The 60,948-nt window shown below is 39.7% G+C and overlaps 3 protein-coding genes and 2 pseudogenes across 11 annotated transcripts; 1 reads left to right on the top strand and 4 right to left on the bottom strand.

Moving 5' to 3' along the window:
- Positions 1-3,545: 3,545 nt before the first annotated feature.
- On the top strand, positions 3,546-15,525 carry LOC105039014 (KH domain-containing protein At5g56140). 9 transcript variants are annotated; one of them, XM_073242540.1, is made up of 7 exons: positions 3,551-3,864; positions 4,695-4,780; positions 6,771-6,922; positions 7,844-7,984; positions 8,079-8,195; positions 14,717-14,860; positions 14,965-15,525. In XM_073242540.1, the coding sequence occupies exons 1-7, from the start codon at positions 3,755-3,757 to the stop codon at positions 15,112-15,114; spliced, it is 900 nt and encodes a 299-aa protein (XP_073098641.1). In that variant the 5' UTR covers positions 3,551-3,754; the 3' UTR covers positions 15,115-15,525. The 9 variants fall into 9 exon arrangements, with proteins under 9 accessions (XP_073098653.1, XP_073098662.1, XP_073098657.1 ...); XM_073242543.1 differs by having other exon boundaries at positions 3,552-3,864; positions 7,865-7,984; XM_073242547.1 differs by having other exon boundaries at positions 3,553-3,864; positions 7,883-7,984.
- LOC140854784 (uncharacterized) lies at positions 9,493-11,386 on the bottom strand (annotated as a pseudogene).
- Positions 11,643-13,199, bottom strand: LOC140854779 (uncharacterized; annotated as a pseudogene).
- Positions 15,526-33,308: 17,783 nt separating the features above from the next.
- On the bottom strand, positions 33,309-34,391 carry LOC105039016 (nuclear transcription factor Y subunit C-6). The gene is made up of 2 exons (XM_010914989.2): positions 34,140-34,391; positions 33,309-34,039 (listed from the first exon to the last, which is right to left on the bottom strand). Exon 2 carries the CDS (start codon positions 34,031-34,033, stop codon positions 33,515-33,517), a length of 519 nt encoding a protein of 172 aa, XP_010913291.1. The 5' UTR covers positions 34,034-34,039; positions 34,140-34,391; the 3' UTR covers positions 33,309-33,514.
- Positions 34,392-40,768: 6,377 nt separating this feature from the next.
- On the bottom strand, positions 40,769-41,482 carry LOC105039038 (uncharacterized). The gene has a single exon (XM_010915010.4). The coding sequence runs from the start codon at positions 41,381-41,383 to the stop codon at positions 41,039-41,041; it is 345 nt and encodes a 114-aa protein (XP_010913312.1). The 5' UTR covers positions 41,384-41,482; the 3' UTR covers positions 40,769-41,038.
- Positions 41,483-60,948: the final 19,466 nt, after the last annotated feature.

Raw genomic sequence — 60,948 nt, 5'->3', positions numbered from 1 at the left:
TTCATGAATACTGGCATAACAACTCATGAGGAGTGGCCTGCAGACTTGGACTAGCTTTCATGAACGAAGGACACATTATGAGGTTAAGAAGTGGGTTCTGTGTAAAAAATTGAGCCATTAACATAAGCCCCTGCATGTTACTTTAAATTCACTTGGGCAGGCACATCCACGGGAATATTTTCAAGACATTCAATCAGAGAGGGCAATGAGCACCAAGGGGGAACATGCACCACCATATCATTGTGTGAGGGCCCTATGTAGCAGTTGGATTCATTAGTTATAAATTAAAGTTAATAGGAAATCAACATCCCAACAACCTCAGGTTTGTGACTGTAAATGCTACAACTACCACCATACTTTTAGAATGGTAGTTTGGTCTTTGCGAGGAATATTATATGTAAATTAGGGATGGCAATGCTTAACTTTTTAGCCCATGTTAACTTATTTCAACTTGTTATATATTGAACTAGCTAGATTACCTATTTAATAAAATGATCAGATTTGAATTTGAAATTTTGATCTCTTTAGTAAACAAATTGGATTTGGATCGGTAGTTTTTGATCTATCACCTAATCTAATTGCCACCTCTAATATAAATGTATCTCATTGTGTTTTGTATTGTCATGTCATCACTTTTGATAGTCATTATTTTGAGTACGTGTATCCCATTGAATCATCCCTCCCTCCCTTTTCTGCGGTACAAGATTTGTCATTCTCTACCATAGCTTTCCAACAATCAAAAGAGTAATAGATTTGTCGACCATGGAATCGGGCTGTCATCGTTCGTCACATCGCTGCGCGTGTTTATGCACGTGTATTGAAATAAAAATAAAAATGGATAAGTTCTAGCGATATTTGAACAGTTTAGATAAATATCACATAATCACCTAATCGCTGCGTGCGATAATTAGATCATGCATGGGAGAGGAAGGAATAATAAAAAAAAAAAAAAAAAAGAAGGGGTGGGCTCCGTGTGCGTCAATCACCGTCCATTTATATACTATAGACTTTTCCAAAACTGTAAGTCGGTTTGAAGAGAAGTTAATGAGTAATTACTTTGAAAATTATTATTCTTTCACCTTTATTACTTTTATTATTGTTGAATTTATGAAAATGTCCTCTATAGTCTGGGAAAAGAAGGAAAAATAATGCACTAGAGAAAGCATCAAATCTTAAAATTATATGATAAACTATCAAACTAGAACTAAATCTAGAAACAATAAGAAATCAAGCAACTATAAATAGAAAGAAAGATAGGTTAGGCTACTGACCCTCAAGGAGACCTGACCCTTGAGGAAGTCTCCTGTTAAGCTGTACAATGACATGTCTCATTTACCAAAGGTCCTCAGGAAAGATGGAAATAAAGCAGTTAAATAAATAGATGCTATAGTAGAACATTCCAATTACCTCATCTTAAGAGTACCAACAAACATTTTAAACTACGATTATTAATACTTTGAAACAAAGTATGATTTCTTTTCGTTGTAGAAAGGGTCTATAAGCAACATACCATGCAAAATGAGGCAGTCCTTCGCAGTTTCCCAGAATCCATAACCCTCTAAAACTTTGGAAGAGACATGATTTAAATTTGAGTCCCAAGATGTAACAAAGTAATGAATAGACTTCTCGGTTTTGTTAATGGGCACCTTCCAGGCAGCATATTTGTTACTATTATTTTTTAAGAAAAAAAAATCTTAACAGGTAAATCTTTTGTTAAATTACTCTAACATACAAGCACCCCAACGCTTTTCTTTTATTTTTAGGTATACAGGGGGGCCGTGGCCCAAATAAGAAAAAACTAGCTGCAAACAAAATTTGGCCCAAGGCGGATGAAATAGAATACTAATCCTGATAAAAATGTACATGACTGTCACGTGTCAGGATTGCATCTCAATTTCAGATAATCAATCCAAACTGTTCTGACCTACTGCAATTTGGTTCATATGTACATATATAAATATATATATTCTGACTGATCCTACCCAAAAAATATATTTGAGCTGATTGGTTTGATTTTGGTTTTGATTTTATAAAAATTAATTTAAATTATTTTGGGTTTGAGTCAAGTTTAATCGATCTGATTTAATCTCTACACACCCCTATCCACTAGCCAGAGGATCTAAATCGAACAAAAATCATATGTGACAGGTACCGTAGAATGTCGCATGGGATAGATTTTTATTTTATATTTTTTTAATATCAATTAAAAAAAAAACTTAAAAATCAAAATATCTTTCTCTTAATGGAGTCATTAAACTCACAATTAAAAATATAAAAATATTTTTTTTATTTTAATAATATATTTTTTATCGATACATATTATATGGTTAAACAATATACACTAAGCAAATTAATTATTACGTAAGTCAACACATGTCTTCAAAAAAAAATAATACATAATTTTTAAAATATAAAATTCATTAATATACAATATATAATCAAATAATATATATTTATTAAATTAGTTATTTAGTAGTCCAATACATATTTTAATGTAAATTGATATATGATTTTCAAAATATCATATTCATTAGCATATATTATATGATATAGTGATACATAGTAATCAATTTTCTAATACATACTATGGATTTCTTTGATACATACCTAACAACGATCCAAAGTATATTTTTAGATAAATTAATACATAATTTTCAAAATATAGAGTTCATAAATAAATAGTACATAATCAAGTAATATACACTTAATAAATTAGTTATTTAATAACTCAATACACAATCTCAAAATAAATTAATATATAATTTTTAGAATATTATGTTTATCAATATACACTGCATGATATGATGGTACATATTTATAATTTTTTGATGCATACTGTAAATTTTTTTAATACATATATAGTAATGACCTAACACATATCTTCAGTTAAATCAATACATAATTTTTAATATATATATTTTATCTATAGATATATATTGGACCACTACTAAATATATATAAAAAAACTTATAATATATATCAAAAAATCGATTAGTATGTATCATTCTACAGTATGTATTAATGAACATAATATTTTAAAAATTATATATTAATTTATTTTAAAATGTATTGGATTGTTCGATAATTAATTTATTAAATATATATTATCTGATAATATATTATATATTAATAAATTTTATATTTTAAAATTTTATATTTATTTATTTAAATATATATAATAATTTATTTAATAATTAATTTATGTAATATGTACCATACGATCACGTAGTACATAATGATAAAAATCATGTGCTTTTGGTTGGAATTAAAGTGAATACAATATTTTTTTTTAATTATGAGGTTAATAATTTGATTAGTTAATTTTTTTTAACTTTTCAATTTATTTTTTAAAATTAATATTAAAAAATATAATAAATTAGAAAATCCCTCCACCAGCGCCGTCCTATATGATTTTTGTTTACCTAGGGGGCGAGGTTTCTGACCCCACCCCGCACCGCTCAGAGGCCCTTTTCTTGGCTGTCTCACTACTTACAGCCGTTTAACAGGCTTTTATTATTTCCTTCTTTCTTACCTGTAGTAGAGTGTTAATGGCCTGTCACTGTTTCCCCTCGCTTCTCACGCTCCATCTTACTTCCCTTATTTACAGGTCGCTCTCTCTATCTCTTAATCTCTCTTTTCCTCCTTGTCTCCACCAGCCAACCCTGGGAGCTCTTGGGGCATCGAGATCTCGCCGGAATTCTCCCCTCCGGCGACCCGAACCTGGCCGGAACCTGACGCCAACCTCGCCGGAACCATGGCTTCCGGCGGATTCATGGCCTACTCTCCTTCTCCCTCCGCCGCCCCCCACTCTCCTCACCTCTGCGGCATCCGCTCCGCCACCAACGCCATCGTTGAGCAGGAGAAGTACGGCTCCTTCCCCTCTCGAAATCTGCATCTATGAATTTGGAAAAAAGAGTGGCTTTGTCGCACTTTAGTCTTGGATCTTCCTAATTTTCTAACCTTTACTTGGGGGTCAATCTGGATTCTCCGATCTGCGCTCATTTTCTTGTTTGTTGTTTTTTTTATGGACCCGCGGCTTGTTCTTCTTCTTCTTCATTTTTGGGGCGACGAGATGCTTGTGGATTGGATATGTTATTTTTTTCTGTTGATGGTTTAGTGCTTTGTCCATATTTGATATTTAGATGCTCTTCTGTTTCTTTTGGCATGTGGGATTACAGATTATGGTCAAAATTCTTTGTCGAAGTTGAGATCTTTAGATGTCCCTGTATCTCTCCTAGTCCAAGAGTTTATGGACAAGATTCTGCTCTTTTCAGTGCTTCGAATGTTTGGTTTGGAGCTTCTGGCATTTTTCTTTAAGGTTTTGAAGAAGTTCATATGAGTATCTTTTTGCACATTCTTGTTATTCTTCGATATCATTTTGGCATAAGATCTGCTGATTTCCGATTGAAAGTTTTCATATCTTTTTATATCTTGTTATTCTTTTGATGGCTTTCATCAGTACCTGTTTTCATATCTCTTGAGCAACATTCTTGTTATTCTTTTGATATCTTTTTTGGCACAAGATCTGCTACTTTCCAATTGAAACTTTGATGGCTTTCACCCGTATCAGTGTTTTAATATTTAGTGTGGGTAATTGGAAATGTCTGGACTGTCATTTGTGATTTTATGGAGATCATATAACTGTCTTTGAGTTTCAGATATGCTAATATAGTAAAGGCAAATTAATTTTGCAGGTATCTATCAGAGTTGCTGGCAGAGCGTCACAAGCTGAGCCCTTTTATGCCTGTGCTTCCACACAGTTATCGGCTGCTGAACCAGGGTGAGCTTCAGAACCAAACTGGTATCCCAGTGTTTATCATTATGTATGCAGTGAGCCAAGATGCATGATTTTTATGTTTTTGGCATAATAATTATTGCAACCATATTGAATGTACTTTTTTTTTTTTTGGTGCTCCATTTTATGTGCTCTATAAGTGGACTCTTTGGCTAATTCTCATTGTGTATGGACTTTGAGTTGTCCCCCAATATTCCTCTTTTTTTGTTTTTATTTTATTGCTTCTGATTCTGGGGTAACCAGTTTACTGTGGTATTGCTTCTGATTGTTAAAAGATTGAATATTTTAAGGGAAGTTTCTTGCTTTTGGTTGTTTTAGATGAGATATAGGGTTACCTCGAGATTTATCTTATTTTCATCTACAAGGTCAAGACATGGTAACTATATTTTATTGCTCCCAAGGAATCGCCGCAACCCAACATCATAATTAATGTAGAAATTATATTCCTATCTGCATTAATGTGTGCTTATGGAGTGATCAAGATGCACCCAAGGTCAGAAGTGCTTGTACCTAATCAGTCAAGCTTTAATGGCTTTCATGTTTATTATAACTGCAACAAAAAATCATGAAGGTATGTTTTTCGGATTATCTTGATAGTTTAATTTGATATTGTAACTTTTGTGCTACAGCAACAACCTTTTTCATGCTGGAGGTAAAAAGAACCCTGAATCCTTCTATGGTCTTTTTGGTGTGGCAATAGCACAACTGATATAAGTTAGTCTAGAGCCCCAAAGTTCTCATTGATGTTCAAGCATATGTGTGGATGTCTTTTAAAGTAAAATCCTCATAAAATTTATTTTACCAAGGGAGAGTAAGTGCAGTAAATTGTTTCATTTTATGTGTGGAGGATGATGTTCATTCTTTCCTCTATTCCCTAACCAATATATAGTCTATGCTTTCTACAGATAAAGATTGTGTGAATACCTTGGCCCTTGCTCCAAGATGTTTATCTTTCATCCCTATCACAATCTTTGCCTTTTCCCATGACTGGTCACAGGGTGCCTTAAGTTCATCATGCATGCTATTTGATAGGATATCTGAAGGAAACAACATATGAATACTTTCTAGATTTTATGTGTATGGTGATTGTGAAGGATCTCAAGTTATAAGTTTGTGGTCTAGAAAGAAGACTGCTGTTGGGATGATGAGGAGACTTATTTCTGGATTTTTTCCCTTTATCTTCTTTCCTCTTCCACTTTTTCAGGAGATGCATTCAGCCCTGATTTTTTATTACTATATTTTTTGCTCCCTCCTTCCCTCCCCCCTTCCTTCTCTCCCCACGTCTCTCTCAGAGTAAAAACCTCACAATGTGTTTGAGAATATTTTTCTTTGTTTACTGTGATTGTTTTCACAACTCCTATATTTTCATTATATATAAAAATTCAAATTTCACCTATCAATTTTCTCATATTTCTGTTTGTTCAGTCATTGTGAATTACAAGTCATCTAATTTTTGCTCCTTCCGTACATTTTATATCCAAATTTGACCTTGCTTCTTCAATGTTTTATGATGGAGTTTTTGTTATCATTCATATTCTAAAACCCTGCTCTCTATGTTACTGAAATAAGGTATTTTTCTGAATCTTGTGTATACAAGTAGGTGCTGCAATATGTGATTGGGCTAATATTTTAATAAAGATGTTTTTGATAGATTAACTTGATTTCCATGATTATCATTAGTTTCTATTCTGAACTTCCAAGGAACGTAGGTGCTCCACTGTTGCCCTTCTTGGGCATGCATATAGGATGGGTAAACATGTAGCTATTTATCTATCATATCGGTGGTTTTTCTATGCTCTAAATATTTGAGGATCCTCTAGGTTTGACCTCAAGTTATTAATGGGTATTTATGCTGATGTGATTACCAATCTTAAACTAACCCATTCTGTTAACCAATGACTCTGTAGTTGCTGCTGACAAATTTCTTAACTGATGCTAACTGGTACATCTTATGCTTGAAATTGGCATTTTGAAGCAGAAATTTTGCGTGTTACCACACTGTTGGGGAATGCATCTCTTTTAGATCAAAGTGGGCTTGAACATGGTAGCCCTCTGACCACTGGAGGATTATTTTCTAATGGAGGAGCAGCTGATATGAATGGGTGGGCATCAGCATTTCGATCAGAAGTATGGATACTAACCATTAACTTAACTCTTTGCATCTAATTTTACTGCTCACGGTGGCGTTTTTAAGATTTCATGCTAACTTGAATTAACTTCAACTTGAACTGTTTGCATTCTTGACATATAAGGCTTCATGGGTCCCAGTATTCTTAACCTAATTCTTAGTTCTGTAGTGAAGTTGTGCTTATTCTAATGTATATGTCTGTCATTACTGTAACTGACACATCAGCAGTAACATTACAAATTGGGACAGGTATAACCTACCTCAAATCTTATCATCATGCAATAATGCCTTTCCAAAATAAAAATTGTCAAATGAGGAAATTGTAAACCTTTATGCATTCCTGATATATATTTTACTTGTCTCTCACTAGGGGATGTATTTTTTTGGATGAATAATTTAAAGTTTAATCTTTCTGTTGTTTTTAATTCTGTTTTTCAGTAACTATTTCCAGCTACTCTTGGTGCATCTTAGTTTGATTTTTCATGAACTCATAAGGTGAACCCAGTTACAAACAGTTTGTTTCTGCAACTCTTTTGGACGTCTGGGAAATATTATTTGTTCTGAATGTCAGTTGCATAATGCGAAATGAGATTGTGGTTATCTGTATATTGTATTAGATGCACAAAATAAATGAAGTTTCTGTAGGAGAGCTAAAGCCTCTGCTTGTTTGTAGTGTGCAAAAACCTTGACAGAACATGAGTTTTGCTTTCTGTTGGACCATGTTGATGTATCATTTGAATGTGATTCTTTTGCATTTAGTTTACAGAAAACCAATTATCCTATTAACCATATTGGCTATTATTTTGTTTAGATATTTTACCTGCTCATTCAACCTCAAAGAAACTGTTTCTGATATTTTTCATTCATCTTCCAGAATCATTTTATCGTATATATACTGTACCTCTTTTTTACTTAATCAGAACACTAGGTGTAACATGCAGAGGTTGGGATTATTGCAGCCTTCATCAGCACATAGTTGGCTTGGATCTCAAGGTAGTTCGTCAAATCTCATTGTCAAGAAAACCATCAGGGTAGATATACCTGTGGACAAATACCCAACTGTAAGTTACATTCTTTTTGCTTTGGTTTGGCCACACTTTATTGTTAAGTCAGAAAGCATTTTCTCATGAATATTTTGCTTCATTGTTTGTGTAGTTTAACTTTGTTGGGCGTCTCCTTGGTCCTAGAGGGTACTCTCTTAAGCGCGTAGAGGCAAGTACTGAATGTCATGTTCTGATAAGAGGACAGGGTAGCATCAAAGATCCGGCTCGGGTATCAATTTTCTGATATTCGCTTTTTGTGTATGCATGAATGCATACATATGTACACCTATCCACTTTTGCAGCACTAGTAAATGCTAGATGATATGGAACATTTATTACATGGAATTGCAAGTGCATAGTCAGAAATTTGACATGGATACTACAGGATAGCACATTCTGATGTTTGCATTAACTTGTATACTAGATATATGGATGACATACTGCTAGGCTGAAAAGCAAGTCCATTGACATAATTTGGAAAACAATAGGTTATTCAAAATAAAGGAAATTTTGCACGAGTTCTTCCGAAAATGCTGTGACCTATGCCAATCTTATGATGTTCATCTTTTTGTTGTATGGAGAACTTAATGGTTGACTTTCATACTTAAAAGACAATATGGTCTTGCTATGTGATACTTTATTTTGTTAAGAATGAAGTGTCTTAATTTGCTGGTTTACCATTAGGAAGGTTATTAAAAAAGGCAAACTGAAAGGAGTGCTCTGTGAAAACCTGGTCATTTCTGCATAGGTTGGTGATATAATGGTCTATGAGCGAGATTTCCTTGGACATTTCTAGGAAGATAAGGTATTAACTATGCATTCTACTAGACAAGTATTATTAATTTTTTGGATGTTTCACCCAAAAAAATAGGTGAAGAAGACAAAAGAGTCATGGCAATTTCAGGGGATTATATATGGAATGATGAAAGACATCATGAGGATGAATGCTGATTTTTGTATTTCTCCAATGCTATGGATGAGCGGGTTGACAGCTTATCCTAATAAATGCAGCAAGGCATAAAAGGGTTGGTGGACAACTTTATTTATGGCCAAATCTTGTCTTGGATGAAAGAAGTTTAACATGAGCAAATCTTTGTTTATACTTTGGAGCAAGGTTTGCTGTACCGGTACCGGACGGCGTACCGGTGCCGGACCGGTACGGTATGGTACTGGTACCGTACCGTACTGATACACGATATGTCTGGGCGTACCGGTCCGGTATCGATACACAATTTTTTTTTTATTTTCAATTTTTTTTTTGATTTTTAAAGTTAATAATTGATAAATACAACCTCAATATGGTATTATATTGCATATTATTGACATATTTGGGTTTAATTTGGAGTTAGGTTGCAGTACAAAGACTCTTGATCCAAAATTTCAAACATATATTTATTTACATTATATTTCAACTATGTCATCTTAAAACTAAAGAAAAAATATATAAAATACGCATTAAAATATATCTAAATATTTAAGTACGAAGCACAATAACTGATATACGAACCTTAAGATGTACTCTGTATTTAATTTTTTGTCGAATGTCTGTGATGCTTGTAGATATCTGGATCATCAACATAGTCTGAAGAGACATCAGTCCAATCCTCTAGCTAAGCTGCACCATACTCTCGAATATTCATCCCATAAGGCATCCTCTCTGGATTGTAAGACATCTCAGACCTCTCATTAAAATTCTGACTCTGAGAAGTATCCTCGAGATGAGGGTACGGTTGTGGAGGAGTCCATCCAAATATGCCAGTAGCAAAATCTGATCCTGGAGCTACTTCAGGCTGCATAGGGTAGTAACCACTAGAAGATGATGCCTCGGATGCACCATATGCATATGGATCATAAGGTGGCTGTGGATAATAGGATCCATAATGCGAGGATGATCCAGATACATCCATGGACCCTACTCCACGTGCAAGATCGTCCGCAGCTGCATCATGTGCTGGACGACTTCTAGGAGCCCGTCATCTATATGAAATCGGCTCCCCACGATCTCTACCGACTAGTCCACCATGATCCCTATCCTGTGTGACATGCGTAGACTGAGACTCACCGGTGAATCGAATATCATCCTGTGGCTGTGTCTCATAAACGGTGGTCTCCTGTCCTCCAGTTCCTCCCTGATCATCAGATCCATGGCTACTACTACCAGTATCATCATCACTCTCCCTGGTGTCCGTATCTGAACCAAATCGCTCATGTACTCTCGAGAGTGGTGCACGTGCAACTGTCTTTTCCTTTCTCCCCTTGTGCCCCTCTGTGACTGAGTTTCCTGTGATTGGGAGGATGGATGCCTTCTTGCTGGCTGCCGGAAGGAACGTCTATACATCTTTTGCTCGAATCTCTGGGAAGATGTATCGGATAACGAGTCATGTGATGAATGAGTCCCTTGTGTCCCCTCAGACTGGCTGATCAGCTGGAATCCTATGTGGAATATTTTTTTCTGTCTATTGCTCTGGATCCACCTTGATCTCCCTTGCCACCACACTGGCTGGTCGTGGAGGGGATCCTGGCTCATCAAGCTTTGGCTCCTGCTGCTGACCTGCAAGCCATCCGATGATCGAATCGTCATCCTCGTCGGTATAATCATCCAGCGTCGGATCAATGTACTTCAACTGAACTTCCTCCTGAATACATTTTAGCCTCAACCTCAGATTGTAGTGAATATATACAAGATCGTCGAGGTGTTTTTGTGTCAGATGATTTCTCTATTTGCTGTGGATAAGGGCGAAAGTGGACCAATTACGCTCACAGCCACTAGCAGAGACCGTCTGAGAAAGAATACGGACAGCCATATGTCTCAAATTTTCTGCTGACGTTCCAAAATGAATCCACCATTCAGCTACAAAAGCAAAATTATATATCAAATTCGATGATATTATTAAGCAAAATTACATATCAATCTACATTGCTCATTATTGATATGTAATTTACCTGGATTCATCTGCTTTTTGTTTACGACAGCTGATGGGACTCCAAAACTGTCTGATCCCTCTCTAAACTGTTTCGTCTGAAATAAAATATATTTATTATTTATAAATATATCAGATCGAATTCAGTTGAATAATTACATCTGTTTTAAATTAGCAACCTCTTGCAGACACAACGACGCGATTTCTAGATCGGGCACCATCTTATATATGACATTGCGAAGAGCAGCAAGAAGCTCGCTATCCATATCTATCCCCGGAATAGTATACTGAAATCTCGGATTCAAGTAATAAGCTGCAGATAACTTTCAAGACTGATTAAGCACAATTTTATTTTCATACTTCGAAAAAATATTTTAAAACATTCTTGAATCCAAACTTACCAGCTAGATGCAAATCTCTGCCCATCTGATAGTTCCAACGGCGCTCAATAATGTTAATGAATTCTTGAGCATGCTTGGGATCATTCTTACTGATCTGTTTCTTTGTCCTCTCCATCATGTAATATAGGAAGCCCATCTGGGGGTATTTCTCGATGTTCATGACGCGAAGCACCTCATATAAAGGCTTGATAGCCTTCACTATCTTCTCAGCCCGCTGCCAAAATGACTGACTCGTCACCAAGTTCTCCACATGACTTTCATCAGTGCCGGCCCTCGCATATCTGCTCTCCTGCCATTTGGCACTGACAAACATCTGACGTAGGACTGTTTTCTTCTGAAGAAGACTATCAAGTGCTATGTAGTTGGTAGCAAACCGTGTGATACCCGATCGTAAGATCTTCCCCCAGTATACGTCCGCATCAATGAAAGAACCCATGTGTGGTTGTAGATGAATCTAGTAATGGTCTGGGCAATCTCCACTACCTGCTGCACCTTGCGAATCTTTCCGATATCCATCAATATAAGATCAATGCAATGTGCAGCACATGGGGTCCAGTATATCTGCGGTCGCTGCTCCATCAGCAACTCTTCGGCAGCCTTATATTGTGGTTCGTTATCTGTGATGGCCTGCACGACATGCTGCTCACCCACTGAATCAATCACCTCCTCCATCAGACCAAGGATATATATGGCATCGTGCATCTTATCTGAAGCATCGATTGATTTGTAAAAAAATATTTTTCCATCACAGTATGTCAAAAAATTAATGATGCTCCGTCTAGTAGGACCTGTCCAACCATCACACATCACTGTCAGACCATATGTAGGCCATTTATTTTTGTAAGAAGCAATCCATCTCTGCAGATCCTCCTTATTGCTGTCAAGAAGCTGACCATAGATGTCCTTAGGTCCTGGAGGATCTACATCCTGGCCGGCAGCCTCTATGGCTGAAATAGCAGATCGGTAGTAAGGATTGGCTGCTGCATTTGCTGGAATATAACTGAAATGAAATCATGATCCAATAGCTCGCCACATATCCTTCTTCTTATCTTTTTTCAGCATACTGTCAATTCTCTGTTGCTTTAAATCCTTGCTGGGCAAAGCATGTGGATCCAAATTTTGAATGCTGGCTCCTGCTGGAATATTTTTGGAGGACCTCCTCCTACTGCCAAAAGCTCCCAACAAAGAAGACATGCTGCGTCTGCTCCCTCTACCACCAGGCTCTCTGACTGAAGTAGTCTTCCTGAACTCGAATTCTTCCCTACCAATCACTGATCCAGATCTTGATTCGTAGCATGATGGTCTGAATCGGTCTCTGTACCGGGCCATCTCCTCCTGCTGGTACTGATCTGCCAAGCTCGCATGAATGGCAGCCTCAATCTATGCCTCCTCATCATCTGGAGCAGAAGCCTCCTTTAACTCTCTAGAGTGATAAGGTGGCTCTGCAGCTCGACGGTCTACTTCGGTCTTTTTTTGCTTTGCCTTTTCCTTCGCTGCTTTCGAATCAGCAAAGTACTTTTTCATCAATTGTCGGACCTCTTGCGGACATTTCCGACACATTGACACATCAGGATAACCACCAGTTAGATGCTGCTTCAACCTAGTCACTCCTCCTCCCTTGAACTCTGTGTTGCACCATTTGCATCTCCAATGATGCCGAGCCGAGAGCATCTCGCCATGATCCCAACCGATGTCACGCTCTTGATCTTTCTTCTTATTCATTTCTGCAGATATAACAAAATACTAATTATTTCGAATTACCTGTAATATAACACTAATTACATATATTTTTTATTTGATAATATTTTTTACTATTTAAATATTTACAAAAAAAATTTCAAAAAAATATTAAGTTAGATTCAAATATTTCAATTGTTTTGAATCATTCTAAACATTATTTTCAATTTCAAAACTAACATTGATTTTTTATTTTTTTAATAATTTTTATATAAATAAATATATATTATAAAATAGCTGATTAATTAAAGCGAACGAACGTAATGCTCTAAATTTTTTTCTTATAAATATATGCAAGTATAACAAAACACGATAGTTTAACGATAATTAAAATAATTATATATAATTTTAAAATAATTTTAATAATTATTTTAAAACTTATAAATTCAAAATAAATATGTTATATGCTTCAAATAATATTTTTAAATTAACTAAAATATAACACTATTTTTATATATTTTTTATTTTATAATTAAAATTTTAAATTTAAATAATTAAAAAAATAATTTTTTAATTTTAAATATTTGAAAAAAAATTAGAAATTAGATTTAAGTAGTTTGAATCATTCTAAACATGATTTCCAAACTCTGATTTTTTTCTAAAATTTATTTTTTTTTAATTTTTAAATAAATAAATATTTAAAAATATTTAAAAAATATATAATTAACGAAAATTAACAATTTTGGTGTCATCGTGTAGATCTTCAAAATATCTATCACATATAATTAAATCATCCCAAAATCACAAGATTTTGGCATGATTTTCTCTTATTTTCATTTTTTCTCATTCTTATCCTATTTTTAACAATAAAAATTAAAAAAAAATATTTACTAAGAAAATAACATATTATCTTACCTCCGACCAAAGATCAGCCTCTCCTCGAACCACTCCTGCAATTTGACGGAGTTTATTTTCTTTTTTTCTAATTTTTCGGAGGTCTCAACGGTTTCGTTGAGACCTTCGGACTCTCGGGAGTTCTCTGAGACATTTCAGAAAACTCCAAAGCAGGGTAACAGGTTCCTTTATACATGTGATCTCCGACCCCCCCGTCACTTTTGGCACATGGGGTGAACCGGACCGAACCGGACCATACCGTCTGGTTTTGGACGGTATGGAAGCGAACCGGATCGAACCGCTCGGTTCGGTATCGGTTCGGGGTGTTTCTCGGAAAAAAGATCCGAACCGGACCGTTTGAGCACCGGTCCAGCTCGATACGCCCCGAACCGGGCGGTTCGGCCCGGTACGGCGAACCCTGCTTTGGAGTATAATTGGTTCCAACGCCAAGTGAGAAGTAAAAGAAAAGTTGTTGCTCACCATTACGACTGAGCAAGTAATGTGGTCATAAAGGGAACTCAAATCCCCAATCCGATCTGGTAATCCCTAATGTGGCATTCCGTATCAGAGAGAATTTCTGATATCTGGAATTTCGAGAATATGAGCTCGAAGAATTTGGCTTATTGCCTTCTCATTCATCATTCTTCCCTCACCTTCTACCTCTGGCCAGAAAGATGCTATAGCACAATGGTGCATCCAAAATATAATCATGCAGCACTTGCTACTCTTGAATGACACATGCACATGAATTAAACTTCTATGTAAATGAGACCTTTTACTACAAAGAGACATTTTTTTCAAACTTATATTCTGAGGAAGCCAACATTCACTGATGTTGCTTTTGCTGTTTCTGGTAGGAGGAGATGATGAGAGGAAAACCAGGGTATGAACATTTAAATGAGCCCCTTCATGTATTGGTAGAGGCAGAGCTGCCAATTGAAATTGTTGATGCTCGTCTTATGCAAGCTCGTGAGATCCTTGAAGATCTGCTCAAGCCCGTGGTATTCCATTTTCCCCTCATTCAGATTCCAGGCTTTTTGACTTTCTAGGTGGTTACCAATTGGTCTTTGTATTCATCTCTCTCTCTCTCTCTATTTTTATATAGGATGAATCACAGGATTTCTTCAAGAAGCAGCAGCTGCGAGAGCTTGCATTGCTCAATGGCACTCTCCGTGAGGAAGGGTCACACATGTCTGCTTCGGTGTCCCCCTTCCGCAATAACCTTAGTATGAAAAGAGCCAAGACAAGGGGGTAGAATAAGGTTGTTGTTTGATAGGCTCTCTCTTTGTGTGGCCGTATTGTCTGCCTGGGCAGCTAGTTCTGTATTTGGAGGTTGCCATTCCAGCATATGCCTCTGCATACCATTGGGTCACTGCTTCCAAGGCCAGTCGTAAATTTCTGTCCGTGTTTTCTGCTATGGAGTGTGTTTGCTGATATAATGCTGTAAGTAAGCCATTTTTGGTTTTGTGAAGTTTCCCTTGCGTGCCATTGCAAGTTGGGGACAATGTATATATCCACCTTGTTATTGTAATATGCGCTTGTGCCTATGCAGTTTTGTAACAGGTATGCGGTGTGTATAGAATAATGTATGTCAGGTTTTTTTGTACAATCAGGGAGACAATAGTCTCCCAAAGGTCTTGATGATGCTTCTTGCAGGTTTTTCCTATTTAAGGTGGAATTATAAGAATTAACTGGCGCGAGCAAATATAGCTTAAAAAATCTTGGGGAACCAGAAGCAATATAAGAACTCAAACCATTTGGGAAATCCTAATGGAAGAGCTTGGTATCGAGAAAGATCAACAACACTTGAAAACAGAAACGAATGAACGGAAACGGTGGCTCCGATTCTTGGGAGAATTTTACTCAAAAAAGATTCTTGGGTGGATGAATGCAACTACTATTCCTCAAAGTGGCAATCAAGCAGCTTGGGTGAATGAGCCAGGTCTTTCAGAACTGCTTGTGGGCTCATCATGTGCACGTTCCCTCTAACCGGATCTTTCAGCATATCCTGTTCTGCCATCACCTTACACGCAAGATCCTCCAAAGATCATATCCAAATACTGTAGAAAGGAAATGGAATAAGAATAGGACGAAAACCCTTGCAAGATGCCGGAAGAGAAAAAAAAAAGAGACCAAGCTGGAACCAGAGCAAACGGCACCATTCTTCCTAAAAGATTAGCAATGTTTATAGACAAGCATATGAAAGCCATAGAATCAGTTCGACCATTTCCACGGCAATCCCGAGACGAGCAAGACGGGGTCACCGGACCCCCTAGCTTGAGGCAGAAAGAGCACTTGGTTGGCTGCTTTTACGGCAGAAGATTCAGACAGACAAGCCTAGACATGGCAATAGACAAAGAAAGCAACCAAAAAATTATTGGTGCCACCAGTGGATTCCGCAGCTTTCCCTACAACGCTTTTCGCTTTAATGACGGTGACAAGCTACAGCAGCATCTTGCGAATTCGGGACACTTCATTAGGAAGAAATTCTAGGGACATTGCCAAACCATGAAACTTGTGTGTCAAATTTCAACATGCGACTTTTATCCAAGCACCAAGATCCAATCTTACATGATACGTCACGGAGTTGCTTGTCATTGGTCATACAACAAACGAAACTCTGTGCTGTGTGGAATTGCTGCGGCAATTGTGGTGATTTCATGGAATTTGAAATCTGCAGTAGTATACATAATCCTTTGATTAAACTATAGAATTGTTACGACCAATCCCCCCGTCACCCGATCGTCGGTGTCGCGCACCTGCAAGAAAAGTCCTCCTTGATCGGAGATACCTCCGACGGGAACTCTCCGACGGTCAAGTCAGAGAGGAGACTAGGCAACAGTAAAAAATCAGAGGCTCAGCGAGAGAGAGAGAGCTCAAGAGCTTAGAGGCGCTTTAGAGAGCTCAAGAAAGTTTGCTCCAAACTTATCAAGACTGTTGTCTTACCCCATTTTATAGTAGAATGCGGTATGGTCCCGTCATTAATGGTGCAGACAACTGGGGGGTTGTCAAATCGCCGGGGGCTGTCAAATCACCGGGATTAATCCATGTCCTTCGCAGGACAATACCCCAGGATGACCATATCGCATGTCCTTGACAGGACAACTGTCCACAGCGGTCGTACGGCGTTTGGGTGGGTTGGCCGACTATATGTCGGTATTCGGCTGCCGGGACGTCGGGTGATGATTCGGAGACACCGTCGGCTGATCTGCTGCCTTGCGGAAGTCGGACGTCGGCTGCCACCTCCGACAGTGAGCTAGTGATTTGGGCTCGGCCGCTCGGCCGGTTGGGAATAGTATGGGTTTGTTCGACCGACATACCTTCGGTCGGATATTGTCGGCAGCCATTGTTGGCGGTCATTGTCGGAGTCGTCATTAGAGTCATCCGTCGGAGTCGTCTGTCAGAGTCGTCCATCGATCCGATCGTTCATCGGAGTCGTCCGTCGGTCCGATCGGCAGAGTCGGACGTCGGTCGGACCGGTCCGAGGGTAAGTCGGCGTACAGGGGTCGGTCGGTATATCCCAACAGTTGCCCCCCCACTCCTGAGTCGGATGTCGTGTTGGCCAGCGTTTTCATGTGGGCGACGGCTTCGAACGAAAGGAGTGGTTTTCCATCACGTCATGCTCCGACTCTGACGACCGTACCAACGAACGATCCGGTGTCGGACGTCCCATTGGGAACGCGAACCGCCGTCTCCTTGGGAATGTGAACCGCCGTCTTCTTGAAAATGCGAACCGCCGTCTCCTTGGGAACACGAACCGCCATCGGTTAATGAATTCCGAGATGCGGTTTTTCCGCCACGTGTCAGGGTGCTATTGGGCCAAAATCGCTCATGCGGATGGAGGCGACGTGGCTCGATCTGGGGTAGGTGCATCGAACCGTCAGACCGAGGAAGGGCCCAGGCGCTGCCACATGTCGGCATCCGAAAAATCCTCGTTCGACGCGCTTTCATCTCGACCATTGAAGGGCTTTATATATATGCGGCCACTTACATCCAAAACTTCACATTTTGCTGCAAATCTCTTCCTGGCGCTGAGGCCTTGTCGAATTGTCCCCCAGTTCCAGGTAGTTGCTTCCGTCCTCTTCTTTTGAAAGCTCTTCTCAAAGTTTTTTTTTCGTTCCTGTCTGCTTGCATCCTTTTTCCTTTGTCATTTTTCATTTTGTTCTCCTTTTTGGGGCTAGCATTATGGCTAGAACCTCTCCTCGAGGAAGTCAGTCGGGAAACCCGACCGACAATTTTTGGTCGACCCCGGAGGTGAAGGCTTCTTCACTTTCGGGGCAGAACGTCGAACGGCTCAGGGAGCAGTACGGTATCCAGGAGCAGTTTGAACTCTTTGCCCCTGGGGCTGAGGGTCGGGTTAACAACCCGCCTCCAGGCCAGGTGGCCTTTTATGTCGAGGACCTTCGGGTAGGTCTTCGCTTCCCGATTCTGGAGTTTATCCGGAACGTCTTGGATTATTACGGGCTTTGCCCGGCTCAACTGACGCCGAACTCAGTCCGGTTAATAATCAGTTTTACTTTGTTGTGTCAGCTTTTGCCAACCTTTCTTCGCATTTATCTCTTCTAGGCATTCTTCGTCCTCCGACCCCATCCGAAAGCCTGAGGGTGGTGGTTCTTCAATCTCCGAAAGGGTCTTTCGTTCATTACCGGTCTTCCATTGTCGATCTACGGGTGGAAGAATTAATTTTTCTTTGCTTCTTCTCCGCTATCTTGGGGGTTCCCTTCCCGTTGGGACGACTCTCGGACTCAACCAAACGAAAATAGTCGGGTGGAGGTTGGAGACCGAGAGGACTTTCACCGACTAAAGGATGTGTCGGTGCAGAAGCAGAGGGAGCTCGTCACCGAGCAAGCTCTGTATGACGCCGGCCTGAGTTCGATTCTCTATTTAGGTACAGTTCAGTCTGTCGATCATTTTTTGTCTTTTTTGTATCCGTCTTTGGACTTGTGCTGATCCTTTGTTGAAATTACAGACATGTCGTCGAGAGTGAGACTGACAAATACCGATATTCGGCAACATGCGGCGAGGAAGAGATCGGCGCCCGGGGTCGGACCTTTGCGGCCTCCTGAGAGGCCTCAGATATCGTCGCCGACCGATATTATGACGGTGGCAGCGCAGTCCGACACCGAACATGCATCGGGCTACGAGCCGGTCATCGCCCTGTCGGCGTCGGCGATGCCACCCAAGGCACCGTCTGAGGAAGGGGCGACTGAGGGGGCAGCCGAAGGAGTGTCGGCTACCCCACCCATGGAAGAGGTTCGGGTCGAAGCACGTGAGCTCGAGCGACCTGCGGCGGCCCCCGTCGTGCCCTCGGGAGGGACCCAGTCGAACTCGAGCTTCCCGTCTCTCTCCAACCTCCGGGCCTGGGCGACTGATCGGGGGAAGGCACTGATGGCGCCGACGGACGACACAAGGTCGACGGGCCGCACCGCATCATCCGACGTTCAGGTTCCCGAAGGATCGTCGGTCCTGGCCAACCACAATTTGGCTAGGAGATTGTGTTAGGCGACCATTCTCCCGACCGATCGGGAGCTCCTGAAGGGTCGGCCGGTGTCCGACATTTTTTCTGCCTTTTATCCGACCATGATCCAGGTGAGCTCTTCTTCTTTTCCTTTCCCCTTCATTGTTATTTTTATCACTTCATTTTTCTGACGATCGGCCTTCTATTTGCAGCTAATCTACACCATGTCCGAGCTGGAGGCCGGGTACCGGAGGTTCGGCGACGTCCGGACGGCCTGGAAGAATCGGGCCGAAACCGTCGAAGTGGAGAAGGCGACGCTGGTGGACCAGCTAAAGTTGTTGGTCGACCGTGAGGCTAGGCTCTAGGAGGAGATCTCCCGACTCACCAACGGCCTAGCCATCTCGGAGGCCGAACTTCAGTCGGCTCGTGAGCAGATCCAGTGCAAGACCCACTCCGTTCACTGACTGCGGCATGAGCGGGATGGCTGCATCAGGGAGCTCGAGGCCGAGCGCGAACAGCTTCGGATTAGCCTGGAGAACCTGGCTAAGGCCGAGGAGAACTTGTCCTTCGCCCAAGCCGACGCCGACATAGCAAAAGCGGAGGCAGAGTTGGCCAAGGAGGCACTGAGTCGGATGGTGGAGGACTTCTGTGGCTCAGACGAGTATCAGGAGGAGCTTCTTGAGAGCGGCTTTGCCTTTTATCGGGTGGGGTACGAGGATGCCCGGGACATGATTCAAAGTCTGCACCCGGAGCTCGACCTGAGCGGCATCGTCCCTCCAGGGTCAGAGGACCAAGCCGCAAAGGAGGAGGCCGACCCACTACTGACGGGATAAGTTGTCGAAGGTGAGGCGGCTCCAACCTCCGGTCCCTTTCTGACCCGAGCGAGCATGCCGGTTGCTCCCGAACTCTACCCGGTGCAAGAAGTCGACTCCGACGAATAGTCGGAGTATCTGCTCCATTATCTTTGTATTCTTTTATTTCTATTTTGTCTATGATATTTATAATCGGGCTTCGTCCCAATTTTGTAATCGGGCTTCGGCCCAATTTTATAAGTCATTTCAACTTATCAAAATCAAAGATTTTTCAAACTTTTTTCCACGTGCGGTTCAAAGTGTTTGATTTGCCGAGCCATCCGTGAGAGTATAGGTCATACCTCGTTAGGACGTTCGGTAGGATCCAGCGTAGCCGATCAAAGTAGTCAGTAGCGCGCACCCTGCCAAAGGCCGTTCAAGCCCCGATCACAAGCCGGCATCCTGACCGTCATACAGATAGCGTAGGATCCGATGGTCGAGAGCCATACCAATTGTAGGTCGAGTGTCCGCCGCCCGAACCTTGATTGGGCGTGTACGTTAGGCCGAGTGTTGGCCAATCACCGAACGTAGCTTGTTGACACGATCATTCCGTAGAGTCTGATAGTCAAGTAGTGTCCGACGTATTCAGATAGGATAACGATGAAGAGTCGAATATCCATTGTCCGACTCTTGGTCGGGCGTGCACGTCGGGACGTATGATAAATGATGGCAAGCTGAATATCCTTCGATCGATCGTGATCAAGTCGGTGTATCGCAAGTCGAATACCTGTTGCCCAGACCTTGATCGGGCGGGTACGTCATGGCGTATGATAAACGGTGGCAAGCCGAATATTCTTCGATCGGTCGTAGCCAAGTCGGCATGTCGCGAGCACGACTGCGGTTATCCTGGCATTTTGCCCTTCTTAGTCAAAGCTAAGTTGGCAAGTTAGCCAGCTGCATTGCTCGAGAGTCGACTGCGGAAGGAGCGCGGCTTCAACTTAGAGAGGTTTCATTGCCAGCACTGGCCTTCTGTTAGTGTAGACAGAACGGTTCTCGTAAGAATCATGTATCATCGGTGATCGAGCCATAGATTCGACGATCGAGACGTAGATTCGGCGATCGAGTCGTAGACTTGGCGTAGAGTCGGCAATCGAGACGTAGATTCGGCGTAGAGTCATAGACTCGATGTAGAGTCGGCGATCGAGTCGTAGATTCCCAACGAGATGTGGGGCCCAAGTTAGGACGTCGAGGCTTGTACTTCTGGCGAGGGTCGACCCTCGACGGAGAGCCAAACTTTGTAGACTCTGGAGTTTTGAAATTGAGTTGTATTCCGAGCAAGGGCATACAGAATTTATTGATAATATAATTTTAGGTTGTCGGCATTTCAAGTTCGGGGAATGGCCGTCCCTTCCAGGATTTCAAGTCGGTAGGTGTCCGACCTGCAGGTGTCTGCAATCTTGTAGGGTCCTTTCCAGTTTGGAGACCGTTTCCCTTGATCCTGAGGCTTCGAGACTTTTGCCTTCTTTAAAACCAGATCTCCAGGCCTGAAAGACTTTGGCCTAACTTTAGTGTTGTAGTATCGAGCCACTCTTTGTCGGTAGGAAGCCATACGGAGTTGGGCCTCGCATCGGAGCTCGGATAGGAGGTCTAAGTCAGCTCTCTGACACTCGGAGTTGCCCGGTTCACGGTATTGCTCAACTCTAGTTGATGGTAGCCCGATCTCCAATGGGATCATTGCCTCCATCCCATAGGCCAAATTAAAAGGAGATTCCCCGATCAGGATCCGGGGTGTCGTTCGGTATGCCCACAGGACAGAGTGCAACTCTTCGATCCAGAGGCCTCTGGCTTCATTCAGTCGAGTCTTTAACCCATGCAGAATGGTCCGATTGGTTGCTTCGATTTTTTCGCTGGACTGTGGATGCCCGACCGAGGTTAGCTTATGCGTGATATGAAATCTCGCATAGAACTATCTGAAATCATTGTTGTCGAACTGTCGCCCATTGTCGGTGATGATGGTGTGCAGTAGTCCAAACCTAGAGATGATGGACTTCTGGACAAAGTCTTCCATCTTACGCTCGGTGATTTGTGTCAGAGGTTCGGCCTCCACCCACTTGGTGAAGTAGTCGATTGTGACAATTATAAACTTTCTTTGGCCAGACGTCGGAGGGAAAGAGCTGAGTATGTCGATCCCCCATTGGGCGAAGGGCCATGGGGCGACAATGGAAGTCAGTTGGTTGGCGGACCGATATTGTAAGTTGGCGTACTTATGACATGGCTCACACCTCCGAACCAAGTCAGCCGCATCTTTCTTCATGGTGGGCTAGTAGTAACCTTGCCGTAGGACTTTGTAGGCCAAAGATTTGCCCCCAGGTGACTCCCACAGATCCCTTCATGCACCTCTTTGAGTGCGTAGTCTGTATCCGTCGGTCCCAGGCACTGTAGCAAGGGAAGGGAGAACGACCTTTTGTAGAGTCTCCCATCCATCATTACATACTGGGAGGCCGTCCACCGGAGTCGCTTGGCTTCCGCAGGATTTTCGGGGCTAGTTCTGTCAGTCAGATACTGAATGATCAGATCCATCTAGCTTGGCTCGATCGTCAGTTGTAGTACCTCCTCAGCCCTGTTGATGCTCGATTGCTCGAGACTTTCCATAAGTATCCGGCCCAAAGTGCCGTAAGCAGATGTCGCAAGCCTGGAGAGTGCGTCGGCCCGAGCATTCTCCGACCTGAGAATGTGGGAGATCTTGAAATACTTGAGGTATGCCATGAGATCTCTCACCTTCTGAAAATATTTCACCATGGTCGGGTCCCGCACTCCGAATTCGCCTTTGACTTGCCCCACAATCAGTTGGAAGTCGGAGAAGACTTTGAGGCTGTCGATCCCGAGCTCCTTCATCACTCTCAAGCCAGTGAGAAGTGCTTCATACTCGGCTTGATTATTGGAAGCTTTGAAGTTGAATCGAAGGGCATACTCGATAACCACTCCCTCCGAGTTGGTGAGCAGGAACCCAGCCCCGCTCCTTTGGGCATTGAAAGCTCCATCTATGTGTAACACCCAGGTTGACCCGGGGTCATGTCCAGAGGTTGTAGCTTCTTTGGAGCTCCTATCTTCCGATATTTGGTCGGCTGTCGGGCATTCCGCAATAAAGTCGGCTAGGACTTGGGCTTTCAAAGTAGGTTACGGTCGGTACTGGATGTCGAACTCCCTCAGCTTCACCATCCATTTCGCCAGTTGTCCTGATGTGTCGGGGCGATGGAGGATCGCCCTCAGGGGCTGGTCGGTGAGGACCACGATGGCATGTGCTTGAAAATACGGACGGAGTCGTTGCATGAATATGACCAGGGCAAATATCATCTTCTCTGCCCTTGAATACCGAGTTCCACCCCGTGGAGCACTTTGCTAGTATAATATACGGGCTAGTGAGTTCGGCTCTCGTTCTCCCAGACGAGTACCAAACTAACCGCCTTTGGGGTGGTGGCCAAATAAAGGTACAATATTTCTTCGACCTCTTGCTTTACAAGCAGGGGTGGAGAAGCCAGGTACTTCTTTAAATCTTCAAAGGCTTGCCGACACTCATTCGGCTAAGAGAAGTCCTTCGTCCGCCTCAGGGTTTTGAAGAATGGGAGGCATCTCTAAGCCGACCGAGAGATGAATCGACTGAGCGTGATGATCTTTCCATTGAGCTACTGTACCTCTTTTTTGGTATTTGGGTGCCACATGTCAATGATCGCCTTTATCTTCTCAGGGTTGGCCTCGATTCTGCGTTGAGAAATGAAGAACCTGAGGAACTTCTCCGAAGCTATCTCGAAGGCGCACTTAGTCGGATTTAGCTTCATCCGATGTCGTCGAAGAGTGTGAAAGGTTTCTTCCAAGTTTTGGACATGATCTGAAGCCTGCGCGTTCTTCACCAGCATGTCATCCACATACACCTTCATGTTGCATCCGATTTGAGCTTTGAAAATCTTATTGACGAGGCATTGGTAGGTGGCTCCGGCATTCTTCAGACCGAAGGGCATCACTCTATAGCAGTAAAGGCCCTTGACGGTCACGAAGGCCATATGCTCTTCATCCTCGGGCGCTATCCGGATTTGGTTATATCCGACGAAGGCATCCATGAAGCTGAGCAGTCGATGATCGGACGTCGCATCCACCAGCTAGTCGATCTTCGACAGTGAGAAGCTGTCCTTCGGACAGGCCCGATTCAAATCGATGTAGTCAATACAGATCTTCCACTTTCCGCTGGCTTTTTTCACCATGACGACATTTGCGAGCCATTCGGGATATGTGGTTTCTCTGATGAAGCCCGCCTCGAGTAGCTTGTCCACTTCCTCATCGATGGCCTTCTGTCTTTTGAGGGCGAAAGCTCATTTTTTCTGTCTCACCGACTTCGCACTAGGGGCGATGTTGAGTCGGTGAGTCATTATTTTCGGAGGTATGCCGGACATATCCACTGCTGACCAAGTGAATATGTCGGCGTTAGCTTTCAATAGCTCTATCATCTACTGTCGCTCTGGGTCGGGCAACTGCGACCCGACCCAGATGACCTGTTCAGGATTTTTTGTCATCGGGATGGAAATCAGCTATTCAGCCGGTTCACCCCGCTCCTCCTCTTCCCGTTGGTCCAGCTTGTCGACCGTCAGGGAGTCCTTCGATTCATTGCATTGAGTAGAGATTTGGAAGTATCGTCGGGTGAGCTGTTGATCCCTGCGCATTTCTCCGGCTCCATTTTTAGTTGGAAATCGGACCAGCAAGTGGTATGTCGAGACTATTGCCCTGAGGGCGTTTAGTCCGGGACTTCCAAGTATGGCGTTGTAGACCGAAGGTACTTGGATGACCGTGAATGTCATGTGGATGGTGCTTTATCGTGGTTCGGCCCCAGCCATCACAGAAAGAGTAATTTCTCCTTCCACCGCGATGGCTTTCCCGACGAAACCCACTAGGGGTGTAGAGACTCTCCTGAGTCGGTCGGTCGACAGTCGCATTTGGGAGAAGGTCGAGTAAAATAAAATATTAGTCGAGCTTCCATTATCAACAAGAATCTTTTTTATATCATAGTTCGCTATTGTCGTCGAGATAACAATAGCGTTATCATGGAGAGTTTGGATTTTTCGGGCATCCTCATCTGTAAAGATGATTACATCATCCTGATGCGGCCTCTTCATCGACTCCCCTTCAGCAGTCATTTCTTGATTCAGTCATCTGGAGATCATGTTGATGACCCCAGCAGTAGGCTGATTATTCGCTACCTTTTCAGTCGGTTGGAGTTGCCGGTCGGGAAGGGGTCGAGCCGGTGGGTCCCTTTGGTACTTTTCGAAATACCCTCATCGTATGAGGACCTCTATTTCATCTTTGAGTTGGATGCATTGCTCGGTGGTGTGACCGTGGCCCCGATGGAATCGACAGTATCTCCTCCGATCGAGGCCCTTTGCCTTCAAAGGCAGGGGCCGTCGCAGGTATTCCGCTCCTTCGATCTCCATCAGGATCTGCGCACGAGGAGCGGAGAGAGGGGTGTAGGAGTCATACCTGCGATGCGTCAGTCTCAGACTCCGACGTCGGGGTGATCTCGGACTCCGTCATCGGGGCGAGACCCATTTATCAGTTAGGGGCCTGTTGGGTTCAACAGCAGCCCGATTTTTCTTCCACTTCTTCTGGCCCGCGCCTTCGGTCAGGCATCGGTCGGAAGCTCCTTCGTCCGCACGCATGTATTTGTACGCATGCTCCAGCAATTCGGCATACGTCCAGGGGAGGGTCTTGTTCAAGGAATATGTGAATCGGGACCCCCTTAGCCCCCTCTTCATGGCCGAGATAACCATGTCTTCGTTGAGGTCCCGGACCTCAAGTGTGGCTATGTTGAATCGGGCCACAAAATATTGGAGCATCTCATTTTCTCCCTTTTTGAGGGAGAAAAGACTGTCCGAGGTTCGTGGCGGTTTCCGGCTGGTGCTGAAATGGGCCACGAAAGAATGCTCGAGCTGCCCGAAGGAGTGGATACTCTCTGAGCGGAGGCCGGAGTACCAGGCCCTGGCAGCTTTACGAAGCGTGGTGGGGAAGCCGATGCAGAGGAGGGCATCGATTGCCCCTTGAATTATCATGAGAGCCTTGTAGCTCTCCAGATGGTCAACTGGGTCGGTGGAGCCGTCGTAAGGCTCCACGTGAGGCATCTTGAACCGACTAGGGATCGGTTCATCGAGGATAAATCGAAAGAGAGGTTGGGCGGTCCGGAAGTCGACGTCGTTCGAAGACTTCTGACCGTCCGTCTGGAGTTGGGCAAGCTGACGGTCGATTTCTTCGAACTTACGTTCGTAGTCGTCCAACCGTCAGTGTTGTGAAATCCCAGGGGTTGAACCTCCCGACGAACTTGAGAGTGAGGCAGACGGTGTCTGTGGCCGCTTCTCCTTCCTCGCCCACTCCAGCTGGGAAGGAGAAGGACACCGAGATCGGTGGGTGTCACGCCGTGGCTCCTCGCTCCTCGGTGGGAGTGCTGAGACGGCTACTCTTGAGGAGGAGACGAAAGTTGATGCGGACGTCGGTGGCTGCTTCTGGATGGCATAGGGTGTGCCGTCAGTTGTTCCATCGGCGGTTGTGGCAACTGAGTCAGTTGCTGTTGAATATTTTTGACCGCGTCCGTCAGAACGGTCATTTGCTGCACGATCGCCTCAATTTGCACCTCCGTAGTTACCACCGTATGCGGAGAGCTGGGTTCCGCCATGGAAGGTGAAGGAGGGGCCTCTTCCCGATGGGAAGAGCACCTCGCCGACCCGATAGCTCTCGATTGCTGAGCCCTGATTTTCGTCATCTCGAGAGATTTTTTCAAGCTCTGTGGAGCTCGCTGGCTTACCTTTGTCGAATACCCCCTACCTGGTGCGCCAAATCTGTTGTGGCCAATCCTCCCATCGCCCGATCGTCGATGTCGCGCACCTGCAAGAAAAGTCCTCACTGACCAGAGATGCCTCCGGCGGGGACCCTCCGACGGTCAAGTCAGAGAGGAGACTAGGCAATAGTGGAAAATCAGGGGCTCAACGAGAGAGAGAGAGAGCTCAAGAGCTTAGAGGCACTTCAGAGAGCTTGAGAAAGCTTGCTCCAAACTTACCAAGACTGTTGCCTTACCCCATTTTATAGTAGAATGCAGTATGGTCCCGTCATTAATGGTGCAGACAACTGGGGAGTTATCAAATCGCCGGAGGCTGCCAAATCACCGTGGGTTGTCAAGTCACTGGGGATTAATCTATGTCCTTTGCAGGACAATGCCGCAGGGCGATCATACCGCATGTCCTTGACAGGACAACTGCCCATAGCGGTCGTACGATGTTTGGGTGGGCTGGCCGACTATATGTCGGTATTCGGCTGCTGGGACGTCGGGTGATGACTCGGAGACACCGTCGGCTGATCTGGTGCCTCGCGAAAGTCTGACGTCGGCTGCCATCTCGGACAGTGAGCCGGTGATTTGGACTCGGCCGCTTGGTCGGTCGGAAATAGTATGGGTCTGTTCGACCGACACACCTTCGGTCGGATATTATCGGCAGTCATTGTCGATAGTCATTATCGGAGTCGTCGTCGGAGTCGTCCGTCGGTCCGGTCGGTAGAGTCGGACATCGATCGGATCGATCCGTGGGTAAGTCGGCATACAGAGGTCGGTCGGTATATCTCAATAAAAATAAAAGAGAAAATGAGGTTGTACATTTAACTCCATGTCGATATCTCTCAGTATTTATTAATTTTAGATAACTGTGGAATCTGGATGTCATATTGACATCATAAACTGCTAGTGTAAAAAATGGAAGTGCTGTGGCTGTTTGGTTTTCCTAAATTTGCAGATGTCAAATTTTGGCATGATGGGAGACAAAAAAATTCAGAAAGCATTAAATATGCCGTTCAAGGTTTCAAATGTATCTCCAAAGCTGACACTGGGAGAAATCTTCATCAGTCCCCAGTAAAAGGATCAATCTTCTTCCTTAATACTCCATATCTCTCAATACCATCTCGATGAAGAATTAGCCAAGCATTTTTTTCAGGCTTTAATCTTTCAAATGAAACTTCCTGTAGGAATTCTATTCATCCCAGTTGGCAAACAACTTCATGCATGCATGCTCTTGCACGCGCAGAGAGACGCAAATGGAAATTTTTAGGCATTACTTGGAAGAAACAATTATAAGTGCTAAAAGGTCAGATAACAAGACCAGAGAGGATGGTTTTTTCTAAACATAAAACCGATCATAAAATCAACATTCATTCGTATAGCTTCTAAGCACCGTTGCAATTCACACAGAGGTGGGGGGAGAGAGTGATGCAAATAGATATTGTTTAGGCGTTAGTTGTAAGAAGCAATCATAAGTATTAAAAGGTCCGAAAACAGGACCAAAGAGGATGGGTTCGAGGTGCACATTAAGCAATCTTACTTCAAAAGTTCAGGTCATTTGGATTAAAGCTCAGTAGACATGTTGAAGTTCCCAACAAGGCTGGTGAAGTAATCATGGAACACAGATAACGTGGAGGGATAAAAGATTGCAGTGACAGTAAAGTAGGTGAAACTGTTGATTTGATAGAGGATATGGAAAAGGCGCTATCCTAGGACTCTGAAACCCAGACATCAGCAACCACTTGAAGATGCATCACGGCAATTTGTTCCAAAGTTACTGCCACACTAAATGTAGTTGAAATCTAGCCTTTAAGAAAAAAACAAGAGTATTTGTTCAACATTAAAAACGGCAACCAACTGTATGGGGCTCCCACTATAGGAGCGGAACACAGAAGCAACTCTGCATGCAGGGTAAATCTGTACATATGGCCCTCCCCAGCGGTCGTTCAACATCAGGAACATAAGAACTATGGGATAAATTAAAGGACTTCCATTGGAGCACAGGGAAAGAATTTTATTTTCAAGCCTGTGAATTCTTTACGCAGCCCCTTTATCCTTTTTCATTCAAGAGTTGATATAGTTGGCATCATTGTCATGGCAATTACTATTGCCAACTAATGGTGACAGTGGAAATGGACCTTGATGTTCACATGATGCCATCAATATCGATGTCGGTCACGGAGAACTCACAAAATTTAATGTGCTGACTTGAGGTCTGTCAAAATAAACAATTTGATGGATAAAGTGTAATCATTGATTAGATTGTTCAACACCTTGGAAAAAAGGCAGTGGGTTTTTTTTGGTTATTATAACAAAAAAACAAAAGGCAGTGGGTTTACAAATAGAAGGTAACAAGGAGAAACAAGACTACACGAGATAGATGTTCAAAATGAAACAGGTGCCAGGCAGAAGAGATAATATACACAATAAGAAATAGGGTAATCAAAAAAAAATATTTGAGACTTGTTTGATTCATGAAAAAAAAAAAAATACTCAATTTTTTTTATTTTTTTTTAAAAATTAAATTTTAACATATTTAAAATAATTTATTATAAAATAGTTTATATTTGATTGAGCATCTATATTTTTAAAAAAAATTATATAAAATATCTATTATATCCTTAGTAGATATAAGATCATATCTTTTTGCTTCTAAGCTTTATATAAATATTAATATAATATTTATATTAATATAAATATAATATTAATACGTTATAATATAATATTAAACTATAATAATTTATTATATTAATATAATACTAATATATATTTATAATATTAATATTTTAATATAATAAATTTATTAATATAGATATAATTATAATATTATATTAATATAAATATTATATTCATATTAATAGAAATATTATATTAGTATAAATATTAAAATAATATTAAAATATAATAACTATTATAATAATATTATTATATTCATATAAATATTAAAATAATATTAATATAATATTATATCACTCATCAGTATTTTATCCTAATCATTCATTGATAGTTTGTAAAATCTTAACTGTTGATCTAAAGAGGTATTTTAGGAAATAACAAAGTAGCACCATCTTCCATCCTATAAGAAGTGCCAAAATCCATCTTCTCCATGAATTTTCATTTTTCATGAAATATGAAAAATAATTTTTTATAAAATTTTTTTTCACTCTCTTTTCTTTTAAAACTCCAACCAAACAAAAAATTCCTTATCCATTTCTCAAAAAATACCTCTTCCCCTCCTCACTTCCCATCAACCAAACAAGTCTTTAGGCTCATATCATGCTCATGGGCCTGTGAGCCATCGTCATCACCCCGGCCTCTATTATTATGCAAATAGTGTCATCTTATAACTAACACAAGATTCCTCGAGTCTCAAAAGTTTACAATGGTTACATTATGTTCCTGAGACACACTTTTGCTTCATTAATTCAAGTTACAGAAATTACTCTCTATCCACCCTTTTAACGTATAGTCATGGCAAAAAGCAATTTGTTTGAAAAATCTATGATACGTATTCCAATAATTAGAATATTTCTACTTAAACAATAACATTAAGCTATATTTAGGTCTCTAAAACTTAAATTTACAAAGATCCATACTTCTCATTCCTCTTGCATATATATCTTTGTCATGAACAATGTACCACTGGATTTGCCTACTCCCTGCAACACCTGCTGAATAAATTTTATTGGTAACCTATCACAAAGCTTTTCCAAATTAATGATAAACTGAATAGTTCTCTTTTATCTTAATTTTTTCCATCAATTATTGAAGCAAAAGAAGCATCTAAATGATTGGCCTTCTCACAAAAAAATGATATCCCACTGATTACAGTGACGATTCCTCAGACCAATTTGCCACAACTCAGAACAAGAACATCTTTCACAAAAAATAATTGAAAAAAAAAAAAGAGAAAAAGAATGACGAACTTTGAGAGCACTTTAAGGTTGCACTTTCAACCATGTACCTGCAACCACCAGATTCTCTCATAACATGTTTAGAAGAAGAGTCACAACATTGATCCCATCAATATACTCCTGTAGTTGAGCAAGCGATGGCAAGAAATTGGAATTCTAAAGTCATTCAATCCTAAAATCAGCATTTAAAAAATAATATTTAATTACAGTGCATAACTGAGGTGTTTCCAGATATTATTTCCTTCAGTTAATTGTAGATGAACAAATGTCCCTGCAAGTAACATGCTTTGTGCTTCATCATCTAAAGGCTTTCAGATGTCAGTCGGGCCCTGCTAGAACATCACCCAGTAGGACATCATCACAGACCTCATATACAAACAACTATCCACATCCTCGATACCAATTTCTCAGCACTTATCAAGGACTATGGGAGGCTCTTCAACTTTGACTTCCTCCACAATATCACATGCGAACATTGAATGACAATAGAACATGACTTGGTGCATACCAGAATAGTTCTTGCAATTGCACTTCTTCAAAGCATGTAATAAGGATCATTATTACCAAGACAAGAACCCAGGTGAAGCTATTTTATACAAACTAGAACTTATAGTGGGATGTCAAATAATAATAAACAAAATATGAGAAAGAAATACATTACATGCTTCCCATATATTGACCCGAAGCACAAGCAATCCATTTGCATTACATAAACAACAACAAGAAAAAAACAAAAAAACTAAATGATAATCCTCTGGCCACCATGTCCTAACTATCAAAGTACTTCTACTAGCTAATTGTCTCTCTACATTTGGCACAACAAAAACTCTGTAATCACTTCAGAGCATATTGCTGTATCCTACATTGCAGCACTTTTCTACTGCCATGTAACTATCAAAAATATAAGCCTCCACTGCAAGAAAGGGCACAACCAAATCCAAAATAGATGATTTAAAGCAATACCTAAAATTAAACTAAACTAAATAATACAAGGTTTGCTGTATCGACCTGTATTAACCTGTACCAACCGTACCATATCTGTAATGTACTGGTACATTACCGAGGTTCGGTATATAAGCCGAATCGGTCCATACTAGTCCGAACCAAGCAGACGACCCCATACCATACTGCACTGACCAGTACCATCTAAAATCAGGGGTACTATGATAAAAAGAGAGGGAAAAGAGAATTGAGAGCTGCCTTGGTATGGGATGCATATCGTACCAAACTGGTAACGTACCAGGTATGGTACCCAGCACTAGGATTGTGGATCTTAATTTATCATCTGTTCCTTGTTTCTAGAACATCACAGCTACTGGTCCAGCAACAATCATCTATACTTAACTCCACATGATTTAGTTCCATACCTTCCTAAACCAATCCTAGAAAGTTATATTGATATCCACATGAATTATGAGAAGAAAAGTAATATCAGCTGACTTCCAAGAAAAGTAAAATCAAGACTAAGCTCGCATTCTTTGTTGTAGGAATGCCCACAAGCAATAACTCTTTTAACAATCTTCCATCTTACTAACAGATTTCCGATAGACAGATTCTGTCCCTGTCATCCCTTCTATCTCCATTTAGAACCTTAATCACCCTTTCCCAACACAATGACAAGTACTGAAGAGAAACTGTCAGAAATACTTGATTCTTATGATCTGATGCTACCCAAGAAAAACCTTAGGTTAAAAAGCTTTAAGCATGTAAAGGTCAACAATTCCAAGTGACACAGCTAGGGTGGAAAAAGAAAATTAGAGATGATCCTGATTGCCTCCCACTGACTGCATCCAAAAGCTACAATTTAAATGCTACTAATGACTGAAAAACCAGAATTAGCTAAAGAAAACTGTACACCTTAACCAATAACCTGAAAACAAGGTATGCACAATAATTCAATGACGAAGCAAGCAGACAACTAAAGGAGTTAGATAGTTGTGTAGTTTCTTAATTCATCAATAGAGCATAAATAAAACACTCTGCAAACAAGCACACACCTTTCTTCCCTCAGAAAGCCAGTTTTTTTTTTTCAATAATATGATTCAACAATACGAGAAGGGCAAGAGCCTACCTAACAATAGTTAATTTTCTCGCAATAAAGAATATAATTCTCATGTTATCTTTCTTCCAGATGTCATTGCATAAACACTCATTTTTTAATTACAGTTCCCTAAACAAGTGTGTCAATTGACAGTTAGCCATCTTCCCTTTTCCCATAATTTTTCACAAATGGCTGCTTCCAAGGTTCCATAATGTGATTTTATTAACTAAGAAACAGCCGACATTTTTCAAAAAATGAACCCATATATATATATATATATATATATATCACAAAGATACAACTTTTTTCACTAAACATTCAACTAATCATACGGGAAAAATATAATATGTTACACTAGAACATCCACACATCAAGAAAAGCACACCGAGTTATAGCAACCAGATCTACTCATAGAATAGTTTTTCCAGAACACAAGTACATAACCAGAGCCAAAACAACGGATGCAACAATCCTTAACCCACTTATCCACCTTAAATGATCCCCAGGCTATAGCCATCCAACAACGGGGAAAAACAGACACACACCAAGGAAGTAAAAGTTTCAAGTTACAACCACTCACTCACAAATCCTGCCTTCACTGCTGCGGGACATAGTAGTAGGCGAGGGGATCGGTCGGCGCCCCCGCGAGACCCCTGGGGATGGCATCGTCCTTCCCCTCCTCCCTGGGCACGATGTCGACGAGAAAGTCGAAGACGTCGGTGCGGGTGATGGCGGCGGCGATGTCGCTCTTCTGAAGGGTGCGGCGCTTGTTCTCCTCGGCGTGGGCCCAGCCCCGGAGGGTGAGCTCGAGGATGAACATCTCGCAGGCACGGGCGAAGACGACCGGGGCCTCGGCGGCGATCATGCGGACGTCCTCGTCCGCCTTCATGATCTTCTTGATCCGGGCGAGGGGGAGGTTGTGGTTCTTGAAGTCGGTGGTCTGCTCGATCTCGCGGTACTGATCGGCCCAGAACATCTGGAGCTGCTGCTGCTGTTGCTGCTGCTGCTGCTGGTAGAGGTGGTGGTAGGCCTGATAGGGCCCCACGGCGGCGGAGTATGGGACCGGAGTGGCGACGCCGATCGCCGGGGGCGTCCCATGGCTCTTCTGATCCATCTACACCTGCGGGTTAACAGAGCCACACGCGTCAAGATCGAAAGTTTTGGAGGGAGAAATCGGAAGAATCGAGGGTTTGATGCAGGAGGGAAGGGGGTGTCCGGACCTCTTTGTCAGGAAAGAGGAGGGATTTTTAAAGGGGGTGGAAGCAGAAAAGAGGAGAAATGGGGAATGTAGCGTTAGGGTTTGAGAGATTAACGGGAACGCAGAATGCGGATTAATACAAGGGGAATTTTTTTTTCCTTCCGGGGTACGGAAAGGAGAGGAATGGATGAAAGCGGAAAGAGGCAAGCGAGGCGGTTTTCAATTGGGTAGTAGGTTGGGAAGTTGGGGAAGACTGAAGAGGTGCGGCTTGAAATTAAAGGATGGGAGTTGTTCGAGTTTTAAATAGGGCTCGTCATCACGGAGGGCAAGTTGGGCAGCTTCGCTTTACCAACCAAAGGACGCACTCTTGCTGGACGTGTGCCACGTGGAAAGTTTTAGGTAGGTGTTTTTTACAGTCTAGTACCTTGTAGATGATGAATTCCCAATTTGGTTCCGATAATATATACATACATACATAGATACATATTATTTTTAAAAATTTAAAAATATAAATTTATCTTTTAAAATTTAAAAATATCCTAAAAGACGATCAATTTTTTCTATCAATTGGAGCTCGCCTTTATCGCACAATCAATTGCAGAGCCATCAAAGACTCAAGTAAAATTATTTCTTTGGAGGTGTCGAATCAAATTACATCTATCGCAAGCGAAAATGAAAATAATCCTACATGCATGAGCAACATTGGATCCAACCACAGTACCATAATGAAATCCTAAATCAAGTGGCATGAGCTGATTTATTAGTTTTAGTGGAAGAAATAGAAAATATTTTAAGGTCAAGCAATTTATAGCAGTCCTAAGATCAAATAGGATGAGTTTTTGGTCACTGCGAATGAAATATCTAAAATGCCCTATATTAGTTGATAAATATCTTTTAACACTTCTTGTTAATATATAACAATTAACTTACTCAAAAGGCTTCTGTACATAATTTGATGGCAGTGTATATCTAAAATCATCCATTGAGTGATTTTCTATGAATTGGCAACATTTTTATAAATAAATCCAAGGATTAGTACTATAAATTAATAACAATTCACCTTCGTTATTGATCTAGATGATGTTAAACCTACAGGAAGGAAAGGAAGCCATCTACTTGGCTTCCCTTGGAATACTTGCTCTCCTGCAATCAGGTCCAAGAGTCTCTTGAGATTTGAACAAAAACTCACTAAGCCTCCATAGCTAAAGCTAGCCCATTTCCCCTTCTCTTCCCTAGAGGACCTTTTCACTTCCCATTGTTTCTTTCTTTCGGTTATTAAGGGAAGATCAGATAGGCCAACAAGATTCAAGAACCATGATTAATGTATTTTTCTTATTATCTCAAGCTTTTTTCTTCGCTTCAATTATATTAGGAGAAAAAATAGAAGTTTAAGGTATGCAGTGGGATTCATAGTTTTGCATAGATGGGTCTTTTTTGTAATTTAGGTTTTAGGCTTTTGATTCCTTTTTCACATTGAATGTTTGAGTATGTATTCATGTAGGTATATGTTTGGCATGAAAGGATTTCTTTTGGTGTATCTATGTCAAATTTTTGTCCTCATTATGATAGGATGTATTGCAGTCAAGGGATCGGATGGCTGGTTTGCCTCCGTGTTCGCATACGTGAGGTATTGTCCACTTTGACTTTGATTATTTTTGGATTTTTATAGATCTTGACCATTTGGAGCCTAACGGTTTTATCTTTTAAAAAGCACTTCATTTGGGAGAGAAGATTCCAATCCATATAAGCTATACTCTCTCTTGATCGGAGGAGAGGAGGGGCTAATATAGTGGCTCCAAATGGCCAAGATCCACTGAAGCTTAAAGATAGTCAAAGTCAAAATGGACAATACCTCACATATGCGGATGCAGAGGCACTGTCTGTGCGAATACCTCTTGCCCACGCATATATACTCCCTCTTGACTAGAGGACTAATGTGAGGGAGTATGGCTTATATGGATTGAAATCTTCTTTTCTATGTAAGACGCCTTTTAAAAAGTAAAACTGTGAGGCTTTAAATGGTCAAGACCCACTGAAGTCCAAAGATGGCCAGATTCAAAACAAATAATACCTATATATACAGGTGTGGAGGCAAATCTAGCCATTTGGGCAATCTGATTTCTTGACTGCAATATTAGTGTTGTCTGTGGGAACACCTTCTACCCATACACACATGCTTCCTCTTGACTAGAAAGGCTAATGTTGTGAGAAAATGATATTTTTAGTCCCATATTGGTTGTGAGTCAAGAGAGAGTTTGACTTATATAGATTGGAATCTTTTATTCCATGTGAGACACCTTTTAAAAGATAAAACCGTGAGGTTTTAAATGGCTAAGATTCACTGAAACCCAAAGATGGTTGTGATACCCTAATCCAAAATATAGTAGACATCTTAAAGCGGGCTACAAAAATAAAAAGAAAAAGAAGAGACTTATTTGACCAACACATGCATTGTACGTGCTGGAAAATCGTGGGAAAGGAGCGACATGGAAGAACTCCCGAGTTCTTCACCAATTAAGACTCCTAATCCAATCAGAAAATCGAGTGGAAATCAAACTCAAATCTTCTCTAAATCAAAGTCTATTTAAAGACTTCGATCTCTAAACTTTTTTCTTACAAAATCACTATAAAAAATCTCTTGATTTCTCCTTACTCACCAGTGGCTTTTCTTTATTTTGGCTGCTGGAAAATCAGATCTAAGTCCGTTAAAAGCTAGGTAATCTCTTCACTTCTCCTCCAATCTTTCATGAGATTTTATGTTTGAGATTTTTATGGTTTATTGCTGAAAATTCTTGAAGAAAAATCTATAGATTTTTCCTATTTTTTTTCTTTTGATCTTGATTTTTTCCATTGTAGTTTGGCCGCCGTCAGTCATCGGATCCGACTACTCGACGTTGTCGAGGATTGCCCCATCGGCTTGAGTGGTGGTTGGCTTGAGGAGAGGGTCTCCTCGCTAGGAACAAAGGAGAGCAAGAGCCCCTTGTTTCGTGAATGAAGAAGAAGAAGATAGAGGACGTGCGGGTCCTCCGTCCCTTGAAAAAAAAAAAAAAAAAGGAGAAAAAGAGAAGAGAGAGTTTCTCTCTCTTCCATCTCTCTTTGCTTTGAGTTTGAACCCCAACTTTCTCTCTCTAAAATATTGGACTTTCTCTCTCTAATTTCTCTCTCTAAAATTTCTCTCTCTTGATAGTTTCTCTCTCCTGAAGTCATCTCTCTAAGATTAGCTGCCGATTGGATTTCTTTTAAGTGATTTTGATCTGATTGCAGTAAAAAAAATTTTGATCCGTAGTAGTCAGACAGTATGTTGGCATACCCCTTGACTAGAATAGAAATTTTTAGATTTGATCATCTTTGATTACATAAAGTTAACTTGATTGGACCCATCTAGATTATAGGATGTGACTACCATTTATCATGTCTTTCTTGATTATTCGTCTCCTTTCTAATTATTGAATTTAATTATGATAGGGGTGTAACTGTTTCGACAAGATGTCTAGTAGTGGGATATTGCGATTGGATCTATGAATTGAAGATTTTGAAAGGAATTTATGGAATTATTGGAATATTTGTGAGGTAAGTAACATTTCTCTTTTTCTAAATTCATCAGTAAATTATAAAATATTTTTTATATTAAATTATTCATAATTTATAAATTTATCGTATTTATTTTGCATTACTGAATATATCTTTTTTTTTTTCGATATATCAAATGATTTGTGATTGATCGTATTGATTTTGATATCGATTATATCGTTTGATTTTGATATTGTTTGGTTTATGAACTTTTGGAATTGGAATATGAAAAAGTGTTTTGAATTGAGATGGATTTGACTCGCAACCTGACTAAATTTCAAACCCTGTCAGTGAGATTATATGTTGGTATTTTGATACCCTGTCAGTGGAGGTTATATGCTGGTATTTTAATACTCTGTCAGTGAAAATTATATGCTAGTATTTCGATACTTTATCAGTGGAGGTTGTGTATTGGTACTTTGATACCCTGCCATTAGGGGTTATATGGTAATGCTTTATTTAGTTCATGGCTATCGAGATTTGTATGTTGCTTTGAAAGAAATTGATTTATGAACGGAATTGAATTTGAAAATAAATTTTGAAAGACTAAATTTGAATGATCTTATTTTGATTAGTGTTTTATGTTTAAACTGATGCATCATGTATGTTTGTTTTTCTGTATATTGTTATTGCTGATTTTATCTAGTTAAAGTGTATATTATTTACTGAGTTATTTAGCTCATGATGAGTTTTTATTATTTTTTTTACAAATTCAGATATCTAGCTTGATTCGGAGATTCAACATAGGAGAGTGAATTAGAGGAAGACTTTGATATTTTATTTTAAATTAAGATTTATTGAGATTTGATTGCAAGACTATGAAATTTTATTTTGTAAAATATTTGATTTAGTTAATTAAAATAAAGTTGAATCATAAATTATTTGAATTTTATTTCACTGTGATGCATTAATATCGTGATAAAATGTCTTGTATGCTTTTGGAGAAAGTTCTTCATAAGTATGCAACGGTTGTCACGAACTTCGGCTCGCGATCTTGGATCGGAAGCGTGATATGGTCAAAGCTAAAATGGATAATACCTCATGTATGCGGGTGTGGATGCAAACCCAACCATCCGACCTCTTGATCGCAACAGGATATTGTCTCCATTCTTGTAGTTTCGTTTTCTTGGTGACCATGGTATATGGCATGGACTCCTATAATTAGCTTTATAAAATGTGCATGGTATTGTCATGGACTTTCAGAATTATCTATGTCACATTTTTGTCCTCGTTATGATCGGATGTTCCACCTGTTCTTGCTTTTCCAGATGACCTTGGTCTTAGCATTGACTCCTCGAATTTGGTATATAAAATATGCTCTAAAAATGATGATCTTGAGACTTACGTGTTTATCTGTTATCTGCCTGGATATTGATTTATTCTGCCAGCCCAAGCTTTTCTCACCAGTACACTCACTTCTGCATTGAGCAATGTAAGCCTAGCTACATTTGCATGCCTACCACCTTAAATCTCACGTAGCAGCAGTACTACAACTTCTATTTTCTTGATCAGTGGCAACTTGGTCATCTACCAATAGGCCCCACTTAGTGACTCCAATATATATATACTTTTTATCTTCTCCTAAGAAAAATTATATCAAACATAGATTGTCTTCTAATGGGGAAATTTTTTACTTCTTTTTCCTGTTAAGTACAGGGTGGATGATTGCATTTTAAGAGATCCTGCAAGGAATTCTTCCTGATGACACTGTTTTTACATTTTTTGTTGCTAAGTTTTTATTCCATTCTTTTCCTCATATTCTTGTTGAAATTAATTTTTGAGTATCTTAATTAATTTCTCAACTCTATATTGGTTTGTTAATCAAAATAACGGTCATCTATATCTATTGATGTACTCTGTCTGAAGATATATATATATATATATATATATATATATATATATATATATATATATATATATATATATATATATATATATATATCTCATTTTTGATATGGTATCACAATTAAGATAAATAAAGTTGTTCGGAATATATATATATATATATATATATATATATATATCTATCTCATTTTTGATATGGTATCACAATTAAGATAAATAAAGTTGTTCGGAACCACAAAATCTCTCCATAAGATTGACATGGTTATTCTTATGAAGTTTTGAGCATCCTGTATTGTGTTGTCAAAATCTATCTTCTAATACATTTATTTCAAAAAGGGCAATTTGCACATACTATTAGAAGCTGGGTCTTCTATATCATTTTTCACAATAGATTTTCTAGGCCTTGATTTTTTTCCCGCAAAAGAACTTTAATTTTTGCATAGGCATCAATATCTTGTTATGCTATAAATCTAGAAGATAAAGTAGAAAGCATGTTTATTATATTAAAGGAAGTTGCACAACAAATCTTCTCTACTGCAACACTGTCTTCAAGTCATTTTGCTTCTAAACATTAGAGGCTGCAACTGGAGACTATTTGTTGCATATCATATTCTTGATGTCGTACTTGCAATTTGTCAAAAATTTTGAAATTAGAACACTAAGTATTGCTTACTATATTTCATTTGCCTACCATTTTAACATCTAAACTAGATTGTCATGGTTCTTCAGATTGTCAAAATTAGCCCAATATGCGTATATTTCCAACTTGCAAGGATTGTCTCAGCAACTTTCGAGTTATATTGCACTCAACAAATTCTATCACTCTAGATGGCATCCCTCATCCAGAGGCTTTCCATCTTCAACGCAAAAATGAGTTTTTATCCATTATTGTTTGTGATAATAATGCTTATTTAGAAAAAAAATGAACTATATTTGTAAAGTACATGGAGATTTTATTTTGAATTACATGGCCCAAATATTTGACATGGATTTGGCATTTGACATTTAGTATTGAGAAGCTAGACTTGTGCATCTCAGCAACCTATGAACACAAAATGTCATTGTTGAGGTTAAGATGAATCAAGAACTTTATTTATCTCGATCAAAATTCCAAGTAGGAAACTTTGGAGAAAACTAAGGTTTTTTAAAATCTCCACTGATATTTTCAGGATATAGAAATCTCAACCCATATGATAAATTTGATATTAAAAGTATATTTAAATATTAATTGCAAGATTACTATAGAAAGTTGGATTTATATTGACCCAATCCAATCAATATTGCAAGTCATCCTCATCAATGCCAAATGATAAGAAACTGTAGAGAGGGAAAACTAATAAATCCTTCGAAACTTTTTCTCAGACATTAGCCGCCATACAACCAATGACCCAATTATTCGGATACTGTGTGTAAACCGAAGAACAGTACTTCGACACACCTGCTTCAGCCTAGCCTCTCACTCCCATATACTCTACTCAGTTCCCTGCTGCATTGACCGTTGGATTCCTAGCCCCCATGATGTCCACAACCACCTCCACCACATCCGCCTCCACCACCACCTCCACCACCGCTGCCGCATCCGCCTCCACCGCCACCATCATTATTGCCATCACCTCCACCATCAGCACCAACGTAGCCGGTGGTGCAGACGGCAGGGTTGGTCCCACCTCCTTTGCTACGTCTTTTGCCAGAGCGACTCTTCTCGTCATCATCACCGCATGCAAAGATGGCCAAGGTTATAAAGACGATGGATGCCGCAACCATGCAAAACAATAAGAAACTTGCACGAAATTGGAAAACAGCATCGCTGCCGCTGCTCCCACCATCAATGGCTTCTGCGAACCTGACCATCTCTAACTGGTGTACTTGTTGTTCCTTCTCCTTCTATTTCTGGAAGAAGCAAGCAATGTTAGACCTGCTGTGGTATTTGAGTCCCTAAACTATGCTGGACAACGAGTGGCATTGGGGATTAAGTAGAGGAACCTGTATACTTTCTCCTGGGGATTTCAGTGGCCGACCAAAATACATTAATGGACCACCAACTAACCAAGATGGTCCCCTAATCCAATAGTCTCCACCTGCACCAATGATGCTTGGTGGAACTCTTCCTGGTCCCACAGTACCATATAACACCAATTATGATGCTAAAAAGTAATCGGTGACCCTAGAAGATGTCTCCATATATATACTCATGAGCATCTGGAACATTGTTTTTGTTTTTTTCAACAGAGAAGCATGCTGTATTGTGTCATTGTAGGGAAAATTCCAGTCTTTGCTGAAGGAGTGGTATTGGGGATAAAGTATAGGGTTCTATATACTTTCTTGGGGATTTTAGGGGCCGACCACATGTCATAAATGGACCACCAATCATTCAAAGAGAGAATGCGATGCCGTCCTCATCCAATAGTCTCCACCTGGGCTTAGAAGACGTCATGTTGACTAGAAAGATTCTGTCCATATATCTCTATGACCATCTGGAACGGTTTTTCAACCCAAACTCCCATGTTTCCACTAAGGAAATCTGGGCTGATATCTTGGGAGTATCAGACGATCAGAACAGCATGGAGTTGGGGAAAAATGCAAATATAACCATCCTTTGGGCAACTAATGTTTTTAAGTTGAAATTTGTTTTGAACATTTTTTTTCAAGATAAAAGTCGCAAACTTGGAGTATTACACACCACATTTTGTGGATTTCTTTTGAGGATTCTCACAATGTCAGCCTTTTTTTTTTTTTTTTTTAATTCAACTACCAATGATTCAAACAAATATTGGCATGATTATTCCATTAGCTTTCATTATAACCAAAAGTAACAATCATTATTATATTCTAAAATATTGGTTGATGATGATAACTAATGATAAAAGAGAGCGGCTATTCTTTACGGGATTTCGATGTAGTTTGAGCTTTGCCATCACATGCTGTTAACTAGTTAACTCAAACCCATCTAGCTCCTGAGCAAAGTAAGGAACAGAATTTTTATTTTATGGGCTATGATACGGTGCATATGTGTGGATACAAACTTTACTTTGTATCAAAATTTAAACGTATAATCCTGTTAGAACTAGTTGTCTTTGTATAACATTATTATTAGTTTTGCCATTATGATGGGAATAACATCAGATGGTTCAAGTCTTGCACCTCTCCCAAGTGGGAAGAGATGTAAACTAGCTAGTTACCGCCAGCCGGCAAAGTATTACTAATTATTATAATATTTACATCAGTAATTATTTATGTAATTTAATTTTACCTAGATTGAGATTATTTATGAATAAAAGCTGGTTAGTACAGTGACCAATGTACACCAAGGATTTGACCCGCATGGTGTGGCACTATCGATCAATCGGACTCTGATATGGACCAGCCACGAAGCTTTTCATCTTAGCCAACTAGTTTCAAGTATGTAGCCATCCCGCAGATGTGTAAAAAAATTCAAATCTTCTTCCATTTGATGGCAGCTAGCCTACAACAGTGAAGCAGCCTATTTAACCATAAGATCTATATCTTATTGAATCACAGTAAACTCTCGGACGTGCAAACGGGTATCATCCAATTGCTCTTGCATGTTCTTAGTGCAATAGATTTACGGCCCTCACCTATATAAACTCTTCTCTAGGGGCGCTCCAAATTAGACTTCTTAAGTCCTTTTGAAGTTTTCCAAAGCCTAAGTCTTTCCAAGTATCCACAAATTTTTAGAAGCTCTTTGAAGTCTGACTTTGTCTTTGGAGAAATCTTTGATCTATCAACACCATAAGAATTTATATGTTTAGCCATAAAAAAATTTATCAATAAAAAATAAATTTCATCGTCTAAAATATTTGGCGATAAAAAAATTTTTGTCACTAGGTTCGTAGCCAATATCCCATCGCTAAAAGTCATTAACAATGAAAATAGTACTTCATTACAAAATATTGAATATTTTAAGGCAAAATAAATTTTATCCCAAATATATGTATAATTTCTGATAAAATAATTCATCACTAACAGTAAGCAAACAACATTGCCTGAATATTTATTTTGTCGCAAAAAATTAGTTCTAAAGGTCACATGTATTATTTTTTGCTATGAAAATATTTTTTTCATGATGAAAGCATTTTGATCACAAAATATTTTGGTGATGAAATTTTTTTATTATAAAATAATGACTATGAAATTTGGTCACTCAAAATCAGTGTGTCTGCAAATATAAACATGTGCTTATAATTTTAAATATAGAGAATAATTATTTTTTTATATATATACCTATACAAAGATTCGAACTTAAGACCTCCTATTTTATAACCTACTACTTAACCATTATGATAATATTAGCTAATAATATAGAATAATACTTTATTATACTTATTTAAAATATATTTATATTATAAAATATACTTATTTCAAATATATTATGATATTTTATTTTTAATAATTAATTATTTTTATAAATCGATCTCTATGCAAGTTTTATAATTATGTCTTAAAATATTACTTAGTTACATGGTTGATTCATTTCTAATCTGTAATGATGAAAATAAATCATAAATAATTAGTATAAAAAAAATATTAGTTATAAAACAATATATGGATGACAATATCTATTTTATTATTAAATAGTTAATATTTTATAATAAAATTATATATATTATCAATAAAAATATATTTAATGATGAAATACAATCGTCGTAAATTATATAAATAATTTGTAACAAAAGCTATTCCATCACAAAAGCTATATAATGATATATAGGTGATAAAATCTACTTCATCATTAAATAATTAGTATTTTACAATAAAACTATATATGCTGTTAAGAAAAATATGTTTAATTATGATAGATAATTGGTAACAAAAAATTTATGTTGTAAATTTGTATATTAAAAAATATATAATGAAATATTATTTGTTTACTAAATAATTTATATTATGTGATAAAATTGTATATATCATCAATAAATAAATATTCAATGATGAAATATCAACCTCATCAAAAAATAATGATCTATTTGTGACGAAATATAATTTTGATGTCAAATATAAAAAATATTAGTGATGAATTAAATTTATTAAAAAAATTATTATTATTTATTAATTTTATATATCCATAAATATATATTTGGAAACGATTCTAACATCGTCGTCAAAATTAATAATCAATTCATAACAGAAATATATCATCACTAAAATTTATGATATTTATGACCATAATTTTTTGTTACAAAAATATCATAAATGATTATCAAAAGTTTTCCATCAAAAGTTTTCGACCAAAAAGTTCGAGTGGAAGAATTTGGTGCCATAAATTTATGACAAAAATTAGTAATAAAATAAATTTTGTTATCAAAATTATTATTTAAATAATATTTCATGAATAACCTTTTATTTTTTTGTCTTATGTGGTTATTCGCAATAAATTATGATTCGTAACAAATTATTTTATTGCTGATTGACTATTTTCTTGTAGTGCGAGTTTCTTATCCATATATCCTGACAATCTCTGCCCGTGGAAATCCACTCGACAGCCTCTCCTTGTTCTAGGTTGAGCAACGTCCTAAAGGGACTAAATCTCTCCTAAACTTATGAAGCTCTCTTCCTCCCACGCAGATTCTGATTTTCCATCGGCTTTTATTGCCTTCTTGATATCCCTCTTCTCTTTCTTCTATTATCTCTTTAAGAACCTCCTACTCTTTGTTTCACTAAGATAGATTGATTTAGACATTGGAAGATCCCCACCGAAAAACCCCGATAAGTGCACTTCTTTTGCTTGTGATAATTTCAAGATACTTATGGAGGTTGGAGCATGGATTTGACCATCTTCGACTGCTTCAAGATCTTTAGCTGGCTTCCAAAATCCTTATGTTATTCCATCTACCTTTCATCGTCGATTCCAGCTCATTAGCCTGAGCAAGATCAACTCTCGACGGCAACAACAACTATGCCGTAGTGAAGAACCGATTGACATATAATATAGAAACAATAACATATGTGCAGGCTACAGCATACGGCATATTATATAAAAATAACTTTTTAGCAAATAAAAGATTTAAATTTTAAAACTTAAATAAAAATTGTTAAAGTAAGCAATAATATAATAGCTCCTATAATAAATTTATTATCAAACAATAACCATCAAATTTCCAACAAATAAGCTCCAAAATTATTACAAGGACTATTGTAGCATTATATAGACCATTATTTTTAGGGGTGTAGGTGGGTTGAGCCAGATCAATTTGAAGATATATTCGAAATCGGAACAATTCAATCCAGTTTTCTAAAATTGAAATCAAATCTAAACTGACCATCTACCGGAACTGCTTGAAACTGATTTGAGAAATTCAGTTCAATTTTTTGAGTTAATGTTCAATGAGTTGGGCTCAATTTAAACACAAAATTTTGTTTTGTATAGGGTTGACATTCAATGAATAGGACTTGTTGTGGTTATGGGCAAGTTGGTCTTTGCTCCTGTGTATGTGATATATTGTCCGCTTCAGCATCTGGCCGCTATAGCATGGGGTATCATGGTTTTGCCCTTCAAAAGGTGCCTTGTAGGGGAGAAAAGTCCTAACCCATATAAATCAAAGTCTCCTTTAACTCACAACCAATATGGGACTAAGCTCTCTCTCTTATACTACAACATAGCCCTCCAGTCAAGGAGAACTTTAGGCAAGATTGCGGGAGGTGCACCACTGTTCGTTGAAGGCACATCAGCTTTTCCTCTAAGGCCAATGTTGCGGTCAAGGACTCGTAGTTTGGATGGATCAGTCTTCGCTCCTGTATACATGAGGTATTATCTACTTCAGTTTTTGGTCACTATGGCACGGGGCCTCATGAACTTTTTCTTTCAAAAAGCGCTTCCCGTATACATGAGGTATTATCTACTTCGACTTTTGGTCACTATGACATGGGGCCTCATGAACTTTTTCTTTCAAAAGATGCTTCACGGAAGAGAGAAGATCCCATCCCATATAAGTCAGAGTCCTCTTTGACTCATTATGTATACTAATGATGCCTTTGCTCTTACACCACAATCTAAATATAAAAATTTTATTTTTAATGAAAAAAAATAAAAATTGAGATACATGCACATACATACATGGGTTGGATCGGCCTAGGGTGGTTTAGGTCGGTTTGCATTGGCTTTTTGAAGGCTCAAATGGAAACTGAATTGATTTTTTTCAATTTAAGATTTTTTCAAACCGGCATCAAACCAAATTAAAAGAAAAAGAAACAATATAAACCAAATCGAAGAGATTGGTTTTCAGATCAGGATTGCAATTTAGCTGATTTTTTACAGATCCCTGATTGTTTTAAAATCTTGCTATATGCAGGGCGCATGCCATTGTTTAAAACCTTGATCTTATAGAGTTCCGTTGTGAATATGAATCCAACCTTGGCTGGTGAAAGTGGAAAACTTTATCTATCGTACGTGGGACATGTTTGTCTCATGATGTCTGCGATCGTAGCTAGATCCATTTGGAAGAACTCATTGACAGATAGTTTTTCCCGGGGACATGATCACGAGGTTAGAAAATTGCATCCCATATCAGGGTAGAATATTTGCAAGTGAAAGTCAGATTTGACAAGAAAGTCTGATGAGCAAGGCAGTCCTCTAGAGTGGTGGTTCTGCCAACAACCTTCGGAGCATTGTGATGAAGGAGAAGAATATAGTTTTCTTGGAAGATGGAGCACTTCCTTCCACAAATAGTGTTCACCAACTTGCTATAAGGATCAATTTCAGTGGATGGTTGGCTATGGGATTAACATTGTATAGCTTCATGGCACCTGGTTTTGTGGTACTCCATTGTTAAAGAAGTGCCACGTTGTTGAACATGGATACGGTGAAAGTGAATCGATTGATTGCTAGTCCAGTTGTCTGGGATGTGATGAAGGTGTATCAAGTATCAACTTTTTCTTCCAGAGGTGGCTCGCAAGATTAGTTATTCAAAGTGTAGACCCAAGATGGAAGGACTTGCAATGTTGGGGTACTGATCTTTGTCTTAAAGCCAATGTTCAAATTATCTATAAATTAAGATGAAGATGGTTTTGTGGTACTTTTTCCTCCGCCTTCGCCTACAGCATCGTCCTGGCCTTCACCGCCTTTGAAGATGGTTTTGTGGTACTTTTTCCCCACGATGAGGAGTGCGGTGATGGACTGCCTCACTCCCAATGCTTCTCTGGCTTCCAAGATCTAGAAGAACTGCAAAGAGCTCGAATGAATCCAACTGGAGCAGCCTGATACCTAAGCTGTGGCCGAACGCCAAGTACATCTACTCCTTTACGACAGTGTCCTGAAGAAGTTGAGGCACTATTCTTTGTGCGGACTATGGATCCACTGGGAGCTGGATTGGGGTGAATTTGGAATCGTCTGATCCCCTGAAGAGGGTGATCACTTTTACTATAATTCTATCGGAGATCTGATACCAATTATTGCAATAGAAAGAAAAAAAAAATATGATAGACACAACCAAATACATGGACTAGATCAAGATCTACTTCTATAGAGTACTTAAGACTTCACTATGAGAAAGAAAATAAGTACAAGAGGAGATTGCACCCTCTCAACTCTCATACACTAATCTCTCTCAATAAGAAGTACTCTTTCTCACAAAAGTTCTCACAAAATTCTCCAAAAAGACCCTCTCACAGATCTACCAAGCTAGGATCCTCGACGCCCTTGAACACTTCTTGTGACGTTCTCAACCGCTATATCATGTCACAGTCTCTGCCCCTATATTCACGGCCACTCCCATAGCCATTCCTGGATACTCTCGACTGAGCCACTGCTGTTGATGTCCTGAGTGCTCTCAGTCGCTCACGGTCTCTCTCAGCGCCTCGCTGAAATGCACTGAGATATACTCTGATCTCCACAGGCCGTCAGGCCTCCTCTATAGAGCTAAAACCTACTCTGAATCAAAATTCTGCTTTCAAAAAGGCTCAACAACTTTTTCAGTTGTTGAATCATCCCCACAGACCTCTGTGGCCATTCGATCGTGCAAGATCATGCCTGAACACCCTTGATTGCCGTCCAATCATGATCGCATGACTTCCTGACAGATTGTGCAAAACACCGCCATAGACTGCGATATTTGCCCCTTGGACCGTGGCAATCCATAGAATCCGCATGGACCGTGTCTTCCTCCTGCAGTCCATCGTAGACCGCAATGCCTCATCCCTTGCGTGCATAGGTTGCACGCCTTTACACCCGCACTGGGCCTCATTCATGCCTGGGCCGCATGTCCTGTAGGCCCGCACATGCCTGCGGGCCGCATCCTGTTGCGGGTCTACGCGCGTTGCATCTCCGGATCTCCACGTTGTCGTATGCTGTATTCTGGGCTCCTCCATCTTGGGGTTTTCTCCTGTGGATTGAATTCGAGATGTTAAAATTTTAATAATCTCTACCTCGACTCGATATTCTACCTCTACTTGACTTTAAGAGCTTTTGGATCTTTTTATCCCCATGATATAGGGCAAACGCTTGCTACTCATGGATGGACAAACATGAGAGTTAAGCTAGGCCACTTAATTCCATTTCCATCCTGCATGACCTGAGACTTGTTCGGGATAGCCTCCTGATGACAACACCTATCATCCTTTCGAATTTCCCATCTCGTGTATGATCCATCTCCATTTGGAGCTCTATCTCGTACTGGACTCCCACTGGTATCTTCCATGATAAACTGCTTCTCCTTGCATAAGAGAGCATCGATTAATCCTTTGCAATTGATCTCCATCTTGATTGCTCCTGTTTTCTCCATCTTTTTCAATCTTGATCAACACCACTGCAATCCGGATAACCGCGTACTCTGGTACCACCTAGCTTTGATACCAATCGCGTACTCCGATACCAACCTGGCTCTGATACCAATTATTGAAGATCTGGTACCAATTGTTGTGGTAGAAAGAAAAAAAAAAGGACAGACATAATCAAATATATGGAGATCAAGGTCTATCTCCACAGGGCATGCAAGACTTTACTATGAGGAAGAAAACAAGTACAAGAGGAGATCACACCCTCTCAACTTTCATACACCAATCTCTCTTAACAAGAAACACTTATCTTCACAAAAGCTCTCACAAAATTCTCCAAGAAGATCCTCTCATAGGCTTGCCGAGTCAGGATCCTCGATGCCCTTGGATGTTTTTTGTGATGTTTTCAGCTACTACATCATACCACAGCCTCTTCTCCTACATTCACGGCCACTTCCAAGGCCGTTTCGAGATACTCTTGGCTCAGTTGTTGCTGTTTATGCCCTGAGCACTTTCAGCCACTCACAGTCTCTCTCAACCCTCGCTGAGATGCATTGAGACGTGCTCTGATCTCCACAGGCCATCAGACATCCTTTATAGAGCCAAAACCTACTATAGATCAAAATCTTACTTTCAAAAGGACTCAACAACTTTTCCTGCCATTGGATCTTCTTGCAGACCTTCATGGCCGTTCGATTGTGCAAGATCATGCTCGAGCACCTTTGATTGTCGTTCGATCGTGACCGTGTGGCTTCCTGTGCATCAGATCGTGCAAAACACCACCATAGACCGTGATATTTGCCCCTTAGATTGTGATGGTCTACAGAACTCGTGTGGACCGCTCTTCTTTCCATGGTCCACCATGGACCACGATGCCTCATCCCATGTGCGCACAGGAGTGCGGGCCTTCGTGCTCCCACTGGGCCCTGCATCCGCACGTCAGCACTAGGCCACGTGTCCCACATGCTAGGCCGTGCGTCCCGCAGTCTGCATGCGTCTGCGAGCTATGTCCTGCTACGAGCCTATACGTGCTGCAACTTCGAGTCTCCATGTTATCATGCACTATGTTCTAGACTCTTTCATCTGAAAATTTTTTTTTCTATATATCGAATTCAAGGTATCAAAATCCCAATGGATGCTCACCTTCTCTTTTTTTGAGTTTATCCCTCTCTACGCGCGGAAGGAGCAAGACCACAGCAGTTCGGTGGTCACTGATGACTTTGCGGAGGGTGAGCCATTGCCGCCGTCCCAAGTTGAAGTTGGGCGGCAGTACGAGGTTATTTTCACCACTCCACAGGTACCCCTCTCCCTCTTACGCCCTATTCTCTATCTCACCCAAGGTCTCAATAAAACAAAAAGAAAAAAAAGGAAACAGGAAAAAGACATCCCTAATTATAGCCGACGCATAAATGCTTGTGAGGATTTGAACATGTATGCTTTGGATGCCATCTTGCTGGTGCTGGGCAGCACTTGTTTTCTTTGAGCAATGGATTAGTGTCCTATACCACAGCTCCTTACAAATTGTACCTATTTTTTGAATCACACCAATCTCCTCTCGTCGCAAAACATTATTTATTTATTTTTTTGAATTGAGTTTTATATTATTATTTTAAAGAGATGTTTAGTTCATAATCAAAATCAGAATGGGAATGAAAATTGAAATGGTTTAAAATCAGAATCGAAATGTCCAAATCTTCCGAAGCATTTGGTTCGTGACTAGAATCGAAATCGAAATCGAAATTAGAATGAAAAATTATATTCATAGAAGAGAGTAGATATTGAGTTCTATATAAATTGATTCATTCTCATTCCACCTCAGAATCGAAATCGAAATGGGATTCCTTCCAACCAAACGGTTGGAATGAGAATCATCCATTTCGATTCCGATTCCAAACCACTTTCTCCTACCAAACACTTCTTAAAATTATATGATATATCATGGCTCAAGTTTTTTAATCTCGGCATATCAATTATCTCATCGATTAGGCAAGATTAAAATGAATCAAGAACTTTATTTATCTCGATCAAAATTGCAAGTAAGAATACTCGGAGAAAATTGAGATTTTTTAAGATTTCTACTATGATAGGATATAAAAATCTCAACCCATATGATAAATTTGATATTAAAAATATATTTAAATATTAATTTGAAGATTACTATAGAAAGTTATATATTGACCCAGTGACCCAGTCCAACCTATATTATAAGTTCCTCATCAATGCCAAATGATAAGAAACTCTTGGCAGGGAAAAACTAACAAATCATTGGAACTTTTTTCTCAGACATCAGCCGCCATACGTCCAAATGACTCAATTATTAGGATTACTGTGCATAAACCGAACAGTACTTTGACACACCCGCTTCAGCCTAGCCTATTAGCTCAGCATCCTCTCACTCTGAGTTCTTTTTCAGAATAATATAAAAAAAAAATTTAAATATCAAAATAATTTAAAATCAAATTTATTTATCAAACTAATGTAAAAGAAAAAAACATCATTTTGAATGGCATTTTTTCTCCTTCCACGTCATCCTCCTTTTCCACGATGGCATCATCCCCCAAAAAAAAAAAAAAAAAAGAAACACCAATTGAAATGGCGACTTTAAAAACGCCATTTTGAATGACGTTTTTAAAAACGCCATTCAAAATGGCGTTTTCAAATTTTTTCACAAAAAAAAAGGAAAAAAATCGTGAAATAATGAATTTTTTTTTTAAATTTAAAATTAATAAATAAATTAAAATTTTAATTTTGATTGAAATTTAAAATATAAAGATTTGAATTTCTAATTCATTAAAAAAATTAATTTAAATTTTTTATTTCAATTTTTTTTAAAAGATGTCAAAAAAAATTATAATTAATAAAAAAAAAATTATCATAGAAAATAAAAAAAAAAGAGAAAGAAATATGAAAGAAATAAAAATTTGAAATTTAATTGAAAAACATCATTCGAAATACTTGTCCTAAAAATTTTAAATTTTTTTTTTAAATAATCAAAAAAAATTATAATTTAAAATTTAAAAGAAATAAAATTTTAAAGATTAATTGAAATAAAAATATTATTTCAAATTACTTTCTCAAATTAAAATTAATTTATTTTAAAAAAATTCAAAAAAATTTTAAAAATAGGCTAAAAAATTTTTATAAAAACATAAAGAATTGAAAAAAATAGAAATTATAATTGTAATTGAAGAACAAAGTTTATAATTTTTAATTTTAAGAAATAAGAATTATAATTTTAATTGAAATTAAAAATTACATTTTAAATAACTAAATTAATTGAAATATAAATTTTTAAGAAATATTTTAAATAAAAGAAAAAAAATACGTAATAGAATATCAAAAAGATAAAAATGGAAGAAAACTAAAATTAAAATTTAAAATTATAAAAATTATAAATTAGATTAGAAAAAATATATCATAAAACAATAAAATAAAATTAAATTAATTTTAAAAAAATATTTTTATTTCAATTAATCTTTAAAATTTTATTTTTTTTTAAATTTTAATTTATAATTCTAATTTTTTGTGACTTTTTAAAAATTTTAACTTTTTAACTTTTCCTCATTTTTTAACTTTTTAATGTATTTCTTTTTTTATCAAAATTTAATTCAAATTTAATTTTTTAAGTCACATTTATAAAATACCCTAAAAAAATTGTAATTAATTTAATTTAATTTTATTCTTTTATGATATATTTTTTCTAATCTAATTTATAATTTTAAATTATAATTTTTATTTCAATTAATCTTTAAAATTTTATTTCTTTTAAATTTTAAATTATAATTCTTTTTTTTGATTATTTAATAATTTTAAATTTTAAATTTTTTTTTTAAAATTTTTAGGACAAGTATTTCGAATGATGTTTTTCAATTAAATTTCAAATTTTTATTTCTTTCATATTTCTTTCCTTTTTTTTATTTTCTATGATAATATTTTTTTTATTTCTTAAGATTTTTTTTTGACATCTTTTAAAAAAAATTGAAATAAAAAATCTAAATTAATTTTTTTAATGAATTAGAAATTCAAATCTTTATATTTTAAATTTTAATCAAAATTAAAATTTTAATTTATTTATTAATTTCAAATTAAAAAAAAATTTTTTTCCATTATTTCACGATTTTTTTCCTTTTTTTTGTGGGAAAATTTGAAAACGCCATTTTGAATGGCGTTTTTAAAAACGCCATTCAAAATGGCGTTTTTAAAGACACCATTCCAATTGGCGTTTCTTCTTTTTTTTTTTTTGGGGGTGATGCCATCGTGGAAAAGGAGGATGATGTGGAAGGGGAAAAAACGCCATTCAAAATGATGTTTTTTTCTTTTGTATTAGTTTGGTAAATAAGTTTGATTTTGAATTATTTTGATATTTAATTTTTTTTTATATTATTCTGAAAAAGAACTCCTCTCACTCTTCTGTACCATCCTCATCAATTCCCTGCATTTACCATTGGATTCCTAGCCCCTATGATGTGCACAACCATCTCCATCATGATGTCCACCTCCAGCTTTTCGAGAATGTTTGATTCATAATAAAAATAAAAATAAAAATAAAAATAAATTAAAATTAAAATTATTAAATCATCTAAAATATTTAATTTATGATCAAAATTGAAATCGAAATGAATGATTCTCATTATTATTATTTGATTCATATAATAAAGATAGGAATCAAAGTCAATTCAAATTTTTATTTTTATTTTTAATTAAAATTTTTAAAAATTAATATTAAATAATAATAATAATATTTTTAATTTTTTTAAAAAAATATTATTAAAAAAATATAGATAGTAAATATTATGTTATCATGAAAATATTATTTTATAAAATATAAAAAACAGCCTTGAACCAACACCCCACACACCTCCCCTTCCCCTCGGCCCTGGTCCTCCCGCTCACACCGCGCGGTCCCTCCCCTCCCCCGACGTCGCGTCCACCACCCTTCTACTCTTCTTTTCTCCGGCATCTCCTTCCTCTCCTCTTCCTCCTCTGGATGTCGAAACTTTTGCTTGATCTATCGATCGATGGAGGTGGCGGCACTACCGCACATCGGGCTCACCTTTTCCTCCCAATTCATTGCTGCTGCCTCTAAGGCCTCCGATAACCCCTTCGACCTCACCCGTCCCATCTCCACAGAGCTCGTCAAGCTCTTTACCACCGTCGATCCCTCCTCCTCCCATCTCGATCTCCATCGCCGTAGATGAGCAAGGCCGTGTGGTGGCTCATCATTGAGTTCCAGCACGGTGCCAGGGTCACCGTAAGCGCTGCTCCCCATCCCCACATCTCCATCGGGTTTCTTCCAAGACTCCATCGTGGCCAGCCCTGGTTCTATGAACTGTGGGAAGAGGGCTGGGATTGTCGTCGGCAACGGTGGTTGGAGCCCTAGGGAAGGAGGAGGGGGTCTTCTTGAGGCGGTCACGGTTCTTAATGACGAGGTCGGTGAGGGACGTGGGGAAGCTGGTATGGATGACGAGGGAGGCACGGCGCTCGGGCCGACCGATGCAAGAGATAATTTTTTTTTTTAATCTTATTCTACGGGAATGAGATTTTGACTTCGTTGGGATGAGTCCGAATGCAGTTACTTAAGGAATGGATCATTTCTATTCTTCTCTGGAATGGAAATCGGAATGGGATTCTCCTCAACTAAATAGTTAGAATGAGAGTTATCCATTCCGATTTCCATTTCAGATCTTAATTATTCCAATCAAATACTCCCTTGGAACCGGTGTAGCCGGCGGAGTAGACATCAGTCTCACCATTTTTTTTTTTTGGGTGAATCAGTCCCGCCTCCTTTGCCGCGGCTTTTGTTGGAGCGACTCGGCCCATCATGTGGACTGCATACAAAGATAGACAAGGTTATAAACACGATGGACGCCACAACCATGCAAAACAAGAAGAAACTTGCTTGAAATCGGGAATCAGCATCGAACCTGGCCATCTGTACTCTTTGTGGCACCGAGGATCAAGCAGAGGAACCCGAATACTTTCTCTTGGGGATTTCAGTGGCCGACCAAAATACACTAATGGAGCACCAACTATTCAGATGGAGACTAAGATGGTCCCCTAATCCAATAGTCTCCACCCGCACCAATGGTGCTTGGTGGACCTGTTTCTGGTTAAGTTATAGGCCCACAATGTCACATAACACCAATTATGTTGCTAAAAAGGAATAGGTGAGCTTAGAAGATGTCTCCGTCTCCATTGATATGGTATTGTGTCCTTGTCGGGAAAATTCCAGCCTCTGCTGTCGGAGTGGCACTGGCGATAAAGTATAGAAATCTGCGTACTTTCTTGGAGATTGGAGGGGCCGACCACGATATACATAAACGCACCACCAGTAATTCAAACAGAGACTACGACCGTGTCCTCATCCGATAGTCTCCGCCTGGGCTTAGAAGACGTCATGTTGACAAAAAAGGACGACGTCAATATACTGTTCCACATATCTTTCGACCTAGAACTCCTGGTTTCAACTCAGGAAATCTGTGCTGAGATCACGGGAAGATCAGACGATCCGAATAGGATGGACTCGGGAAAAAAAATACAAATATAACCATCCTTTGGAAAACTAATGTTTTAATTTTAAATTTGGTAGATAATGGAAATCAGGATATCATTGTTTGAAGACCGGTTTATACTGCCCGATGTACGCTTGCGCCCACAAATGCTCAAACTGCTCGGTTTCCCTCCCATTGTTCACTGCTTACCCTTCTTTTGTGGAAAGATCACGAGCAAACTCTGCTCGAGTCACTACTTAATCTAGTGTAAATACACATGTACGCATATGGCTTCTAGTAATAAAACGCGTGGTTAACCCTCCCATTCATCAAAAAAAAAAAAAAATGGCGAATGTATTTTGTTGAAATTATTTTGATGATTCTCCCCATGTTAGCTATTTTTTTTTTTTAAATTCAACTAACAATGATTTAAAGAAATATTGGCATTATTGTTCCATTATTTTTCATTATAACAGCAACTATTACTCATTATTATATTCTAAGATATTCTCAAAGGGGTGGATTTGGGTAAATCAAGGTTGTTATTTGTTTAATAATGATAAGTAATGATAAAAGAGAGGGTCTAATTTTACAGGATGTCGTTGTAGTTAGAGCTTTGCCATCACCATGCTGTTAATTAATTAACTCAAACCCATCTCGCTCCTAAGCAAAACATGGAACAGAATTTTTATTTTATGGGCTATGAATCTATGATATGGTGCATATGTGTGGATACAAACTTTAATTTGTATCAAAATTTCAACGTAATAATCCTGTTAGAATTAGTTGTGTTTGCATAACATTATTAATTGTGTCATTAGGAAGGGAATAACATCATATGGTTCAAATCTTGCACCTCTCCCAAGTGGGAAGAGATGTAAAATAGCTATGTCAACGCTAGCTGGCAAAGTATTACAAATTATTGTAATATTTACATCTGTAATTATTTATATAATTTTATCTAGATTGAAATTATTTTGGAATAAATACTGGCTAATATAGCAACTATGCTGCAATGAAGAAGAGGTAGATCTTTACCAAAAAAAAAAAATGAAGAAGAGATAGATAATATGGAAACAACAACATGCTGTGTGCAGACTGCAGTGTAATTAATGCTTATTATATAAAAATAATTTTTTATCAAGTACAAAGATTTGAATTTTAAAAACTCAAGTGAAAATTGTTAAAGTAAATGATAATGTAATAGTTGCTATGATAAATTTATTGTCCAACGATTACCATCAAGTTTCCAACAAATAATCTCCAAAAATATTATAGGGGCCGTTATAGCATCATGTGGACCATTATTTTTAGGGCTGTAGACGGGTCAAGACATATTAGTTTGGAGATATATCCAAAATCAAACTAATTTAAACCATTTTTTTAAAATCGAAATCTAATCTAAACTGATCATCCACAAAAACCACTTGAAACTGATTCAAGAAATCTGGTTCGATTTTGTGGGTTGATGATCAATGGATTGCACTAAATCTAAATATAAAATTTCATTTTATATAGTGTTGATGTTCAATGGATAGGATTGAATGGGCTGGACTAATTGTAAATACAAAAGTTTTATTTTATATAAAAATAAAAATATAAAAAAAATGAAATCTATGTACATACACATGTAGGTGGGGTCGGCCCAGGTTCAGATTAATTAGTTTGAACCGGTTTTCTGAAAACTCAAATAGAAGCCAAATAGAATTTTTTCAATTCAAGATTTTTTCAAACCAAGATCAAACCAAATTAAGAAAAAAAAATATTGAGTGGATGTCTGACCAAGACACCACCTTCCAAGACCTTTTCGATACCACGCGATGCAATAGGAAGAAAAAAGAAACAAAACAAAAACAATCAAAGTACGTGGATCAACCACAAAAGGGCTCGCCTCTACGGGGCATGCAAACTTCACTATGAAAAAGAAATTTTACAAGAGGAGATCTCACCCTCAACCCTCGTATACCCAATTTCTCTCTCACCTGAAGTTTCCCTCACAAAAGCTCTCTCTCTTGAAAGATCTCCCTGAACCCCTGAAGTGCCCGGCGTCCGCTGTCCAGGAGTCCTATTCCTTCTCTCTCAGCGGTCTCACGCCTCTCTCTTTTTCTTCTCGGGTTCCGCATGGCGTCCTTAACAAAAAAACCGAATCACCCACACCTTCTTCACTGTTCAGGCCCTTTTATAGGGCTAAAACTCAATTAGATTAGGTTTAAGAGTCCTAATCAAATCCAATTAAGGCCCCAATCCGTTGGATCATCATTGGGAATCACCCATGCCGTCCGATCGCATTTCGGTCCATGGAATAGTATCGTTGACCGCGTGAAATGCATGAAAAATGCCCACGCAGTCCACAGGCCCAGCCGTGGACCGTCCGATCCACGGTGGACTGAGATACAGGCCCAGGCAAAGCGCCTGGGCCGGCCCGCACGCACGGGCCTTGGCCGCCCCTGTGCGCGGGCCCGCGCATGGGCTAGGCCATGCTTCGCTTGGGCCGCTCGCCCGCTTGGGCCACGTGCCTAGGTCGCGCATCCCGCATGTTGGCCCTGCCTGGGCCGCGCGCCGCCACTTGCAGCCGCGCCGCCACCACTCCACCGGCCCGCCGCTGGCCGCCGGCGGTCCTTCACCACCTCGGATCTCGTGCCGACTTCAAAAGCTCGTATCTCCTCCACCGAGCTCTGTTTGGGATGATCTTGATCTCGTTGGACTCCATTTTTCGTCGTGAACCTCACTGTGGGCTCAATATGAATTGAATCTCGAGACGTCAAATCCTAATAATCTCCATCTCGACTCGATATTCGGTCTCCTCCAAACTTCGAGAGCTTCTGGATCTCCTCACCCCCATGCCCTGGGGCAATCGCCTGCTGATCATGGATGAGCAAACATGGGAGTCGAGCCAGGCTGCTCGATCCCATCTCCATCGTATGCTGTGCTCTTCCTGACCTGAGACCTGCTCAGGGCATCGTCATGCGGCAATAGAAATCTCACCTTGCGATGTTGCCTCTCGTCCTCCCGAGTCTCCTGTCTCGTGCCCGATCTACCTCCTGAAACTCCACCTCGCTCTGGGCTTCACCTGGCTCCCAAAGCTCCGCCTCGCACTGGACTTCCTGTCAGGTAATAATGTCCTCTACTCCCCTTCTTCCCCTCCAGTACAATCCTATCGCCGCGTAGCACCCTCAGAATTTCTCCACCAGCTACCATCCTGTAGCCTCTCGAATCCAGTCTGCTAAGTGAGATAAGATTCCATCTGAAATTGGATGTGTATTGGATCTCCCCTAATCTCCTCACTGCACCGTCATGTGTCCTCCAGTTAACCATCCCAATGCCTCTGATCGCACAGCTCGATCCATCCAGCAGATATACAGTGCCCTCACTGTTTTCCAAGGAGTCAAACTGCTCCTCTCTGCAACATACATGGTAGGGGCATGCAGAATCTAATATCCACTGCTGGGAAGAAGTAGATACCTCGTCAGATATCTCCAGGATATCTTCATCTGAATTGCTGCCGGCTGTCGCTACAGCAGCCACCATCCGATTTTTGAGTTGAGGGCAATCTCTGGCTAGATGCCCCAACTCTTTACACTGATAACACCTGATTTTGCTCAAGTCCCTCCTGGACTTGGACCGCCCTCGTTGCGATCTCCTATCGCTCCGTCTATCGCCTCCTGCTCCTCCAGAAGCCACCAAAGCTGAGCTACCGCTACTTGAGGTCGAAGCTGGGTTCTCCCTCCTGAGAACCTCATTTTGGAGTATCACCGTGGTGACCTCGTCCATCTTGATGGTGCTCTTCCCCACTAAAAGAGCAGTCATCAAGGACTTGTACGAAGGGGGAAGCGATGCCAGCAAAATCAGTACCCTGATCTTCTCCTCAACATTCTCACCAATGCTGAGGAGGTCGGTGAGGATCTTCTGAAAGTGGCTGAGATGCTCCTGCATGCTCTGTCCCTCAACCATCCGCAGTTGGTAGAACTGCCTCCAGAGGAAAAGAGTGTTGGTGAGAGACTTTGCCATGTACAACTCCTCGAGCTTCGACCACAGCACCGTCGGAGAAGTCTCGCTCAGCACATGGATCACCACCTAATCCGCTAGGTACTTGCAGATGGTGCTCACCGCCTGCATCTGTAGCCATTTTCAATCCCGCACCTCCATGGTGGTCGGCTTCTCATCGCACAAGAGAGCATCGATCAACCCCTGTTGGATGAGCACATCCTTCACCCTTGCCTGCCACAAGGAGAAATTGCTCTTAGCATCGAACTTGTTGATCTCCATCTTGATTGTTCCTGTCTTCTCCATCTTCAGTCTTGCTCACCACCGCTGCAATCTGCGTCCTTGTACCGCCTTGCTCTGATACCACTTGTTGAGTGGATGTCTGGCCAGGACACCATCTCCCAAGACCTTTTCGATACCACGCGATGCAGCAGGAAGAAAGAAGAAATAAAACAAAAACAATCAAAATACGTGGATCAGCCACAAAAGGGTTCGCTTCCACAGAGCATGCAAACTTCACTATGAAAAAAAAATTTTACAAGAGGAGATCTCACCCTCAACTCTCATACACCCAATTTCTCTCTCATCTGAAGTTTCCCTCACAAAAGCTCTCTCTGTTGGAAGACCCCCTAAACCCCTAAAGTGCCCGACGTCCGTTGTCCAGGAGCCCTGCTTCTTCTCTCTTAACGACCTCACGCCTCTCTCTTTTTCTTCTCGGGTTCCGTGCGGCGTCTTCAGCAAAAAAAGTCGAATCACCCACACCTTCTTCACTGTTCAGACCCTTTTATAGGGCTAAAACTCAATTAGATTAGGTTTAAGAGTCCTAATCAAACCCAATTAAGGCCCCAATTCGTTGGATCATCACCGGAAACCACCCACGCTGTCCGATCGCGCTCCGGTCCATGAAATAGTACCGTGGACTGCATGAAATACGTGGAAAATACCCACGCGGTCCACAGACCTAGCTGTGGACCGCCCGATCCACGGTGGACCGAGGTACAGGCCCAGGCAAAACGCCTGGGCCTGGGCCGATCCGCGCGCGTGGGCCTGGGCTGCACGGGCTGGGCTGCGCGCCCGGCTGGGCCGCCCGCCAGCCTGGGCTGCGCACCTGAGTCACGCGTCCCGCATGTTGGCCCCACCTGGGCTGCACGCCGTCGCCGCTCCGCCGGCCGCCGGCGGTCCTCCGTCATCTCGAATCTCGTGCCAACTTCAAAA

Source organism: Elaeis guineensis, chromosome 1 (genome assembly GCF_000442705.2).
Source record: "Elaeis guineensis isolate ETL-2024a chromosome 1, EG11, whole genome shotgun sequence".
Taxonomy (NCBI): Eukaryota; Viridiplantae; Streptophyta; class Magnoliopsida; order Arecales; family Arecaceae; genus Elaeis; species Elaeis guineensis.
The sequence above is the reverse complement of the archived record's forward strand: the minus strand, read 5'-3'. Positions and strand labels throughout refer to the sequence as shown.

Bases quoted from the DNA above. Each gene is read 5' to 3' on its own strand.
- LOC105039038 (XM_010915010.4), bottom strand. From the start codon at position 41,383: ATGGTCAGGTTCGCAGAAGCCATTGATGGTGGGAGCAGCGGCAGCGAT.
- LOC105039016 (XM_010914989.2), bottom strand. From the start codon at position 34,033: ATGGATCAGAAGAGCCATGGGACGCCCCCGGCGATCGGCGTCGCCACT.
- LOC105039014 (XM_073242540.1), top strand. From the start codon at position 3,755: ATGGCTTCCGGCGGATTCATGGCCTACTCTCCTTCTCCCTCCGCCGCC. The intron at 3,865-4,694 runs GTACGGCTCCTT...TTAATTTTGCAG, and splicing joins GCCATCGTTGAGCAGGAGAA to GTATCTATCAGAGTTGCTGG. The intron at 6,923-7,843 runs GTATGGATACTA...TTACTTAATCAG, and splicing joins CATCAGCATTTCGATCAGAA to AACACTAGGTGTAACATGCA.